We start from the raw sequence: 60,948 nt of genomic DNA, 5'->3' as shown, positions 1-60,948 counted from the left end.
TTCCATATCATAGTCTAGCCCAAATGAATGTTGTAGGGGTGTTCCTCAATATGCATGAATTATTATTTTTTTTAGGAATTCATTTATTTCATTTTTTGCTACAATACTGCGATAGCTAGGGGTGCTCATGGTTTAACCGAATCATGGGCCTGCGTTTAAAATCAAACTGATATTTTTATTTATTTTTTTAAATACTAAATTGACCGATTTGATTAATCAGATTTTTCAATTCGATTTGATTTTTGGTTTTTTCTCACCCCTAGCCATAACGCACGGCTACAACCAAAAATCCTGACCTTAGATGTATTACAGTGGTTACACCACAAGAAGTCATTTAATCTGATCAAAGTGGAGCCATAGCAATAATACATCAATGGTTTTGATTTTGATTGTTTAAGCAGTGAGCACAATGCTAACGCTATGACACTGTTGCAGCAAATGTATAAGGTTCAAAGTATTGATATGTATTGGCCCATATTGATTAATAGGTATTATATTGGGAGTTTCCCAATATACCTTTATAGAGGGTGTATCAGAGTTTTAATTGGTTCAGAGGATGAACAAACCTTAAACTAGCCCCTTTGAACCAAATTAAAAAAAAAAAAAACTGCCCGATACATTTATACTGAGATATCGGATATATCAATATTTAGAACCTTGCAAATAACCAAACAAAACCGAATAGATGGCCGGATAAATGGTTCAACCTTCAACGCTAAAGAATTTGGGCGAAGTCGTCAAGAGGGGAAGAGGGGTCTTTTTATTCGTACATGACAAGCAGAAGCTGTACCCCACCGATGTTCTGCTCTGTTGGACCACTGATTTATTTCCGATCACAATCATCAAGATCAATCCCCGCCCATCGAAACCAAAAAAAAATCCTCAAATCCACGTGGTCCTTGTTCGAGATTCTCAACTTTCAACCAAATCGATTCCATCAATAAACGCCTGCAGTTCTCATCATAATTCATATCTCCTCCAAATAGTAATTTTGTCATTCCAATCATTTCAAAGGATTTTTTAGTAATTCTATTTCAGAATTTTAAAATGTCGGTTTGGCGTAAGTTGTGCCGAGCCGCAAGTTTGATAAATCTGCCATTTATCAAACTTTATCTGTTAACGGATAACTTAAGATCTTCTCTTTAACAAGCTTAAGCATACGTTGACGAAAAATACCCTTAGATTTTTTCTTTAGCAAGGCAAGCTTCGACTCCTAATCTAATCCACCTCCTCGCAATTAACATTTAACATTACTGGACCAATCAATAAGCGCCACGTCATATAATCCCCTCTAGCAACTGACAATTGCCGGTTCCATTATTCTGGATTGACGTGGTCTGTAGTGATTGGCCCAGTATTATGACTAGAACTTTTATTCAGATGATTTGGACCGTTGACACCGGTTCCAAGCAGCTAGAGTTGGCTGATGTTAGGAGTGGAACCGGTGAACAACACACACCTGTCGGTTTTGTGAAGGGAACAAATGCGAGGCGAATGAAAATTCAAATATTGTGGTAGTTGTAGAAGTACGACCGACGGTATCGTCTGGTTTTAAGAGGGAAAGAGTTGGAGGAGACTTTCTACACGTAGTGGCGAGCAAGCAAGAAAAGGGGAAAGAAAAAGATTGTTTGAGACAGTGAGTGAGTGAGACTGTGAGTCTGTAAGAGAGGGAGAGAGAGGACAACCACGTCATTTTGGATATCGAGCTTTTTTTGTGCGTGAAGAGAGAGAAAACACAGAACCAGAGGATCCACAACCTGAAAACCATTAATTAAAGCAAGGAAGTTAAGAACAGAGAGATCTGGAAACCTGTTTTTCTTTTTCTCTCTCCCTCTCTGTCTTCCTTGTTTTGAGCATTCGAGCTAGAAAAAGAAAGTAGAGAAATAGAGTTTCGAAGGAAATGGAGAGAGCTACCCCCGTGAGGAAGCCTCATACTTCCACTGCAGATCTGCTCACATGGTCGGAGAATCCTCCCGCCGACTCTTCTGCTACAAATTCCGCAGCTTCTGGTTCACGACCGACGATCCGCAATAATCAGGTAGGTGTTCTCCGTTAGAATCTAGGGTGTCTTTTTGATATTTTTCTGGTTTTCCGGTTATTTAGAGTGTTTTTTCGGAAAATTTCAGCCGTCCGACGGGATCAGTAAGGTTCTTTTCGGAGGACAGGTTACTGATGAAGAAGTTGATTCTTTGTTAAAAAGGTAAGATCTGGTCGATTCTTTTTTATCTGATTCAAACTTAGGTGGTTCTCTAATTCTCCCTCTTTCTTCCTGTTTGTAGTTTCGAAATTTCTTTGGTTGTGGAGTTTCTATTGGTCGTAATAACAAATCTCCTATGATAAGCTGGAGAAAAAACTTTTATTACTTGGTTTTTCCTGCATTATTGATGGTTATCACATTCTCCATTTTTTTTCTTTTTTTTTCCCTTCTTTTACAAATTTATGCTCCGGTTTCTTGTACACTGTTTTTCAGATCTGCCGATAAATTAAATGTTTTAACTTTTTCCCGTAATATGCTCTATGGATTAATGACATTCATAATCTCTCTCTCTCTCTCTCTCTCTCTCTCTCTCTCTCTCTCTCTCTTTCTTTCTCTCTCTCTCTGCGTGGATCTTCTCTCATGAATTATAGCCAGAGCAGTGCACCTGGATATGTTATACTCTCTCCTATGACTGATTATTTTTACTGAACTCGCCATGAAATTTCATTAAGAATGAAAATATATCGCAGACTTGGTAGCTTGTTGTGCTGTTGTTTTTTCCCCTTATGTGAAAAGGAGGAACTTTGTCCCATTTGCATCAATGGAGTGATTGCTGGAGACATGTCCACTTTATTTACCTATAGTTTAATTACCTCTTACATTTGGTTTTAGAAAGTTAAAAATCTAAGCTTTTTACTCCTAGGTGCCTTCCATCTCTTCTTCGTTTGTACTTTTTAGGAAGCGCAGATTGTGGATGACATTTCTATGTGCTGGTATTTCAAGTTAAAGGGTGTCTCCTCTTTTCCTATCCACAAAGTCTTTTCATTGTCTAGCTTTCTATCTGGTACATGTTTGGCATCATATAGAATTCAGATCTTTGATTTTTAGGCGTGCATACTTGTCATATCATATATGCCTAACAGTAATGCATTTCCAAACAATTATAGTGTTGAAGAAGTTAAAATAAAAATTACTGCATTCATTTGTTAAAAACCTTGACCTATCAATTTTGACTTTTGAGAGGGAAGTTCTACAACGAGTTAATACATTGTATAATTATGGTTAATTTATACAGCTCAATAATGGTTCTTGCTAGGAGGATTACAATAAATAAAGGGTTGGCCCTAATTCTTGTTGAATTATATTTTTCAAAGATTATATGAGAAAAATTGCTCTTTATAAATTATTCTTGACCCAATTTATCTTTCAGCTCTAAAGATCTGTTATATGTGAAGATAGTAATGGCCTATTCTTCTTTTTTAGTCTCTCTATATATTATATATCCCTTAAATATTATTAATTAATGGGCATAATAAAATATCAGTTATAGAACGAGGAACCAGGATACTTTCACAAAATGTCTTCATGCTTGGTGTAAATTCTAATTACAAAGTGGCTTATTATATTTCTAAATTAATGTGCTTGAAAGTTATGAAAATTGAGTAACCTGGACCTACTTATTTAGGTTGTCTATTAATTAAGTCTTACTTTTGTATTTATAAAGTCGTTATATGAGTCACCGAGCCACTGCACTTTAGTAATCAGTAACAGTGATGTAATATAAGATGCTGGTTTTTGTTAATACATGACATTATTTTGAAACAAGTAAGAAAAGCTGGAATTAGTTAAGGGGAGCACTGCATCCTGAACTATCAACAATGCCTGTGGTTATTTTTTACCATTTAGTTCTATTTTATAGTTCCAACTATGTATTGGTACTTAGTGTCCTATAAAACAGTCATTTCTGTCATATATGACAGGCCGTGTTTCAGCATTTCTGGGTTATCTTTTAGATGATTCCCACCATTCTTTTTGTAAATACTTTTTGTTGTCACTAATTCTCCTGCTTGGCTAAATATCTGTGTTGTCTCCAACAACAAGCCATTAACAAGTTTTTGTCCTCTAGACCTCTTGTGTTTATTTTGTTGTATCCACTGCCCATGCATTTTTGGGTGGAAATTTTCTTAGGTGTTCTTCTGGATTTTATGTCATGGCTGGGTCTTTAGGGGTTTCCAGTTCTTTGGCTTTTAGGGACATTTTGTATATGTGGGCTTGTGTCAAGCGTGAGGATCTCCATAGTTTCTTTTATTTCTCCTTTCTTTTGCTTTTGTTTAATTTATCTTCTAATCTTAATGAAATCGTGACCGATTAAGAAAGAGTAAAATACTACTACTTTTTGCATGATAATATATTTTGGTTGTGTAGGTACAATAAGTGATGCTGGGGAATGTAAATTCCTTTCTAACCTTCTTTCACTTTATTGATATTATTACGATCAAAGAGTAGGGTGCAAGTATCCTATTTGTTTATTTTTACAACATAACGTTCAAAATAATAAAAAATTGAAAACATTTAAGCACAGAGTTTTTTTTTTTTTTTTTTTTTTTTATGGTTATACTTACTTTTCTGATGATAGTATTCTCGAAATAGAGTGCTTTATAACCCTTGTAAAATATAAAAGAATGGTACACAATTAATATAAAACCTAAAATGCCATCAGTTGGTTGTGTATTTTGTAGTAGCCTATTGTATTTCTTGGCCTGTTGATACTTTCTGTAGCTCCCTCAGAGATATACTTCCAGGAATCTCTGACATGCATATGTTATGTTTCATGAGTAGTTGATCTGGGTAAAACTAGACTTTGAGAGTCCAGGCTATTAGGTTTTTGTAGATTCTACAAACATCAGGTACATTATACATATCATACGTGCACTAATTGTTGGTGCATGCATTACATCTTATGCATGTCTCTTAGTCTGTTGGGCAGTTTAATGACGTGTAATCCGGATGCAAAAATGCTAGGTCAAGATTGTATACAAATCATGCTCAAATTGTTGGTGCAAATCTTTTTTCTTAGAGCTCTTCTTTTTTCATTCAACTTCTAATTGGATATTTGAAAAATTTTAAGTCTCCTGTGTAATCCGGATGAAGAACACTTTGTTGTATGATTTATAGTCCATTGTTTTACTGGAATGTATAAACTGAAATGACAGGCTAAAATGATTTATTATTAAGTATTTAATTGGACGGAAAATTGCAAGCACCCTTTTGTCAAATATCAGAGAAGGCTAAAAAGATTGCATGGCTCAACTATGATAATTACATCAATTTATAGACTGAAGAGAGATAAAACCAATCTTATTTCATTACATAATTTGCTAACACTTTTGACTATGGACAAATCAGAATGCCTCTTTAGTAAGTTAAAACTTGATGAGATGCTTGATTATGTCTTTGTAAGGCCTTCTGAAACTATCTCTGCAAATTTCAGGAAACCATGCTCAGGTTCTAAATTGAAGGAGATGACTGGTAGTGGTATCTTTGCAGCTGATGGTGAAAATGGTGCAGCAGAATCCGGTAGTCCTAATCCTATTTCTAACAATAAAACAGGGTTACGAATTTACCAGGTATTTATTTATGTATTGAAGTTTTAAGGTACTTTAGGGTGTGAATTCCTTAAACAAGTCCATTACATTGGCCGCATTGCTTATAACTTGCCCCTTTTCATTCACATATGCATGCTCATATGTCTGTTTGAAATATATCTTATGTTTGGGTGTCTCAGCAAGCACTTAGTGGAATTAGCCAGATATCATTTGGTGCTGAAGAGAGTGTTTCTCCTAAGAAGCCAACCTCACTTCCTGAGGTGGCAAAGCAGCGGGAACTAAGTGGGACACTTGAAACTGAGGCAGAGGCAAAGATGAAGAAGCAGTTTTCAGATGCGAAGTGCAAGGAGCTTAGTGGACATGATATATTCGGCCCTCCTCCCGAGGTTCCACCTCGGCCATTGGCTGCTCGCTCCTTGGAAAAAGAAAGCAAAGACATGGGGGAACCTGCACCACGAAATGTACGCACATCCGTCAAAGTGTCTAACGTGAGTGAGTTAATTGTGTGTGGGGGTCGGAAATGCCTTTTGATATTTCTTTAAATTTCTTTCATTATTTTCCTCCTTTTTCTTCTTTTGTTTTCCAATCTTCCTACATCTACCTTCAAGGATGCAAAATAGTAGAATTGAGTCAGATATACCTTGATCCAAATTTGATTTGTCAGCATTCCAATTTGAATTGGATCTTATCCATCATATTTAGATTGGAATCAAATCAAATTTGGATATTGAATGCCATTAATAAATTAGACAAAAATGATCAGAATATAATACATTATTAATAAAATAAACAAAAAATGTATTTGATATTGTATATAAATAAATGAACTTGAAAATTACTTTATGAGACTTGAACCTATGACTCTGTTGTAAACATATTTTTAGATGTTTAAATATTATTGTATTGGATCAGATCAAATTAGAGTAGATCCATATTTGACCTATTTATAAATGGATCGAATTTAGATCACCTTAATTGTATTGGATTCAAGTTTGAATTCAGACAAGTGGGTTCCATTTTATGTCCTAGTTACCTTTTATTTTACTTTTTAATTCACTTATTATTTTCATTTCTCTTCTTCTAGGGCTGTTAATAGTTTGCTTTTGTCTGAGTTTGAAGCTGAAATCCAATCTGAATTTGTTCTGTTCATGATTGGATTGAATATGAATCACATTGCAATTCAATCTTATAAGATTTGAATCTTTTTATAGTTTACCTACCCTAAGTGGCCCCATTCTTCCATGTTGAAGGATGGTGTGAGCTGCCTACCAGGTAGGGGACCCTCTGGATTGGGCACCTACTTGTGCAATCCTCCACTACATGGCAAGGGTCCTTGGGCTCAAACTTGGCCCATCAATAGAAGATAGAGAGAGAACTATGTGGGGCCATTTTTAGCCCCATAACCAATTTTCCACATGAAAGATTCTTTTGTAATTCAATCTTCACTTGATTTGACCATTTGATAATCTCTCTCTCTCTCCCCCCCCCCCCCCCCCCCCCCCCCCCCTCTCCTGTGTGTGTGTGTGTGTTTGAGCCTGAGAGCAGCCACTTCTGGAAGAAATTGCTGAAGGTTAGGTCAGCATCCAGACCCCTTCTAAGATCCCAGATGGCAGGGACCAACATTTGGTAATAGCCCTGAAGTTCAAGTCCCAAAAAATTATTTTCAAGTCATTTTATTCATGATATATGGTTATCACTGTCATTTGTAGTTCATTTTGTTAACGATATATGATATTTCCATAACTTTTAGTTCAGATTTGAATCCAATATGTTTACAGCCTGTTGTGCTGTAATACTTTGGTACAATGGGGGGAGTTTACCTTCACACATTGGATGAAGGGTGCAAACTTCCCTCTGAGCATTCCACTAATGGATGTGTAGTTAGGTTGTCAGCCTTAAATAAAAAAAATTAAAGCCTTGGTACGATACCGATTATTTGTCCGTCACTGGGGTGCTTATCCATTCAAGGAGCAAAAAACTTTCCAATGGTGGAGGGCATGAACAAGTTTTTGATGCCTACTGTGCTCTCCTGGCACATGCTTGAGGACCGGGGGGGGGGTTGAACAACTTGGTGACCTGCTGAACCAAAGATTTAGTTTGGTGGTGTTACCTAATATGCATGGTTTGTTGCTTATGTGGCATTTGTTTTTGTTTTAAGAAAATAAAAGCATGTATATTATGAAATGAAACTCCCCCTTAGTTGTTTGGAGTTTTGCATTCTTCTAAGCGGTATAAGGAATTTGTGTTGATACTTGATAGTATAGTCATCATCCACAGACAACTGGCCATGCCATGTGGACATTACCAACGGGGAGGACAGGTTGTACCCATCCTAGCTTGGATCTTCCCCACTCCACTTGGTCTTCCTTTTGTTATTTGTTTTTAATTAATCAGATTTGGGTGTATTCCTACCTCTGCACATCACATTTTTTGTTAGCTTTAGACATCTAACTTGGTTCTGATTTTGGTTTACATTTTAAAGCCTGCTGGAGGTCACAGCAATTTCATTTTCAGTGAGGAACCTGTGATTAAGACTGCGAAGAAGATACATAACCAGAAATTTGCGGAACTGACTGGCAATGACATCTTCAAAGGGGATGTACCTCCAAGTTCAGCTGAGAAGTCACTTAGCACGGCAAAGCTGCGGGAGATGAGTGGCAGTGATATCTTTGCTGATGGGAAGGCAGCCTCCAGAGACTACTTGGGTGGCGTCCGCAAGCCTCCAGGTGGGGAGAGCAGCATCGCCTTGGTTTAATTTTAGTGTTTAACTTATATCGTTCTTACCTATTACCGTCCGTCATGTTCTGGTCTTCTTATTTTCGTGGGTTAGTTTGTATGTTTGAATGCTGAAGGGCCTCTTCCTATATGCTCGATTGATAGAGTAGCAGTGTGGGTTTTGGCCAAGTATGTGATATATATATATATATATATATTTCAGGGTTTAACATCCAAACCGGAGGGATGAACTGATGGCTAATTGGTTTCCCAACTTTCTGTGTCAATCAGGAGTTATAGTTTCAATAACCTCGCGTTCTTGTTTCATTTTGGGTTCACTAATCACTACCATGGCACTGCTTTTTGCCCCTCTCCATAACTGCAGTAAAAGGTTCAGTCTGGAAAGAGTGCGAATACAATATGTTTAGCGCCTCCCAAACTAAGCCAAGTATTAAGTAACAGGTTATTTGTGTTCTGTTAAGGTAAGCCCGTATCATTGTTCTGTAAGTTTGATGGTTATTTTGTTAGTTAAAAGCTTGGCCCGCCTTCACTCGGGTAATGGGCAACAACAGGGGTAGCTCTCCTCCAAACCCCTAGAGTCCTAGACCTCCCCAATCCAAGAGCTGGAGATTCTAGCAACAGGCTAACTGATAGGCCTATGTGGAATTTAATGCGGGAGGCTTGGTCCCCGATCCAGTTTTATTAGTGGGAACCGAGCACATTTCCTTCATTATGTGGTGACTTCATAGGTGTCTTTCCTTTCTCAGATAATTTGTTTCAAAAGATGTCCATTGCCGAGCTCTTTCTCTTTGCAGTGCTAAATTTGCAGCAGTACTTTCTAGCTACTGCCTGTAGCTAAAGAGGCGCTAACAAACAAACACCAAGGCCCCAGATGTGGACGGTGATGGTGGCTGCCAAATGTCCGTGAATCTATGTGCCATATTCCTTCTATCTTCCAATCAGAAGGTTAACATGTTTTGATTGGTTTCATATAGATTTGTGAATTGGTAAGTCAGTGGCTGTGGGCTGTTGAGGGACGGTCATTTGGTGCATTATTATTAAGTCGGAATCGGAATCGTCTGATTCTGATCAGTCTCAACCCTCGAACCACATCTTAAAAGGTTCCACCAAAGTGCTGCCTTTTTTCACCTTGAAACGTCTCCCAGTAGGGGGCCTACCGGCTACAGCTTTCCTCTTTGTTTACAAGACTAGAAACTGCATTGCAGTCAAGACTGGAAACGTCTCCCAGTTCCTTTCTCCAACCAATTTAACAAATCGGTCCATGGACCCTATTTTTATCCGACTTTCCCATTTCTGTCGCTGCTTTTCTTCCACTGCATATGAGATGGTCAGATAGGTTCGATGCACCAAGGCAACATCGAAGGCTCACTGAGACTGAGTGGGTGGCATCTAGGGAGATTTGCTGGTTCAAAAGCCAAGATTGGTTGATTTTTGACCGTCTGATTCCCTTTTTTTTACTGTAATGAAAATAGTACGTCAACCTATGACCCACTCATACACCTAGATCTTTTAGGTGGGACCGACACTGCTCCGTCTAGCTATTTAGAGCGGTCCCACCCGTTGATCCACCACGTCTCGCGTTCCCATAGGAGCAGACTAAGCACGAGCTGCACGACGATTCAATCCTCCCCCTAATTGCACGGATTTCAATTTCTCGCGAATGAGATATTTAGTGCGGGGAATTAGCTGGGTTTGGTAATTGAATATGCTACGCGTCGTGTCCTCATAGGCACTAAAAGATATGATAACAGGACTGGTTTTGCGAGCGAAATCAACTGTGGGGTCCTAAAAAAAGTTACTCCCTTTTCGATTAGGGAAAACCGGGGAATCAGATTTGAGCTCGCAATTTATTTCTCCCCTTCTTTATATTAAGCTTGGGGCGCATCCACTCAACCTACGCACCTATTTTCAAAAATTTAAAATCAATCTTTTTCTTAGATGGCAAGCAAAAGAAACGAAGGGAACAAAAAATGAAAAAAATTAAGAGGCGAAAAAAGAAAAGAAAAAAGAGTGACATTTGTGCCTTTGCGGGGCGCGTAACGGCGTAAATTAGCCACTTCTCCCTGTATCATACCCAAATCTTTGACTGATATCATACCGTACATTTCGTGGAAATCAGACGGCTAAAATCTTATTACGTGGTTTTTCACATAACGACTTAAGGAATATCAAAAGGGTGTTCTGGTATATTTGTTCAGCTCAATTTACGCAATATTTTTAGTGACGTGGAAGAAAATGGTCCGTTAGATGTGAAGGAATCAGAAAATAAAGATATCTTAGCTGAGAGGTTTGTTGGAGAAGAAGACTGGGTGGTCTGTCTGTTGGAGTTGGAGATATCAATAACGGAAAATATCAAAAATAACTTTTTTTTTCAAATTAAATAACAACAATTATAAAATAATAATAATAATAATAATAATAATAATAATAATAATAATAATAATAATAATGATACATAGTGAATATATATACTGAGTAACAGTAGTGTCCTCTCTTCTGCTTTCTCTCGATGTTCTTTCCACAGGCATCATCTCTGTTCTCCCTCGTTTTAATGGCGTGAGTGCGTATAATACGTATGTGGCAGAGTAACCGTATTTGGAAATCTATTTTTTCTGCTCTTCTGCATCTTTGCATGTCTCACCGACTCCTCTGATAACACAAGCCCAAATGCGACAAAATGAAAATAAAATGGGATTAAATTTTGAAGCACCATTTCAAGGATGGTCACCGGCGCGAACGCCCGGAAGAGCTGGTAATCTCTTTTGGGTATCTGCTATTCAGTCTTGCTGAATCGGTTTCTGATGTGAGTTTTTGGCTTTTGAGATTGATATATCTTGTTCTTGTCTATTTGTTGTTTTTATCTCAATCCGTCTTTGTTTTTGTTATCTGAAGCTTGAAGAAATTGAGATAGAAGAAAAATATTGCTGAAAAGGTATGAAGGGCGAAGAGGAGCTTGAAATGCTGTTGAATGAGATCCCTCATGCCACATCTCTCAATCTTCTTAACCTTCTTCACCAACAGAATCATCACGTACCTGTTCATGGTGGCCATTGTCACGGCTCTACTACAAAGACAATTCATGGCGTTTATGGCATGTATGAGGATGACCCATCATGTTATCATAAGTATACGTGTGCCTCCCCTGTTAGTGGAGTCTCGCTGCAGTCCCAACGCTCTTTGTCTTCGAGTTCATTCTCTGGTGGGTTGTCCTCACCTGACGACGGATCACCAACTCCTCCTCCACTGGAGGAGATTAAATCCCAGGTAGCACCCAGGAATACCCATTATCCAAATGTATTGTGGCCGGACTCCAAATTCTTAGATTCCCCTGTGGCGAAGAAAGCCGATGAGAACTTGATGGACGAACTGAGTCTGTCTGGGGACTTAAGTAAAATGCATATTAGAGATGATCAAGAGGTTTTATCGATGAACAGAGCATTTCAGAGAGAGCCTTACAGTGGGTTTTGGTATAATGATCATTCACCAGTCAGGCGAAATCATGGAAATGTGGAAAAGAATAATGGTTCTTTTGAAGGTTGTACCAGAGAAATTTCTGATTATGGAGACCTTAACTACTCTGGTTCCACGGCTCAAAATAATTTAGACGAGGAGATGCTGTCGGCATTGTGGAGAATGCAACAGGGATCTCATATTGGTAATTTATCATGGCCCTGTTTCTCTCCCCGTCGACCTGATGTGCAATTTTCTCAGCCAAGTTGCTTCGTAGACCAAATCAATTCTCCATGGGAGCATTCAAACAATGTAACCTTAAATAATTTGCAACTCCAAGCAGATTCTGCTTTTGGTAGGAGCTCGTACCATAGGGGAATTCGGGTACCAAATGTAATCCCTTCTTTAATTAGGCCTTCTGCTAACGATTCTTTCCTATTCTCACAGCAAAATGGGATAAATTCTAGTGGAGACAGGGTTGCATTGAATTCACCAAGTTCTCATTTGACACATTTAAAGCTGCCTTCGGGTGTAGACAATCAACTGGGTTACACCATTCCAATGTTAAACAGAAAGGCAGGAGAAATTCCCAACAGTTGGGCTGCTCAATCTGTACCATCAATGAGAAATATGCATGATCTTGATGCATTTAATTGTGAGGATAGCATCATCATACAGGGAAGAGGATTGAACTATGTGATCAACAAGGGAAACGATCATTCAAGAGAACATAAAAAAGGTTGTGGCAATGCAATTGTCACAGGACACCTATGGGATAAGAGTTCTGAGTTGGATGGTCAATTCCGCTCTGGAGGAATCCCTACTATGAGTTCTGAAAATGGTTGCAGTCCACGGATTTATTGCCCTTTTCTGCCACCAAAATATAATTCCTTGCTGGAAGCCCAAGGCTATATCTACCTCATAGCAAAGGATCAGCATGGTTGTCGGTTTTTGCAAAGGATATTTGACGAAGGGACACCACGGGATGTGCAAATAATATTTAATGAAATTATCAATCATGTGGTAGAACTTATGATGAATCCATTTGGGAACTACCTTATGCAGAAACTTCTTGATGTCTGCAATGAAGAGCAGAGAATGGAGATTCTGCTCATGGTAACAGAAGAACCAGGAGAACTTGTCAAGATCTCTTTAAATACACATGGGTAAGTTCTAAATATGTTGCTTAATCTTTTCCCTGACTTATTTGTCAAAAAACCTTTTCCCTGAGTTCATATATACTCCTTAGCTTCCCTAACGTGATATTCTTTTGTATTAGCACCCGTGCGGTGCAGAAGTTGATTGAAACTCTCAGAACCAGAAAGGAGATATCAATGGTTATCTCAGCCCTTGAAGCAGGCTTCCTTCATCTAATTAAGGATCTTAATGGGAATCATGTTGTGTCTCGCTGCTTGCAATGCCTTAGCACTGAAGATAATAAGGTGTGGTTCTGCTTTCATATTTTAAGGTTGAAAATATGGGGTTCAAAATTTTGCTTGTTTGTTGTCATGGTTAAAAAATTTGCTTGTCTTAGTTCATAATGCTTTTAGGTGTTGAGCACTTGGTTTTTGGATGTTAAGTGACAAATGACAATATTATTGTTCCATGATGATGATCTTTTTCCAAACTGTGCATAAGATTTAACTGAACAGTTTTTGCTTTCCAATTAAATTTTCATTGTTATTTAAACTACTTGTTGTTTGAAGCAATCATATCCTGTTCAACTACTTGTTGTTTGAAGCAATCATATCCTGTTCAATTTCTCATAAGAGATTTTTGATATCTCCATACTAGCCATTTGACTCTTATGCAATTTGTTATAACAATGCAAATACCAAGCCTTGTGATTGGCTAATGCATCCCTGTTGTTTTACATTTGTTGAATAATGGTTTTGCCAGATTCCTGCCCTCTTGTTAATTGTCATGGAAAGTCTCTTGTACAAGTCACAATTCCCATTTTGTTTGTATGGTTTAACATCAGCTCCATTAGATTGATGATTGCCCATATGTTTCTATAATGCCACATTCTATTAGCAGGGAATAATTTATTTCCCAAATTCATGCCCTTCTGTCATTAATTGTCATGGAAAGACTCATGTACAAGCCACAATTCCCATTTTGTTTATCTGGTGTAACATCAACTCTATTAGATTGATGATTGTCCATAAATTTCTATCACATCACATTCTTTTATCTGGCCATAATTGTTGTGGCCAGGAAACTTGTCAAGGCACTATGCTTGGATCATCATTTTCGTTGCACCAGTTAAAGTTAGCACTTGATGGGTGGTTTGTATTCTTCATTAGGAGATTTTCATGAGCATAGCTGTCAAGGTGTGAAGTCAAGACTGGGTGACAGCGGAGCCACCTTGTTGCTAGGGCAGTAGTTATCTACCCAGGCATCACTTAACCTATGAAAGAACTAAGAAATTGATCCCTATCTTGTTATTGCAGGAGACAGATAAAGAAAAAAGTGTGTGCGCATTGTGTTTATGCCTGTGGCTGTGTTAAATAAAAAAAATATAAGAAAACAAACATATGAAAAGGCGGAGTCCTTGTTATTTTAAATGTGGCAAAGATATAGAGGTGAGAATGTATGGGTGTGTGTTGCAGTAAAAAGTAAGAGAATTAAGGAGCAGAGCCCTTATTCTGGTCATAGAAAGGCAATGAAGAGTGATAACAGAGGATTTACAGAAAAAAAGGTTAAGTGGATGATTTCTTTTTTACAATATCTTTCCACGCCTTTTTACCTTTCCTGAATAATATGATATCGCTATATGGTATAGCTGCACTAAACCTAAAATTATTACACCTCTGAAAACATCAAGATGAGGCACAAGGTGTCCATCTAGGTGTCACCTTGACAACTATGGCGGTGTTTGGCAAGTCTTTCTGCTTGGTCTTCTGGGCTTCAGCAAGTTTGAAAGACCAAAAATCGGTCTTTTCCCGTTTGGTAACCAAAAGCCGGAAAGATGAAAATATGCATGTGTGGAAAGACCCAAAAACACTGAATTTCGGGAAGCTTCAAATGAAGCTTTCTGGTCTTTATGTGTGATATATAGCCTCTAAATGCGGTTCTAAAAGCCCAGTAAACCGAGCCGCTTACCAAACGGTCTTTGTCTTTAAAGACAAGACCCCAAAAGCTCACTATGTCTTTTGGACATTTGGGCTGCTGGAAGATCTTTCTAAGTAGACTTGCCAAATGGCACCTATGTTGATAATTATCTTGAAGATGTAGATTTTCTATTCTTTTTTATATTACTTTTTATTATTTTATTACATTTATTTTGGACATAAAAGTTGTCATTCTTTAACTGATTCTATTTGTACTCATTGCAGTTTGTAAACATGTTTGCAATTAACAAATATAAGGCATTGTAAACACAAATTTCTATTTCTAGCAGGTTTTATATGAATACTAAAAAAAGCATAGGAATCTGTCTATATTCTGTAAAGTTAAAGCAATCATTTGAACAATGAAATTTTAAATTAGTTCTGCAATTGAATCTAACCTGTTACTAAAAATATATTTGCCCTCTACTCAATCTATAACATTATGATCTTACCTAGTATACTTGAGACTTTTGAAGGTTTGATCCCTGTGTACATTCTCAAAAAAAAATGAAAAAGCTTGCTTCAAGAGCAATCACAAAGGATAAGTCAGGAGTTAGAATGGGTAATTCTCAAAGAGATGGAATTCAAATCAGTTCAAAAGGGACAATTGAAACTTTTGAAGGTTTGATCCCTGTGTACATTCTCAAAAAAAAAATGAAAAAGCCTGCTTCAAGAGCAATCACAAAGGAGAAGTCAGGAGTTAGAATGGGTAATTCTCAAAGAGATGGAATTCAAATCAGTTCAAAAGGGACAAATCATGTGGATGATTTGGGAAGAAAAGAATTTAAGGCTTTTCAATGACAAGAAATACTCTATTAAATGCCAGAACTTTTCAAGAAAAGGAAAGGAGTCTCTCTGAAGTAAAGGGATGTATCTTGACAAGGGCAATCCTTTGGCTGAAAACTCCAGCACTTTTTGAGAATTATTCCCATGATGATTTCAGGTGAAATTGGGAAGCAGTGGCCTCCACTTCTTCTAAAAAGAGTAGAATACAAGTTAGTTGGCTGCCCGTTGTGAAATTGAACTTCGATGGGAGTAGCCAAGGTAATTCAGGACACTTGGGCATAGGAGGGATTTTGAGAGATAATGACAACAATATTCTTTCCTTATTCTCAGGGCTAGTGGGAATTGGAGACTCTACAAGGCTTTAGATACTAGCAGCTGTACAAGGAATATAGCTTGCTAACCAACTTGGAGTGGAGAATTTGTTAACTGAGGGAGACTCTAAGGTGGTTGTGGGTTGGTTGTCGAATATGGATACTGTTAATTGGGTTTATAGGGATCTCCTAAGAAGAGTTAAATGGCTTACAAGAAACATGTGAGCCAGTTTTCAGTGGGTTAGCAGGTCAGCAAATATTTTGTCTGATTCTTCTTGCTATAAAAGGGGATTCAAGGGTTTCTTTGTAATGGGCTACTTTCTGATTTTTATCTAGTGTGGGTTCTTGCTTTCATCCTTAAAGAGGAGGTCGCATCTCATGCCTCTTCTTAGGTTGTTTGTACACTCGCTTAATCTTTATTAGTGATAATTTCATTCATCTAAAAAAATGACAATAGACACTCAAAAGAAAGCAATTATGGAGTGTATAACAGCAAGAATAGCGCATTGGATAAAGACATTGAACTTATTTTACTGATTTTTCTATGGAAGTCATCTTTGAAAGATGGAGAGAGGTGGCCACTTGCATCTTCTAGAGTTGTAACTCAAAAGCAATGGTAGTATCCTAGTAGAAACATCATAATGCTCAACTTCAATGGTAGCAGTATTGGCAACCGGGACCATCTGGATTTGTTGGAGTGTTTAGACTTTAGAGATGATAGAGAATATCGTTTTGACTGCATATTAAGATTTAGTTAGCATGGTAACTCCATAAGAGCAGAGTTATTGGCAATCTTACAAGGGTTGGGATTGGCAACAGAATTGAACTTTAATATAGTGTTGGAGGGTGATTCAAATTGATGATCATATGGTTTATTATAGACAGGTGATGTGGTGGTATAGACAAGTGATTGAGGAAGTTAAATGGATGACAAAGAATTTGGAGGTCTTTGGACAAACAAGGAATTTGGAGTTAACTAGTCAGTTGGTTCAAAGGTCAGAAAATGGAAACAAAAGTAAATATTAAAAAGAATAAAGAAAAAAAGGATAAGTAGATTGTTCTAGCCTATCCTTTAAATCAAATACTTAAGTTACAGATTAAAAAAATCAATTCCCTCTATTTTAAGGTTCACAAGTATCCATGATGTCTTGAAGATCTTTGCTCACCATAGCAATGGATACTCCCATGCAGTTGCCAAGATGGAACTTTGTTGAGCATTGTAGAACATGATTTCTTTGTTATTTCACTTTGGACAATTTAGCTTGGCTGTGCCTCTTGAGGTACATATCTTTGGTATTACTTTGCTAATTGAATAAAATACTTGAAGCAACTATTCCAACTAATAGTTTTTTATTATTAATTACCTTTCATTATCAACAAAAGAAGTCCCTCACTGTCCCAAAACAGCAGGGACTGGACAAGCAAATATAGCTGATCAGCTGTCAAACACAGACTACCATAATCTCAAATATATAATGCAGAACCCAGCCCTGGTAAACCCTATACAAAAACCTGTATGGTTGCTTCTGCCTTTGCTAAACTGACAGATAACGATAGATAATAAATGATAATTTCAAATGGTCATGTTTAAAACTTTAACTGGAAATAACCTGCCATTAGCAAGGCCTACCATGCCACCTGTTCTATGTTCTCCCTGTCTTTTTTATTGAATGTTGTTTTATTACCAAAAAAACAAGGCTTACCATGGTTATTTGAACCCAGGATTTTCTACACAGAGTTAACGTGACTCCTTGGTAGCCAGATGTAGCTGCTTGTCTAGATTATTCTATCTTGATCAGTTTATCCTTCATATTGGTCCTGAGTCTATAGTTCTTATTTCCTTCTCTCAGTATGATCATAGAGTTATTGGTTTACGGGGATGCTCTTATACTTTCATCCCCCTTCAGCATTAAGTATATTTAGGCACAACTATTCATTGTCTTCAATCTCTCAGTCTCCCTCCTCCTTTCTCTATGTTAAACTTCGGATGTATTTCCTATGTATTCATGACTCTTATTCTGAAATTAATTTCACATTCTGCTATAATAAACTGCCAAGGGTAGTCATATAATCCACATTTATCCAGTCACACATTTTGATGTATGATGGCATCAACCATTATTCTTTAGGATTAAGACTCTTTGGATTGAGGTAAATATCAGTAGGAGTATCCATGTAGTTGATTTTAGATCTGGCTTTGTGTATAAGGTGGTTGTACTGGATAGGTGTATGTTTTGTTTTTGGAAAAGAGGTTCTTTTAAATTGGATTTTGTGCATTCTACCCATAACATCTGGCACCAAGAAGATAGCCTTTCCAATGGGACTAGGCCCTCAAGTTCAGGAGTTTGTTCAGTTGTATATGCTAAAATTCTTTTCTTTCTCTATGTGGTGTTGTCTAGGGACGCCAATGGATTGGATTTGGTACGCGGGTTTGCCTTCACCCTAACTTGACCCTCTCCAATGATCCCACCTGAAACTGACTTTTAACATGCAGTCCTCAAACCTGCCTCAACCCTATAGGGTTCAACCTGATACCGACCTGACCAGACAGATTTTCAATTGTATTTTTTATCACACATTTTAATTACCCAAGGCTCATTAATTTAAATTTGAAGTTGATATATGGGTTCCTTGGTGTCACTTCCTCCATAGTGAAAGAAGAAAACCAAAATAAACATGAAAAGAAATCCTAAACTTTAAGATTATGGGGTTAGAAGTCATACCAAATTACAAGAATACCATCTATATTATTCAGGGCTATCATGATCCTGTGGGCCAAGATAGAAAACTCGAACCTGACTCAGGTTGAAGAATCAAAACCCTTACCTGACCCTACACCTGAGTAAATCTGACCCTATAGGGTTGGGTCAGGCCAATTTTGCTGTTTAACCCGACCCATTAATAACCCTAGTGTTGTCTAATTCAGTTGCTTTGGTGCTCCAGATGCTTTATTGCCCAACATTTTGAGAAAATTACCCCTTAGGTAGTTATAAAAAAAATTCAAGTTTAATGTTATTTCAAAATATTATTTTTAACCAGTGACAAACAACAATATGAGAGAGATGTACAGTCATCAAGCTCTAGAAGATAAGGCCATGACAACAAATTTCCAATGATGCTGTTTTAGAAGCTAAAAATAATTTGTAAACATAAAAGAAATATTTAAGGTACCCCAGTAGGCATGGACCACAACACAATTTATTTCTCCCACCATTGCCAAACTATCAAGCCGGCCAAAGCATTAGCCAATTTTGAAATCCATCTAACTAAGATGTTCATCTTGGATGCTGAAGCCCTAGACTCAAAAACCCCCTCTGACATTTACCTAATGATGAAATAAGAATCTCCCTCCACATCTACTTAATTATCACCAAAGGAAGCTAATAATCTAGCCAATGTGGAAGTACTTCAGTAATCTTGTTTGTCTATCTCAACTTTCTGCCATGGATGGAACTTCATTATAGCAAGCTTAGAAAATAGCCAGTATGAACATGAATAATCCAGTAAAAGATGGCTTCAAATTCCAAACTAGCCCATCAATGTGTGGAGCTGTAGTTCTTTCAACAAAAGGATTGAATACAGTGGTTGCCAGGTCTTCCAACATGCAGCTCTTGTTATAGGAGAAAAACGCATTGATAGCACTCTTTCAAAACCATCCAATAAACTGTGAAAGAGAGTAAGACACAAAGGATGTGAAACTGACCCCTTTTATCCAATATAGGCCATGATAGAATGACATTAGTAAACACCATGTTATGACCCAACTAACCCCAAAAATTCCCCCCAAAAATAACGACATTAGTAAACATTAGTAAACATCTTCATTGAAATAGACAAAGGTCGTACCTATTAAAAAGATGCAATAGGCAATGGCGAAGTTAAAGGGGGGGGGGTTCCAATTTCTTCCTAAATATTTTTTTTGATAATTGAGAGAAATTTATAAATCAGCAATGATAAATATAAATAGTACAATGTCCCCAAGGAGAGGCACGAGATGCAACCTCTCCAAGCTAGTTAACTACAACTTTCCAATATACTATAACTAGTTACAATGTAGCACAAAAAAGATCCTCCTCGGAAACCCCTCGTTTGGCTAAAGAATCAGCCATAGTATTAGCTGACCTGCTTACCCATTTTACCTCAATTCTCATATTACTAGTTAATCACTTTACTTTTTTGATGAGGTCTTTGTAGCCCCAAATGGTAGCATCTAGTTTTAGAAGCCACCTTGTTACCACTTGAGAGTCCCCTTCAACTAGGAGATGTTCCACCCCAAGCTGGTTAGCGATCTGAATTCCTTGTACTGTAGTTAGTATTTCTGCCCTTGTAGAGTTCCCCACTCCCACCGGTCTTGAGAATAAGGAGATGATGTTGTTGTCCTTATTCCTCAGGACACCCCCTATACCTGAAGGCCCAGGGTTACCTTGGCTGCTACCATCAAAATTTAATTTGATGACACCTTCTGGAGGTGGATCCCATTCTAACAAACTTATATTCTTCTTTGTAGAAGTATTAGCTATTATTAACCAATTCCTCCACAGGTCATCAAAAGCGAAATCAGCAAATATGTCCAAGGTTTTCAGCCAATGTACTGCTCTTGTTAGAATACAATCCTTCACTTTATCTAAGCTTCTTTGCTTCTCTAAGAAGACTCTTGCATTCCTTTCCTCTCCCATTGAGTTCATAAGGTGGCTACCCTAATACATTTCTACATGAACTTGCCTCTTCTAGTGTGCCATACAAAAAAAGATGGGTTAAATAACAAACAAATCAGATAGCGGAGACCACATACCTCCAAATAAACTAACGCTCCAATTCCATAAGGCTGTAGCAAAAGAACAGGAGATCAGCAAATGGAAACAGTCCTCATTCTGGGCCTTACACAAGGAACACCAGTTCGGGGAGGGACAAAAGAAAGGGTCTCTTTTTCTGCATGTTTTCCAAAGTATTGATTTTCCCATATTAGACTTCCTAGCAGAATACAACAATTTTTTGAGTAATAGGTCTCACCCAAACTTCTTTGAAGGGGAACCCTTGGGAATTGGGGTTGGAACCGAGGGATTTTAGAAAAGAAGAACAAGTAAAGGTACCTTTTGGAAGAGGAGTCCAAACTCTTTGATTAGAAGATGTGGGGTCCAAACAAACTGACTCAAGTAAGTGAAATAGCTCAGTGACACAAATCGACTCACCATCCCTTAATCCCCTACGAAATCCAAAATCCCAGTTTAAAGACATGGGAATAAATGGGTTCGGGAGAAAATTTGCAATTGGCTCATTTTTGTGAAGGGAGAGAGAGTAATGCATGGGGAATCGATCTTTAAGGGGTTGAATACCCACCCAAACATCCTCCTAGAACCGAATAGAATCACTAGAACAAGCATCATACCTGATAAACTTGAGGAAGCGAGGGAGAATACCATGTATAGCCTTCCAAGTTGTTGTAAGGGTAGCTCGACGAGATATCCCGACATCCTAACCATTCACTGAGCAGCCATGGATGCTTGACGCTACCTCATGCCATAACCTCTCTCTCTCTCAAGGCCATCTCCATAACCACTTCCCTAGGAGGGCTTCATTCTTCAACACTATGTTCCCTATCCCTATGCCCCCTTCTTCCTTAGGTTTATTATCTATCTCCTATCTAACCAGATGGTCCTTATTCACCTCTCCTGGTTCCCACAGAAAGTCCTTCGTTACCTTCTCCAGTTTCTTAGCCTCCCTTGGGGGAATTTTGAAAATTGAAAGGAAATAGGTTGGAAGGTTGGCAAGTGTGGCCCTAATCAAAGTCACCCTACCCCCTATTGAGATGTAATTCTTTTTCCAGGCCGCCAAGCATTTATCAAATTTCTCCACAATAGGGGCCTAGAAACTACTTTCTTTAGGGTTAGCTCCTAAGTGGAGACCTAAATAGGTCAAAGGCCAAGAAGAGGTGTTGCAACCTAAACACTTTGCAATGGATTCTATCTTCCAATCCTCCATATTTACTCCATCCAAACAACTTTTATCAAAGTTTATCTTCAAGTTGGAGGCAAACTCAAAGGCTCTTATTAAATTCTTAAGGTTGTTCAGCTTGCTTAAATCATTCCCTTCGTAGAAAGTAACAATATCATAAGCAAACTGAAGGTGAGTTACTAGAATGCCTCTCCTCCCTATTCTCCAACCCTCTATTTGGCCCTCCTCATCTGCTTTGGAGATCAATCTACTAAGAACATCAACAACAAGTGTAAAGAGGAAAGGAGAAAGTGGGATACCTTGTCTTAAGCCTCTATTGGTTGGAAAGAAGTCCTTAACCGCTCCATTCACCAAGACTAAATAATGGCATGAATTTAAACATCCAATTATCCAATTACACCATTTGTCTCCAAACCCACACCTTCTTAACACCTTCAACAAGAAACTCTAGTCCACTAGGTCATAAGCCTTTTCCAAGTCCAATTTGCAGACAAAGTCTTTTCTGCCAGATCTCCTCATCTCTTCCACACTCTCATTTGCAATGAGGATCTGATCAATAATTTGTCTATCCTGTACAAAGGCTCCTTGTAATTGGTTAATGAAAGAAGGGAGAACTGCTTTGATCCTCCTAGAGAGCACTTTTGCCAAAATCCTAATAATGTCTGTCTGGTTCAATATTGGCCAATCCTCCTCCCCCACTGTTAACCCATTCTCCAAGGATCTTTGGAAGATTGATTTGAAGTGATCCACAATCCTACTAACAATCTCCTCTTGAGAGGTTATCTCAACTCCATCAATCTCAAGCTTAAGTATAAAAAATTTCCTTCTCCCTTCTCCCATTAGCCATAGCATGAAAGAATTTAGTATGCCCATCCCTTTCCTTGATCCATTTATGTCTAGATTTGTGTCTCCTCGAGATCTCTTCCCTCAACAAAACCTCCTCTAACTCCTTTTTCAATTTTATCTCAGTTCTCTATCTTGCACATCCATCATCCTTTGGGATTCTTTTGCATCTAAATCCTCAATCCGAATCATTAATCTAGTTTTTGCTTCCTCCACTCTTCCAAATTGATCCCTATTCCATTCTTTTATTTTGCCTTTCAACCATTTTGATTTTTTTGTGGAATCTAACCCCATTCCATTTTACTCCCCTCTATCTCTTCACTCCATCACTCCTTAACCTTAGACAAGAAATCTGGATGTGTTAACCACATATTCTCAAACTTGAATGGTCTAGGTCCATTTCCAAGAGGTTTTTGTCCTAATTCTATGGGGCAATGATTAGGGGTAATCCTAGGTATGGCCTTAGCCACCAATCCACTCCAATGGCTCTCCCAACCCTCATTAAAAATAAATCTATCAAGCTTGAAACAAGTTGGGTTTTCTTGGAAGTTGGACCAAGTGAAGATAACTTGTAGTAAAGGAAGCTCTCATAACTCACATGAGTTAATGAAGTCATTGAACTTCCTCATACTAGTCGTGATGGCCTGTTTGGGATTATTTGACCCCACCCCCTCCCCCACCCACCCACCCACCCACCCACCCACCACCACCAAGGGCCTTCCCATAAACCTTGAATGCCATGAAGCTCCTCCCATAATTCATTTCTCTTTGTAATTATTTGGCCCATACACATTTGTTAGTACCCATATAAAGCCATTTTCCACCATCCTGAATTTTAGGGATATGGTGAAGTTTCCTATCAGCTCCTCTATTGGTTCTACGAAATCCTCCCTCTACAAAGTTACTATTCCCCCCGAATTTCCCCTGAGGGAGCTGAACACCATCTCACCCCTCTTACTTTCCAAATCTCTCCGACCCACCTCCTATCAAGTTCAGCTATTTTGGTCTCTTGTAGCTTCACAATATCAGGTCTTTCTCTCCTAAGTAACTCCTTAATTAATCTCCTTTTTCTAGCACTGCCCGAACCCCTCACATTCCAACTGATTATCTTCATTAACCTTCATGATTTAAGCCCTCCAAGACACTATCTTCCCCTCATTTAGAAGTTTTTTTCCTTTCCCCTCTTCCACTGAATTTGATATCCCCTTCAATGTCCAAAATTAGTCTCTCTACTTCAGACTTCTTTTTCCTACCCTTATTACCCACTAACTTTCTAGACGACCCTTTATTTCCTGTTTCCTGCCCCAATCTGTTGGGGCTTGCATCTGATTCAGGTTTTTTTGGGGTCTCCTCTATCATTTCCTCTTTCTGTTTATATTTCTCCAACAGTGTACAAATCTGCTCCCAAATCCGTTACAGTTCCTCCTGTTTCCTTTCTATTAAACAATCCCTCTTCTCAGTTCGACTTCCAGCACTATCATTCATCACTCCCCTGCTGCCACTTGGTTGGTCTGGTTGAGATTCCAGGATATCTGTTACAGGCATAGAATCAAGATTAGTATCTAAAAACAAATGGACAGGCTTACCTTAAGGTAGCAGAGGTGATTGCAATGGGACCACATGTTAGGTATCAACTCTTGAAGTCAAGACCAGACCCATTCCTTGTTCCTGACTTAGCTGTGGAGGTGAACTAGGTTCAACCAAGACTTTTTCACCCCCTACAGTCAAAGATGCCTCACTAGTCCTTCCCTCTACGTGAATCCTTAGGTAAGGCGCAAGATCTGATTCCTGTCTCTCTGGCCCGATGTCCTGAATAGGCTGTGCAAATGGAGTAGACTCGTTTATTGGCGGAGATGTAATCTGCCAGACCTCTTCAAGTGTTTCCAACACCATTTGTTTTTTGTACGGAAATTCTGGACTGGAAGATATCTGTTCGCTGCTGTTTGTCATTGCCAAAATCTTGCGGATCCATTTCCTCTTCTGGAAATAAAAGTTATGTTAGAGTCATTTAGAGAAGGGTATTTTAGTCTTTTCCCTTTATGTATTGTGTTGGTTGTATGTCTCCTCACATGCAGGGGCATTTAAGTCTTTTGTATCTTATTTTTTTCAATTGCTAAGTATATGGTCGACTGGGTTAGACGAAGAGACTAACCAGTTCGACACTTTCTCCCCTTCCTTCTTCTTCTTCTTTCTTCTTTCTCTCTCTTCTCTTCTCTATTCGGCTGAACACTTTCATAGTATCAGAGCGCTAGTATTAGAAGCAGACTGCAACCTTCTGTCTTCTCCTTCTTCTTTATTTTCTTGTTTTTTTTTTTCCTGAGTGTGAGAAATCTGGATTAGAGAAGAAGAAACCCAGGTCTCTGCGACAACATCTAGAGGTTCGTGACAGTAGGGTTTATGTTTCTGCAATAATACCTAAGGTTTCACGACAGTAAGGGTTCTGCGGCAACTCTTTTTTATGGTGTGAGAAATCTGGGTTAGAGGACTGTGAAGTAACCCAGATTTCTGGTTCTGGTGACAGTAGGCAATTACAGCAGTTTGAGTGAACAAGAAATCCAAGGTTTTGTTTGTGTGTGGACTGCTATCACTATATGTGACAGCTATGGTGGTCGAGTAGGTGTAGTGGTTGCGGTCTGACCCTCTAATGAGCAGTTTCAAGAGGGATTCTGGGTATTTTTAAATCTGCCTGTGCGCTAATCAGTGGTGTTCAAAGTGGCTGAATGCATGCTAGGGCAAGCTAGTGGTGACTTTAAGTGTGTAGGTGTGGAAGTAGGACAGTAATGCAGTAGCTGATTTTTTTTTTTGGTGACCAGCTTCGCGGAGTGATATGGCGTCTGTGGGTGATTCAAGTGGTGACCAGAAATCAAGTGTGATGATATCCCCTAATTTTTTAAGTGTACAAATGACATCCATCAAACTCAATGGTGAAAACTATGTTCCGTGGGCCAAGTCGGTGGAAGCGTTTCTGAAGGCCAAGAAGAAAGTGAAACATGTACAGGAGGAGAAACTAAGTACTAAATCCCCGGGTTTTAGTGATTGGGAGCAAGAGGATGCTCAGATCATGACATGGTTGTGGAATAGTATGGAGCCAAAAATCAATGTTAACTTCATGTTTTTAGATACAGCGAGGGATATATGGGAACATGCCAAGAAACTCTATTCGGGACAAGACAACACTACAAGGGTTTATCATCTTTATCAAAAATACTTCAGTTTGCAATTGGGAAATCAGACTCTTGAAGAATATTATGCCAGCATGAAAAATCTTTGGAATGAACTTATGGTCCATCATCCTTTAACCTCGAACATTAAAATTCAGCAACAACAAAGGGAACAACTTGATGTTACGCGGTTCTTGGTGGGACTGAAAGTAGAGTATGAATTGGTCAGGGCACAGATATTGGGAGGATCTGCTCTCCCGACTCTCGAAGAAGTGTTTGCTCGTCTCCGCAGGATATCTCTTAGCCCTTCAGAGAGTAACATAACTTCCGAAAGATCAGCACTAGTTAGTACTTGAGGTGGTTCTTATGGGCAGAGAGGAGGTGGCCCTGTATAGTTAAGGGGGCCGTGATAATCCTATGGGTGGTTGTACTAGTGGAGGAGGTCGTGTTAGAGGAAGGGGGAGCATAACAAGGAAGTGCACACACTGTGGAAGAGGATGCACAGTTAATTTTTGTTATGATTTACATGGCCCACCATCCACGGGCTAATCATGCAGCTGTTGGTGGTGGTGAAGTCAGTGATACTCAACCAGTTGATCCAGTATGTTCTATAGTCACAACTACTTCTGGGAGGGAGATGATGAGCATTCCCCATGAGGAGTAAGAGAGATTTTTTTAGGCCACTGCACACCAGAGCACTGCCATCCTTTCTCATTCAGGTATAGCTTGCCTAGCATCCAAACCTTCACCCTGGATAATTGACTCTGGAGCTTCTAATCACATGACCGGGACTCCAGGTGTTTTCCTCCCTTTCTCCAACCTTTACATCAAATAATGTTACCCTTGCTAATGGATCTACTTCCCCCATCTACGGTGTTGGTAATGTTACCATTGCATCTCTACCTTTGTCTTCTGTCTTATATGTTCCCAAGTTTCCTTTTAATCTTATGTCTGTTAGCAAACTAAGCAAATCTCTTATTTGTCTATCACATTTTACCCTTCCTCTTGTGTTTTTCAGGATCTAACGACGGGGAAGAAGATTGGTAGACGGCATGAAGCTGGCAGATTGTATTATCTTGATGGTGGAGGCTCTACAGTTGCGCTTCAAACCTCCTTGATTCCTCTTCAATGGCATTGTAGACTCGACCATCCATCTCTTAAAGCTCTCAAGCTGCTTGTTCCATCATTGAGTAGTCTGTCATCTTTGCAGTGTGGGTCATGTCAGTATGGGAAACACCATCGGGTTTCCTTTAGTCCTAGAGTTGATAGTTGTATGTTGAGTCCTTTTGAGTTAGTTCATTTGGATGTTTGGGGTCCAATTAGAATTGAATCCTACAATGGTTACAGATATTTTGTAATTTTTGTTGATGACTATTCTAGAATGACATGGTTTTATTTAATGAAAGAAAGAAGTGAACTATTTTTCAGTTTCCAAAAATATGATGCTGAAGTGCGTACACAATTTGGTGTTTCACTTAAAATTCTTTGTTCTGACAATGGTAGAGAGTATTTTCTTTCTTCGTTTCAGCAATACCTGGAACAACATGGTATAATTCATTAGACCTCTTGTGCGCACACTCCTCAGCAAAATGGGGTAGCTAAGAGAAAGAATAGACATCTACTTGAAACAACTCAGTCTTTTCTTCATCATATGAATGCTCCTAAACGATTTTGGAGTGATGCAGTCCTTACTGCTTGTTTTCTCATTAATCGCATGCCCACGTTCGTTCTTGATTGTCGTTCTTCATTTTCTATCTTGTTTCCTACTTTGTCTCCATTTCCCTTGAGACCCAGAATCTTTGGGTGTGTGTGCTTTGTTCAGAATCTTGGTCATGGTTTAGACAAGTTGGATGCTCGCTCTATTAAATGTATCTTCCTTGGCTACTCTAGGACCTAGGAAGGGCATAAATGTTACAATCCTATTACCAGGAAATCCTTTGTCTGTCTTGATGTTACATTTTTTGAATCAGTGCCTTACTTCTCAGGTTCTGATACATATCCTTTTCCTACAGAGGTTCTCTTCCTCTTCCGGTTGACGATTCCATTCCGGTGGTTCCTCTTGTGCTTGGGTCTCACTCGGTTCTGTTACAGGAGCATCCTGAAAGACCACCAATTCGTCAAGTGTATACTCATCGTCAAAGGCCAACACCTCCACCACCTTCTACTCTGGCGGCAGATCAGCCTCCTCCACTTTTAACTTGGCTTTTGATCTTGATCTTCCTATTGCATTGCGGAAAGGTAAATGTAGCTGCACACTTCACCCCATATCCAATTATGTTTTTGTATCTCACCTTTCTGCTTCTCATCGCCAGTTTATTACTTTGTTGTCCTTTGTATCCATTCCTAAGGATGTTCAGGAGGCTCTTACATCGCTAGGGTGGCGGAAGGCCATGGAAGAGGAACTCTCTGCTCTTCATCACAATCAGACATGGGAACTCACCACTCGCCCCCTAGGTAAGCATGTTGTTGGTTGTGAATGGGTGTATACTGTTAAGTATCTACCAGATGGAATAGTGGAACGCCTAAAAGCCTGTTTGGTTGCAAAAGGGTATTCTCAACTTTATGGTGTAGACTATGTTGAAACCTTCTCTCCAATTGCAAAGATTGGCTCCATCTGTGTGTTAATTTCCTTAGCTGTCATGCATGATTGGCCTTTATTTTAGCTTGATATTAAAAATGCCTTTCTTCATGGCGATCTTCTAGAGGAGGTGTACATGGAGCAACCGCTGGGGTTTGTTGCTCAGGGAGAGGATGGTAAGGTGTGCAAGTTCAAGAAGGCAATTTATTGGCTTAAATAGTCTCCCTGTGCTTGGTTTGGAAAATTTAGTGAGGTGGTGAAGGAGTTTGGAATGAGACAATGTCAAGTTGATCATTCAGTATTTAGCTATGACTCTGTGGCTGGGAAGATCTTGTTGGTAGTTTATGTGGATGAAATAGTCATAATTGGCAGTGATAAAGTTGGGATTGACAGATTGAAGACCTTCCTACAAGATCACTTTCAAACAAAAGATCTTGGGGAGTTGAAGTAATTCTTGAGTATAGAAGTTGCTAGATCAAAGCAGGGCATAAACCTCTGTCAGTGGAAATATGTACTTGATCTGTTGGAAGAAACAAGGTTACTAGGTGCTAAACCAACTGAAACCCCCATGGAGCTGAATGTGAAGTTGGGAAGTGACAGGTGAATTGTTTGATAATCTTGGAAAGTATAGAAGGCTAGTGGGGAAACTGAATTATCTAACTATCACTAGGCCTGATATCTCATTTGCTGTCAGTTTATGTAGAGTCCTCGGGTACCTCACTGTGATGCAGTTCTTAGGATTGTACGGTATTTGAAAGGGGCTCCAGGTCGTGGTTTACTATATAATCCAGGGGTAATCTTGAAATAGTTGGATACATTGACGCAGACTGGACTGGATCTGTATCAGACAGAAGATCCACCATAGGTTATTGCACCTTTCTCGGAGGAAATCTTGTGACTTGGAAGAGCAAGAAGCAGATAGTGGTAGCAAGAAGCAGTGCAGAAGCAAAATACAGGGCCATGGCACACACTGCATGTGAACTAGTGTGGTTGAAGAATCTATTGCAGGAAATCAGGTTCTCAGTAAGCAAACCCATGAAGTTATATTATGACAATCAGGCTGCAATTCACATCTCATCCAACTCAGTTTTCCATGAGAGAACTAAACACATAGAGGTAGATTGTCACTTTGTAAGGGAAAAGGTCATCAATGGTGTGATAAAGGCAAAGCATGTAAGAACAGGTGATCAATGGGAAGATTTATTCACAAAAGGGTTGAGTTCAGGGAGAGTGAGCTACATATGTAACAAGCTGGGATTATATGACATATATTCTCTAGCTTGAGGGGGAGTGTTAGAGTCAGTTAGAGAAGGGTATTTTAGTATTTTTCCTTTATGTATTGTGTTGGTTGTATGTCTCCTTGCATGCAGGGGCATTTCAGTCTTTTGTATCTTATTTTTTTTAAATGCTAAGTATATGGTCGACTGGGTTAGACGAAGAGACTAACCAGTTCGACACTTTCTCCCCTTCCTTCTTCTTTCTTCTTTCTCTCTCTTCTCTTCTCTGTTCGGCTGAACACTTTCAAGTTCAATGTTTACGCTTCCCTCCTCCAAGATATATTTTGGTTTTTGGAGGTCAATACTTCCCAGATAGATGATCCTGTGTAGATTGATCTAGCTTCTTTGATGGGATCCACTGTAAGGAGCTGGACACCTTTGCAGAACTGTTTGAGCGAAAGGAGGAGCTCGAGGAAGACGATGGTAGACCTTGTTTGCTGTCTACCTGAGGTGTTCCCCTTGTCACGTGCTCCTTTAAGTCCTCATGCGCCAACTTAATTCTTGGGTCAATTGATTTTGGCCCACTTAACTTAGATTTGGGCCTATTGGGCCCAGGATTAGAAGGTGAATTTGAATTTGGGCCTGCTGGGTCAGCCACCATAAAGTTTCCTGATTCTAACAAGACCCCAGCCTGACCCAATGGTTTACCTCCCCAATCTGTGGTTCAATCTGTGCTGCCACCGGGCCCTTCCCCTCACTTAAGCCATTCAAAATATTTTGCTTGGCGCCACAAGTAAACTACCTGAGCAAAGGTCCTGTTGGTTGTCATACCCTTACCTTGTATCACACATCTCCTATTAATCTCCTGACCCAAATCTTTTGGGCTGCATAAAAGGTTGTGTTTCCATTTTGGTGAAATTTCCCTGTTTCTTCTTTTCAACCAACTCCAATCTGCCATGTAACTCCATTTCCTCCACCTTTTCATCTTCCTTCTGCCTGGCCTCCCTCCAAAGGGTAGCCTCAATGGAGGACACTAACCAAACTGGTAAAAACAATCCGTCCACAACTACGGTCACCTTCCTTGGTATATCTTCTGGTTTTACTCCACCCAGTAGAATGGATGTACTAAACAGGTCTCCCCAAAATGCACCATCAAGGCGATCTCCACACAGAAAAGCAATTGTTTGCTGTCTCTTGAATCCATAGATGGAATGGCAACCCAATCACTCGGACAGTAACATTATCTTCCACTGAGAATACTTTTGAATTTGAAGATGAAGACCATTTAAAGACTGAGAAGGTCCCCAGGGCCTCTTGGATTCATAAGGCTTTAACATTTACCTGGTTTTCAAGAGGGTCTAGAACTGCTTTAGCAAGATTGAACGGAGTTAAAATAAAGGTGAACCGTTCTTCCATTGAGGGAAACAAACCATTTGCTTCCTTCCTTTAGAGAAATATTCAGTAAGAGATATGAATGCACCTTTTGCATTCCTCTTGTTCTCCATCACATACCTCCTACCTGTCTCTGAGAAGTTTTCTTTCCATTTTATCTGCTTCCCTTTAGCTGCTGCATCAGGGACAAACTTTTTCACCCAGTCAATCATCTCTGAGCCTTCCACAAGAATCGCAGCCATCTTCTGTTCTCTTATTTTCAGACTCAGTCTTCCTTTGATCCATATTTCTTCAAAGAGGAGATCTTTAGCCTCTACCCTCAGGGCTGACCTCCATTTTGCTTTCTCTTCAAAGCCTCTCTCCATTACACACTCATTTGGTATTAGGAGGTTCCAAGAAATGGCATAAGTGATTATTGAGTGTTTTATTTAAAAATTTGATCAACCATAAAGGATGCTTGTTTTTCAGATCTTTGACTTTCTTTGTGAACCACTTATATCACCAGAAGCTTCTAGTGAGTGCTTTATCTGCTTCCAATCAAACAGCTTGATATGAGTCAATGGATGCTTCTACATGCACCTGGATACCCCACTAACCATTTATGATAACCAGATAACTGTACATTCCTAGTCTTCCATTGTTGGATACGATACTGGATACTGCATGATACTTCTAGGTGCACTTTATAACATAATCACTTTTAAATTATGTAAAATGATATGTTTTAACAAATTATGGTATAAAAAGATCTACACATGTTAGAAATTTAATTAAATTTGGCAAGGCACAAGTCTTGAAAAGTGACATTTAGCTTCAAAAACTAGATATAAAGATATGGTATAAGCATATTTCGTAGGATATCCAAACCTATATCCGTATATCCAAGATTCTAGGAAATGGAAGGTCATAAACCTGTTTCCCATATCTGTGTCCATGTATCTATGCATAATAGCTGACTATATTGTCAGCCTTCAATATCCAGTTAAGGCCTTAAATTAGATCTAAACACCATCTCACCAGTGCTATTATTTTTCTCTGTTGCACAAGTTCAAATTATCTGATTTTTCACTGTTTATTGCCTTGTGGAGTTGTCTTATCACAATGCTGACAATAAAATAGAACCACAGAGTAAAGCTAACGTGCTGTGGACCAAAATTTGATCTTTGTTTTCATGCATTTGTTTTGGTTGGGCCCAATTTTCCTGTTGAAGTTCAAATAATTGATTTCAACAGATTGAATAGTAATAATAAGCATAGATGCACTAGCTGTCAGCATCATAATGGAGCTATCTCTAGGTCACCTTAATCTTGCTTTTGGAGTGATTCTGTTAGATATTACAAAGCAAGAAAGGAATACACCTTAGTTTATTTTCAAAAAATAAAAACGAAATATTGTGTGAAGTTTTAGTGAATAATGATGTAAAAATGTAAATGGATATTAGATGACTATGAATAAAAATTTACTAACATATTTAAAATATAAATAAAGGTCATCACCTCTGCTGGCCCTCACTATCAGTGGTGTTGGGAGGGGTGGACCAGATATGTACCCAACCTCCAGCAATTTTTTTTATTAAGTAAATCAGAATTCATAAGTAAATCAAACAAGGTTTACAATAGACTCCACACTCAAGAGTTGGTCCCACTTTATGGCAAATAGAAAAAAAAATTTAAAGCCAATTACAACTCAGCCCACATAACCCCTTGTTTTTCTAGTATATTAGCCATGCCATTTTCTGATCTTGGCAGCCAATGAACTTTTACTTGAATGTCCCTCATAAGCTATTTGAATCTGGTCAATTAATTCTTGAAAGACCACAAGATTCCTAAATTTTTCACCCAGCATAATACCATCTTAGAATCCCCTTCAACTATTAGTTTTTTAAAGTGAAAGTTTCTTGCCAGCTCCATTCTTTGTATTGCCAACAATTCAGCTCTAATAGGGTTTCCAGCTCCTATTGGGCTGGAGAATAAGACCCTGTTTGGCGCGTCTTTCCACATGGTCTGTCGGCTATTTACAAGCCTGGAAGACCGCAGTTCGGTCTTTTCCTGTTTGGTTCGCAGTAGATCTAACTGCCAAAATCTGGCACGCCAAAAAGGCACGAGAAGCTCAAAATGGGCGATTTTCGGGAAGCTCCAAATGGAGCTTTTGCGTTTTTTTTTTTTTTTCTATTCGTCTTCACGTGGAAAGACACGCCTTAATCAAATGGGCTTCAGTCTGCTCGGATTTTAATACAAAAACTCAATGTGTCTTTTGACTGTCAGAGCTACTAGAAGATCTTCCCAAAAAAACTTGCCAAACAGCCCCTATGGCTCTTACTACAACTCTTTCATTCCTAAAAATACCCCCCACTCCAGAGGCCCCCGGATTGGCCATACTACCACCATCAAACTTAAGTCCTCCTTGCTTCTCTACTGTTCCTTGAAGATTCTAGCATTCCATTCCTCCCAAATTTCCCAAATAACTGCTGCCATTGTGCATCCCCATTCTTTCCCTCTTCTTTGGCCAAAAATAGGTTGAGGGTGCAAACAAGCTAGTACATCAGAGGGTTGGTTACATCCACAACCAAACAAGGAGAAAAAACTAACCAATGGGACAGGAGATTAACAAATGGTAACAAGTTTCACCATTAGCTTTGCAGAGAGTACACTAATGGGATAAACACCAATTAGGTCTACTTGTCTAAAGGATATCCAGTGTTGATTTCCACAATCTCTGGCAACTTTTGCACAAAGTTGCTGCTCAGATTCAAACCCACATTTAAAATACAAGGGATCAAATTTATTTGTTTATTATTTATCTATTTCATGTGTGTATTGCTGTAGGGCTATCAACAGATTGGGTTTGGTCAAAGTCAAGATTGACCTCGTCCCAAACTGATAAAAGTATACCTAGACTCGGTTCTGATCCAGGCCCTACAAGGTCTAAGTAATAGACTCAGAACCAGCACTATTATTTAATTGGTTTGTTTGCTAATTCTCTTTCTCTCTTTTCTAAAAAAGATCTTATATATCCCTGATAAAAGGACAATATTGAAAGATCATATGAAAATCATTACAGGTAAGCCATGGGAAACATATATAAAACCAGTCTGGGTCTAATATGTTTGGAACTTAGCATATATATATAATGTAGGTATGTATATGTGTATACATACATACGTACATACATAATTGGTCTGGGTAAAACCAGTCCCGACTATTATAATTGGGGACTCGAAATGCAGGCAGGAATTCTGTGCAATAGGGTCAGTCAGGTCAACTCAACCCACTGACATCCCTATGCGTGTATATGTGTGTTTCGGGGGGGGGGGTTGGATGAAGCCTGGTCACAGTGGTCAAAATATGCAATTTTGCTTTCAATCATCTAGTTATATGGTGTTTTAGCAGTCTAGTGAAGTTCTTTTTTCCCTTTTTTTTCTCAAAGGGGTATCTTCGGTTGTGTTCTTTTAGCCCATCAAATTTCTCTGGAATGTTAAAGTGAACAAGTCATTTACAAAGTTCTAACTTGCCAAAGAGCCTTCAAAGTGCAGTATTTTTAATGTAGGCACATATTTGTAAAGAACGTAAAAATATGCAAGTGCCAAAGTATCTCATTTTGTATGATGGATATTCTGTACCAAGCTTCCTGGTTCTTGTCAATGTTTATGTACGTTAGTCTGCTTTATTGTATTTTAGAACAGCTATCTAAGATTTCCTTTTTCAATCACTAATTACTTTGCCAGTTCATTTTCAATGCTGCTGCAAAGTTTTGTGTTGATATTGCAACTCATCGACATGGTTGTTGTGTTCTTTTGGCCCATCAAATTTCCCTGGAATGTTGAAGTGAATAAGCCAATTACAAAGTTCTAACTAATGCAGTACTTTTAATGAAGAAATATGCAAGTGCCAAAGTATTATTTTGGATGGTAGATTCTGTACCAAGCTTCTTGGTTCTTGTCAATGTTTATGTACTGTAGTCTGCTTTATTGTATTTAGAACAGCTATCTAAGATTTCTTTTTTCAATCACTAATTACTTTGGCAGTTCATTTTTGATGCTGCTGCAAATTTTTGTGTTGATATTGCAACTCATCGACATGGTTGTTGTGTTCTACAACGATGCATTGCTCATTCAACTGGAGAACACCGAGAGAAGTTGGTTGCAGGAATTTCTGCCAATGGACTACTTCTTGCACAGGATGCTTTTGGGTAATAATTTGAAAAAAAAATCAATGTGAAATGTCGTTCTTTTTTTTGAATGCTGATCCATATTGGCTTTTTCCTTTTACATGAGTATGGTCTGTTTAAATGATCAAAGTATTACTATTCAAAGTGTTATCAGTTAGCTTCTTTTCTGTGATGTCTATCAAAATTAATTATAAGCTCGTGTAGTGAATTCTGAAGTTGGAGAATCACTGACTCAAAAATTAAAAACAAAGACCACACAAACAGGATTATGGTCTGTTTGAATGGATCAAAGGCTTATCAAAGTTTTATCAGTCAACTTTTCTGTGATGTGTTTCAAAATAGATTACAAGTTTGGGTAATGAAATCTGAAGTTGGGTAATCACTGATTTAAAAATTAAAAACAAAAACCACTCAAACAGGATTTTCTTTTTTCAAACGTTTTTTTTTTCACATACACATTAGAAGTGATTGTCTGCTGGGCTGGGCCCAGGCCAGTCTTTGCACCTGTGATAAGGGCTGTAGCCTGGGACTGTACAGGCCCAAGTCGCACCAGGCCTGATTCCAGGCCTATAACTTTTATCTATAAAGACATTAAATATATAATATTTTATATTATATGCATATAGTATGTGTAGAATTATATGATTTAAAATATGAACTATATATGTCATATTATAATATTTAATATATAAAACATACAATATAACATAAAACATATAGATAAATATGTATGAATATTATATATATATATATATATATATATATTAATAAATGTGGGCTGGGCCAGGCTAGGCCAGGGGCTAGGCTGTAAATGATCACCCCTAATCTGAAATTCTATATCCTACAGATGGACAATATATAGTTCAGAAATATTACCAAATAATTTTTCTTCACTCAGTGTCACGTCACTTCTGTTTAAATTTGTAGGCATTATCTTAAATCATATTTTAATATTCTTTTGTTTTGTTTCCATGAATGTTGCAATGTTTCCTATTGAATAAATATGAGTAAAGAGTTTTTACAGTTCAGTTCTATTTCGGCAACAAACAAAAATAAATAATGAAAAGAGAGAATTATGGCTCCATTTAAGAGTTCATGTACAGACAAGAGCTATTTGTACTTGTGCTGCAAATAACAAGATTATCAGATAGATCTTTGATATCTTAAACCTTAGTCAACCCCCATTTTCCATTTCCTCAGAGTTGAAAATGGCACCAGAAGAATCGTCTCTGAATGCAATCTACTTTAGATTCATTCTTGAAATTGAAGCCTATAAATAATTCATTTATCTTGGCTATGTTAACAGCACTCAGCAGTCAACAATAGCTATTACAGATCATAGTGTTCTTTCTACCCTTTTCATCATTACTTCTTCCTTATCTCTTACTAACCCCAACATTCTCCTATCAAAGTTAATCTTTTCTGTCATCCAGCCCTTCTCAAATGGTGCTAAGGCTCTATTGACTACAATATGTAATATGTTCAAGCTTTCAATCTCCGAAACTGGAATTTTTTATCCCTTCCCCAGATATATAAAAAAATAAAACAATGCATTTGCCTTTCTGGAATGATGGTGTTCTTCCTTTTTTGTCACCTTGTTATTCACTGTTGCTGAAAAGATAAAACTGGGCATTTGCAATCATTTTGCATCCCCATGTATCTACTTTCCTGTTGTCTAGAAACAGTTTGATCTTACTTATCAACTTTGAACTTTTTGTGTTTCAGAAATTATGTTGTTCAGTATGTCTTAGAGCTAAAGATCCCATCTGCTACCACCAATTTGATTTCTCAGTTTGAAGGGAATTATGTTCACCTCTCTACACAAAAGTTCAGCAGTAATGTGGTAGAAAAATGTCTTAAGGTATTTGGAGAGGAGAATAGGTCCCGTATTATTCATGAATTGCTGTCATCACCTCAATTTGAGCACTTGCTACAAGATCCATTTGCAAACTATGTCATTCAATCTGCACTACTTGTTAGCAAGGTATGTGCACCACCTGCAATTGACAGAATTTTTACTAATTATTGTTTGGATTGAGATGCATATTTCTTCTATTTATATATTTTCACTGATTCTTCTTTTTAAAACTAGGGTCCTCTCCATGCTTCATTAGTTGATGCAATTCGGCCACATTCATCCATCCTACGCACCAGCCCATATTGCAAGAGGATTTTCTCACGGGCCTTATTGAAGAAATGATGTACATTCTCATGGTGGTACAAAAACTGTTGTTGTTCTTCATTATTACCAACATAATTTTGGTATGCTAGAATCTTCTATCTATGGCTACCGAATTTAGAATTTTCAACTGTAACAATCAGTTTCTGATAACCTGAATATTACTGGACGATTCAGGTTCCATGGGCATGTCTCCCACGTGTTTTGTAGAGTGTAAAAAGAAATAAGCAATTTTGCCTTGAGTTTCTTACTTGTGGATACACGGATGTATCATTCTGTTTATTTTGGTTTTGAATATCATCTTTCAAGAATGGAATAGGCATCAAATGAGATTGCGAAGTGTAGCTAGTCACTTTTGGTTTCAAACTGTGAAATGAATGGTATGAGAAATCATGGATGTTTCGCCAAACACTCTCTTTTTGGATAATAAAAGAGGCCAATGCTTGATGAGATGGTGAAATCTCATATTGAGATGGTGATATTCCATTCCTCTCATACTCATTTTTCCTTCATATCTATTTTCTTTTTATATTAAGATACGAGTCTTTTCAAAAGTCAAAACCAATAAAACCAACACTTTTTGATGTTTTCTAGTTCTTATCACCCTTCTAAACTTCTAACCATCCCATTTATCATCTTACTGAGCTTGTTTCCATTTTTCTAATTTTTGAAGCATTCCTAATTTCTATCCTTACTCTATTTCTAAGCCAAATATCAAAAAAAAAAAAAAAAAAGAAGCTATAAGCCACATGGTATGTTTTTGATATAAACCCTTTCAGCTACTACTATTGGTTATTGCGTGATATTAAGATAAATGTTAATTTCTTTGCATCCTACACCATTTTTCCTAATTGAAAAGAAATTATCTTCAGGTTTTGGGTGAGATTTTTACTTCAATCAATGGTTGATAATACACATGGTGGGAGTTTGAAATCCTTCAAAATTTTATTTTCAATTTTATTAGTATAAATAGACAATGTTCACGGTTATTTCCCTAGCGTAAAACCAAATCAGTTTTCTGATAAACTTGAAGTATATATATACAACCGTGTTGGCCATGCTGTGGGCTGGACCAGGCTGTGCTGTGCCGGCCCATGGACCTGAACCCCAGGCCTGGCACAACCCATACAATCATGTATGCCTGGCACGACCTGTGTTCCATCATGCTAGGCCACGGGAGGCATGACCCAATTTGCACCTCTAATAAGGGATGAGGGATTCTAGGCCTGAGAAGCACACCTCGCGCGTGTGGCATTTGTGTGAGAACGTGATCTAAAACTGCTCTTAATGCATAACTGCTTGACAATTCAGAAATGATGAGCTGGTATGATCGAATATCCAATCCGGAGGCCCTAAAGTCCAACTGTTATATAAACCTCAGGGGATTCATTTTGAAACATTAAGACAATCACCACCTTAGTCCTTCAGGACCTTCGGATTACTATACAACCTAGCTACTAGCTACTATCTACCTCTCTTACAAACCGTACTTGTATAATGTAAATTAAATTCATGAGATGTTTCTAATGTAGAATTGGATGTCATCCTTTCAATGTATTTATATACTTCCTCTCTTTAAGGAAATATCAAAATGCAATATCAGTGCAATAGAAATATGCAAATGTATTCAGATAATGAGTAGCAGGATTGGATGTTGAATTGAGTTTTTGGACTTCAGGCGTATTTGTGGATGTATGTATTTTTTATTTGGTGCCCATTTGGCAGGATGAAGCGCAGCAACTTCTGGCATTCCATGGTGGCCCTGCAACTGCTAGGGCAGCCTATAAGCTATATTTGGTGAAAAAACCCAGTGAGTTCAAATTCACGGAAAACCAGTCATTTGAACTTTGAAGGGCTATCAGGCTTCAGAGTTCAGCCTCTTTAAATAGTTCATCTGGAGTGCTTCAAAGTAGCCGAACCATCTTAGTTGAATCTTCAGCTCAACCCTCCCAAATGAGCCCTTAGTCGAACAGAAGTGACCACCGGCTTGTTACACTGTTTTATTATCAGGTTCTATTTTTTAAACATGAATTAAAAGGCTGTAGAAAAACAAAGTGTTGAGTATAAGGCTTTGTTTGGAAGAGTATAAATACAAATATGTACAGTGCAAAACCTTGTCTATTATATTTCTAAACCTTCTATTTACATTATTCATATTTATATCTGTACTCTTCCCAAACTGATTCTAAGGAAGAGTGCAAATATAAATATGTATAGGTATTTGCACTCTTCCCAAATGCAAATAATAGCTAAAATGTTTCAGTTTGCAAATTTTATCCATTCGTTTCTTCATCTAGGAAGAAAAGTTTTACACTTAGAATCTAAAACAGCTTAAATAAATTGTTTGTCAATTACCATACGAAGGGACCACAGACAACATTATTGTCAGCTGAAAAGGACTCTGACAATCCAACATGTTATTATCCTCACACTTCGCAAGTATGGAGCAAGTTTAGGTAGAAAACGCTCAAGTTAATTAATTGACGTCCTTTGAGACATTTATAAAAAGATTGAAGATGTGCGAATCAAAAGCTTACAGAGGATTGGGCTTTTGGGAAAAGTTTTCAACTTGGTGTTGTTGGGGAAATCTGTTTGGAGGCTCTTACAGTTACATCTGGCAATGGGACAGGTTTGGGGAGGGTTTTATAAATTCTAGATCTTATTCATCTCCTTAAACCTCCCAATTTGTATCCGCCTCAAAGTGCGTATTGGATTGGATTTTGAGAACCCCTCCCTGCATTCAAGGGTAGGGCAGGTTGGGTTAAGAACCTACATCTAATTTCCTATTATTTCTTGTTCTATATAAACAATAAATAAATAAAATAGTATGAACAAACAAGTTTCCAATTGTTTGATTAAGTTATAAAAAAACACATAAATTATCAATTGTCCTTCACATGAATTTAAAATATTATTAAATTTAACACATAATGCATAAAGTTTATATGCTTTCCAACAATATACAAGTCGGGGAGGGTCATGCTTAACCTAATACCATAACCCTACTTGTACCTGTATGGGTTGTATAATCCCAAAACCCATGCAATCTGTCCTTCAAACGAAAAAAAAAAAAAAAAAACGTTGTTTGTGGGGTTGGTAGAGCATTTACTATGGTTTCTCTTTGTATGAAGAAGGGTTTGGTGTGGAGGATAGGAAATGGTGGGAGAAGAAGAATTGGGGAGATCCCATGGATTCCCAGTAAGTCCCACTTGGCTTTCAGATTACATCCCCTAGGCCAAATGGTTGTAATATGGAATTGGTGTAGGAATTTACTTCATCCTAGAAGATGGAAGAGGAGCTTATCAGTGTTAGATAGTGCATGCCCTTAGCTCCAATCAGAATGATATACATTATGACATTTAATGTAAATGAATAAAATACATATTTGATTTATGTTATCATGGTGTGTTTCTGTGTAATACTCTTAAATTGGACACATATGAGATTCGTGTTAGTTTAGAATCTTCACAGTCGTTGGATAGATTTAGAAAAATTTATCCTGCCAATGATGACACTGATGTGCCGCCAAGTTGGTTGGAGTGGCTTGTCTTAGTTGCCAGGGTGAGACCTGAGGTACATGTAGTGTGTGTTTTATTGAAACCCTGAACCAGACCAAAATTCCAGTATTGCCCTGGACCTTAGAGATAGATGGGCAAAATTGGAATGTTACACCTGACCCCTAGACTCGATTATGATAATTCACTAGGTGTTGGATTGGTCTGTCTTTGATATGCCAATTAGTGAGATCCTTAGAGGGGCTCAAAACTTGGGTATGTTGGGATAATCTGAGAATTCATCTGAGTGGGTGATCATAGTGACATGATCAACCCCTTTGTTGGACAAAGTGAATGATCGGGGATGCACTCTCTCTAATGGAAACCAAAACTGCCAGCAAACGACTTCAATTGTTGAAATTTGTTTTGCAAAATATATTTATATAGATATATATATATATTATGGTTTCAAAATGTCTGCAAAATATTTTAATTCCCGGGATCCATGTGAGTAGAGAGTGCAACACTATACTTTGCAACCAAGAGAGAGGTCCTCTCTTGTCGGGTAGTGTTTGATCATTATGGGCTGAGAGGTTAAGTGTAAGACCATTGAGGGTAATACCTGATGGGCTAATCTTGCATCTACCCACAGCCCTTGGGTTTTTATAAGGTGACTTGACCCAATGACCATTTAGTGTAAATGTTGGGCCCATTAAGAGTCCATGGTGATGGACTCAGGGGTTCATTGTCTCCTATAGTGAATTCTGCCAGGCCTTGTAATAAAGGTTGTGCTGAACCCATGTGACTGATGTGTAGATCAATGTTTGGGTACATGCAATACAAGGATATCCAACTGGGCAGCAGTTTGGAGGGTAAGTGAGCACATAGACTTAATGGGCCTAAAGCCCAATTCGAACTATTTTAATAATATTAATTAAAGAGGGGCAGTTCTGGGATTTAGATCAGCAGATAGGATAAGGGATTGTCCCTATCCACTCAGAGAGTCCAGATCCAAATAGAGATTTGGATCAGAAAACTCCTAATTAGATTATGAGGGCTGATCTTTATCTGTAGATAAGATAAGGGATTATCCTTATCTATCCTTATCTCTTAAAGAGAGTCCAGATCCAAATACAAGATTTGGATTAGGAAACTCCTAATGTGATTAGGAGAACCTTTCTTTAAGGCTATAAATAGAGAAGCAGGGTGAACCTCCAGTTCATCCATCAGTCTACTAATCTAAAAGAGAGGACAATATACAGTTTGACTGCTTCTTTCTTATTATCTTGCTCTCTCCTGTTCCTACTGCCATACTAGTTCAATTTTCACCCGTGGGAGCGATCAAGAAGTATTCTTGATATTACCTTTTAGCAGAAAAGGTAACCAGAAGTCGTGCTTACTAGTCCTCCATCAGATTCTTGCCGAAGAATCAAGTTCTTGCTGAAGAGCCATCCTACTGATTCTACTTCATCATGCACCGTATTATTTTCGGTGGAAGCAGTCTTTGGATCTTTCCTTGGGTGTGAACACCTTCATTGGAGGTTATTGTTACTTCGTATCAGGTATAATCTTCCACTCCCTTTTGGTTTCAGATCTGGTATGGTTTAGGTCCAAGATTGATACTTGAAAATGCAGCTTTCTAAAATAGGGAACGTGATTCCCATGTGAGAGAGAGAAATTTTTGAAATTCCGCCCAACCTTCCTACAGGGTTTGGCCATTTATATGATAGATCTCTCATCATTTCAATCGGGTCATATTTTATTTTTTAGATGAGAAAGGTATATAAGTAGAAGCAATCGCTCTCAGCTTCTTGGACCAGGAGGACAAGCTAATCTGGGCCTACACTAAATCTAGCAAGTGCACCGTGAAATCTTTATACCATTTGACAAAAAGTTTGCTAGAGCAAAGTTAGACTAATGATAGGTGGGGGGAGAAGTGTCAACCCTCCCGCTCGAAGAAGAATGTGCAAGTGCATCTAGCATCCCAAACGAAAATCGGGACATGTTCCAATGACATTATTGTTGTGAACCAAAGTTAGATATTGTGATATTTCTTGCCCTTAGGTGTGAGAGGAAAGTTGAAGACATAGTTCGTATATTGCTTTATTGTGATTTTGTGTGTGTTGTTTGGTTCATCGGTCCTATCGGTTTGAGGTCCTCACTCCTCAATCAACAACTACTCTCAAATTGCTGACTTGGTTTCCCCTAGATGAAGACAAAAAAGTGGTAAGCTTTAATGGTTGTTATTCGTTGGGAGTTATGGGTTATGGCCTGCCTACAATAATGATTTAGTGTTTAATGGTGCTTGATTCTCCAGCATGAGTTTTTCCCCTTCATCAAAATAGATATAGGGGTGTAAACAGATTGAATTCCAATCGAATAAGTCAATATCCGAATTTGAATCTAATCAGAAAATTCGATATTTGATGGATATTGAAAATTATTCGAATTTAAATTCGATTTGACTTCCACTAATTAATTATTTGAAGTAATCAATAAATATAAAAAATAAATATTTTATTTATATCAAGTATACAAATATATAAATTATTTATATAATTTAATTATTTTATATATAAATTATACAAAACATTTAAATAATTTATATATTATATATAAGAATTAAATAATCCGTCAAATTCAGATATTTATCAAATCGAATAAGAATATATCCAAAATTAACTGATTAGATACTCAAATTATCCAAATTTGATTCGATTATGTCAAATCTTGAATTAGAAATTGGATTTTCAAATATAGTTGATACCCCTAGATGCAAACAAATCAGATTGGGTCCAAATCATGGTATATCCAAATTTGACTATGAAGAGCCGATCTGATCCAATCCGTTTGCACCCCTAGCAAAAGTTACATCTGCGTCAGAAGCCCAAACAACCAAGGGTGAGGAAGCTTCCAAGCAAAACAAAAAACAGAACCTTCTCCACCTTTTGCAGCAAAAGCATGAGTGTTGGTGATATTTTTCTCCAGCTAACATGAGAGAACTTGATATCAAGCCCTTATAAGCTGTAAACATCATGCAATAATGGCCAAACCATTGAAGAGTAATAAGGTTGAGTTTGGAAACGATGCAAATAAGTGTGAATGCAAATACGTAGAGTGTAAAACAGTCCATAATTGCAAAGTTGGGTTAGTTTTGCACTGACAAATTTACCCTTTTACCAAATAGACTTTTAGCTATAATGGATGCAAATATGAATTCCAATAAAGCATGTCTTTTTTTTTTTATAAAAAATCCACTTGAATTCAAATTTACTTCTTTTTTATTGATGTACTTTTACATCTTATTATCAATGTAAATATGCATTGAAAAATATGTTTTCTGTCATTTGTCAATGCATAAATGTAGTGTTGCCAAACACAGGCAAAAGTGAACCAGAGTGCAAATTTACCCTGAACCGGGATTTACACTCCATTTGTATTGTTTCCAAACACAGCCTAAAAGGAAGATTTAGATAAGGCCTTAACAATAGTCAAAGAATCACTTTCAACCCAAATACTTCTAAAGCCTGCTTTATAGTCAGACAACCCTCCCTAATAGTAAAAACTTAAACATTCTTTGCTAACTTGGCCTTACAAGGCCCCACATTCAACTAGCAAAAAAGAATTACAAACATACATTAACACAAAACCAAACCCATCAGAACAAAAAGCTAAGAAGCTTCCATATGAACTAGTTTTACAAAAAGGAAAGAGGGTAGGCTAGCACAAAAAGACTATCAACTGCCTTTATATTTAGTAAACATCCTGTTGATTCTCAACGGGTAACTATCTTCATTTCCTCCATCAACCTATCCATAACCAAGATAGATAAGAAAGGATTAATCTAAACTCCACTGAAAGAAATGTTGTTTCTGACCTTCCAAATAAACCAGAGCACTACAGAAAAAGTATTCAAGAACAAAAGAATCATTTCAATTAGAAGGTGTATTACTAGATAACCACCATGACCACCAAATAACAAAGAACCCAGAGGATTCCCCTTGGCTGAAGGTAAGGTTTAATCTGCACCCAAACCATGAGGCCCTAGCATGATCACAAAATAACAAAGCATAAAGAATACTTTCTTCTCATCTTTCACACAATGAACAAACCACATCAATTTCCAACCCTCTTTTTGATAAAACTTGTTTAACAGTTGTACTATTTAAACAACATTTCCAAATGAAATGCTTTAATTTTAGGGGATTTTCAAGTTCCAAGATATATATTTTTTTCCATTGGGGAGATGAGAGAGAGCATGCCTTTTTCGTTTTCTTTGTATTTTAGTACATTATATGCCACATGATAAGTAGACTTGACTGACTGAGAATCTGCCTTTGGAATCTAGCATCCATATTAACTTGGCTTCTCCTCCTAATCTTTGTAAGTCAAACTTAGAAATTTGCATAATTGTTCTTAAATAAAAAAGGCCATTGATTTGAAAAAAGGAAACCCAACCAACCAAGGGTCATCCCAAATATCAATGTTCTCCCCCTTTGAGATACACCAACACGCTCCTTTCAAATGCCCCTTCCTCCTAATAAGCGTTTGAAACCCCAGGAACTATTTGAGGGAGGGTTTGCAGACCAAAAGTTCCTACTTTGCAAGTACTGCCCTTCAATAAGTTGACCCCACAAACTCTGGTTATTAGTATAAAATTTCGAAGCCAACTTTGCTTAAAAGCTTGAGGATCCCTAAAACCTAGATCTCTATTGAGTTTGCTTTGATAAGCCCTTTGTCGATTCACCCAAAATTTGGTCTTTTGTCTCTCTCCACATGAACTTCCTCTGTATTTTTGCCATCTAGTTACATATGCCCTTTGGGATTAGAAAATATGACATGGCGTAGGCCAGAACAACAGTTATGCATGGTTGATTAATTTCATCATGACTTCTTTCCCTACAAACAACAAGGATGTTTTCCAGCTACTAGTTTTAAGGTCCAAACATTCACAAAGATAGTTGAAAATATTTATTTTGTCTACCCATGGAAATAGGAAGCCCAAGATAAGTAAAGGGTTTTCTTATGGTTTTAATACTTAAATCTCTTGAAATTATCTTCTGTAATTTGGGTTAAACAAGACTTCACTATTAGAGGTCTAGATTCACCTTCTGGTCCGAGACCTCTCCATACTGCTTTAGGACTTCTAATATCAATCCTCCTTCTGCAATGCTTGCCTTCAACAAGATGTACGTGTCATGTGCCAAGAAAAAGTGAGTGATCGCAGGATAAAAACGATTTAGCTTAGCTCCAGAAATATCACCAGAGGATCTCCCTATCTTAGACCTCTAGAGGGAAAAAAAGTCAAAAACTACTACTTAGACTTCCATTTACTAGAATTTGATAGAAAACTGTTAAACTACATTGCACGATCTAGTTAATAAATTAATCACCAAATCCCAACCTTTCTAAAAACAAATTTAATAAATACCCACTCTACTTTGTCATATGTTTTATTTGTGTCCAATTTGATCACTATGAAGTTCTGTTTCTGTTTTGTAGTTTTCATTAAATGAAATATTTCATGAGAAATCAACATATTATCAAAATCATTCTACCAGGCACAAAAGCATTTTGGTTCAAACTTATGACTTTAGGAAGAATAGCTTTCAATCTATTTATAGGGATCTTAATTAGCAATTATCTTGTACAAAGTGTTACGCAAACTTATGGGTCTGAATTGGGTTGCACTCTTTGGGATTAGTGTTATGAAAGTTTGTTCAAGTCTTTACTTAAAATCCCATAAAGAAAAAAAAAATCTTTCACTACATTGGCTATGCTACTTCCCACAATGCCTTAGTTTTGGATATTTTTTTATTTATGATTTGGTGGATTAAATCTAGCAAACCATCTCCTTCCCTTGGATTTGAGGTCCGAAACATATTTTCAAAATGATTGACTAAGTTTTGGATATTTTTTCTTGCCTCACAACCCATTCCTTACTTTTATCTTTAATGGACACTATACGATTTCTAACCCACCTCGTTAGAGTAACTGGATGAAAAAATTTGGTGTTTTTATTGCCAAATTTAGCTGGCTTTGACTCGACTTTTGAGTCCACATAATTTCTTTCCTCTTTAATTCCTCATCCAATTGATTCTCAAACTCTTGAATCCTAGATTTGTTGTAGGAGCTTCCAACTTGGTTTCTTTTTATTCTTAGCTTTGACTAGATAGCTTTAATTTTGTCTTGCACTTCTCCAAAAACCTTTTTATTCCATTTTAACAGTTCAAACTTTACTTTTTACATTTTTTAATCACTCCAAGTTTATCATTCCTTTCTACAGTTGGATTCCAAGTGTTTATTATCGCTTGAGTATAGTCTTCATGGGCGGTTCACATATTTTTGAACCTAAAAGGTCTTTTACAGTTTCCTAAATTGAGAGAAGAGTCAAGTTATAGAATGGGTGAGTCTATGATTTGAACCTCTTGTGCTTAGGTGAATGACTCTTGTTTCTTGAAAAAGATCCAACCACTCACAATTTGCCAGAGCCATGTTAATCTTTTCTTTAACACTATTAAATCCCTCTCTTTTATTTATCCAAGTATATTTGCGCCCATGGCTAACTATCTCATTTTCAGACCCACGTTTCTCAGAAAACTCCTATTCTTGTCTAGTCTTAATGTAATGATTTGCTTCCCTCCACACTTATCCTCTCTTCTAAAAATCATGTTCATATCCCCGATATCGACCCAAGGACCAACTATCAGATTAGTTGTTCTTTGTCAAATCCTTAGAAAACCCTCCCTCTTTTTCGTATCTAGCTCACCATAAGTAAATGAAATATTTCATGGGTCTTTCTTTTCTTCCAAAATAGTAGTGATCAATCCTTTGATTGACTAACTTCACCTTTAGGTCCAAAGATGAATCTTAAAAGACAGTTAAACCTGTTCATGGGCTGGGTAGCCTGACAGGCTTGAACAAGGTTTTTAGCGTGCTTGATCTTGGGCCTATAAGCCCAGCTTGATTTATTTTCAGGCTGGGCTTAGGATTTGTCAAAAAAGCCTGACCCGACTTTTATATCCCCTTTAAACCCTAATAATACTAAACCAATTAGCCCTTCTCAGTTCTCACTCATCTCATTCTCACCCTCAAGTTGCAGCCTCTCAGGTCTCAACTCTCAGGAATTGACGAACCCTCTCAGAGGCGAACTCAGCACCGGCGCCACTAGTGAACTCTGGTGGTGAGTTCTCTCTCTCTCTCTCTCTCTCTCTATTCCATCTTCTCACTTCTCGATGTTCTCATTCTCACCAGTGAACTCAAGCGAACTCATTCTCACCAGTGAACTCTGGTGGTGAGTTCTCTCTCTCTCAGTTCCATCTTTTCACTTCTCAATGTTCTCATTCTCACCAGTGAACACCGGCGCCACCAGTAAACTCAGGTGAACTCATTCTCACTAGTGAACACTGCCGCCACCAGTGAAGTCCGGCGAACTCATTCTCACCGGTGAACTCATGATGCAATCTTTAATAAAAGTGAAAAAAATCAATCTTTTTGTTAGGTCAAGCTTTGAGATTTTTATGAGGGCTAGTATCGGGCTCAAGTTGTAGGCCCATTGGTCGGGCCAGGCTCAGGCTCGAACCTAAAAATATCCTATTAATGAGGAATAAAAGCACGGTCTATGAACAGGTCTAAAGACAACCATGCCTCCCGAAAGCCCAATTGCATCAACACCCCAACAGTCCCACTCCCTTACTTAGTTTAATTTCTTTTTACAACACAACAATGAACAATTTGTTTCCATTAAGATCATTGTAGAGTTTGACTCAAAAGAAGATATTGACTTCATTGTCAAAAGAAAATCCCTTCCTTTTTCTTCACTTTCTAGTCTACTTAGGATATTATTTCCTAACCCAAAGAAGAGAGTAGGTTCATTTTAGGTGTTATTCCTAGACCGGCAAATTCCTTGGCTCACAGGGTAATCAGCTTTTGCTCAACCCAACTTGATGTTTACCCTAGCCTTTTCAAATTTTGAGCTTCACTACAAAAAACAGTGGTTTTCGACGACGCTATATTCATGACGTTTAGCATAAACGTCACGTAAAGTTACATATTTCTGACGTTGAACGGCAATGTCACGAATAATCACTTTTCGCAACAGTTATTCACAACTATTGCCAAACGTTAACTTTTTCTGACAATTACTTCCATTTATAGTGACTTTTTTGTGGAACGTCAAAAAATGGCACTTCCCGCCACCACCGGCTTTTGCCGCCAAATCGTGCAAATCACTTTCAATGACGTTTATTTGTAAACGTCACGAAAATGTAACTTCCCGCCAACGCGCGAAGTGCTTTCAATGACGTTTATCTGTAAACGTCACAAAAAATGGACCTTCCCTCCATCACGCCAAGCACTTTTAGTGACATTTATTTGTAAACGTCATGAAAAAAGTTTTTCACCTTTGGTGACGTTTCCTAACGTCACTAAATGTCACCAAACGAAACTACAAAAGTTTTTAGTTTTGAAAAATATTAGCAATTTATCCATTTTGTCAAATTAAGTTTTACAGTCCTACAAATTAGTTTTAAAATTGTTCAACTATTTTATTTTCTATTATTAATTATCAATTAATTAATTAGGTAGGGATGCCACCAAATTTTTTTTTGAAAATTTTAGCAAATTTATTATTGTTACTAATTAACTTTTACATTTCTGTCAATTAGTTTTAAAATTTGTTTATAATTTTATATTTTATTAATAATTATAAATTAATTAATTAGGCAGGGATGTCAATGGATTTACCTCAACCCTAACCCTAATTAACCAGAAGTATCCTACACCTAAGGGTGTAAATGGATCGTACTAACCCAAGATCCAATCCTATTCTATCAAATTCAGATCCTCCAATTTGGATCTTCAGATAGGATCTAATCAAATTAGATTGGATTTAGATCACCCCTATTCGATCCAAGATCTAATCCAATATATGTTATTTACTTATTTATATAAATATAACACACACAAACACATACACACACACAACACACACACACACACACACACACACACACACACACATATATATATATATATATATATATATATCTGCATGTTATTTATTTATTTATATTGCACTTTGTAAATATGTTATATTATTTCTTTTTTTATAAAAACATGTATATATATGATCAAAATAGTTGAAAAGATACTTGTATTTTTTTGCGTTTCTTTATTTAAATTGTTATAATTTACTTGTCTTTTAATAATTTATTTGTTTTTTTAAAGAAATCGAATTGGATCATATTAGATCCGATCCGAATATTCAACGGTCTCATCGGATTCGAATTCAAATCTATGTTTATGAGATCCGATCGGATTGGGTCACCCCCTAATAGTGTCAAATCGGATTTAGATATACCTTGATTTGAGTCTGATCCGATCTGTTTGCATCCCACCTACACCTAATCCATTGACATTCGTATTTGTTGCTCTACAAATATCAAGTTTCTTATTTGGTGAACTATAGGGGTGGAGCTAGGGGGCCCCCTATATACCCTAGAAATCCATACTTTTGAAAGTCTATTTTCCCCTTCCCCCACTCCCTATCTAAGGTTATGTTTGGTTTGAAGGAAAAGGTAGGGAAACATATACAAGGTTTGTAAATGTTTTCCTACCTTTCCCTTCCTTTCCCTACTTTTTCCTTCAAACCAAACACTTGGCCCCCCTGAATACCTAATTCATATTTATTCTCCGCCCCCCAATCCACTTTAGGTTTTGGCCCACTGCATAAAAAAATTGCTAGCTACGCCCCTATCAACTAATGTTTTTAACATTCTTCCTATGTAAAAACATGAGTCTTACTAGAAAAAAGTTATATAAACCTAATAACTCATTAGGCTTTGGTGCATCTAAAAGCTCTTTGTACCTTCTTGAATGCCTCAACAGTTGATACAGAAGCTTGTACCTATAATAATAATTATTAATATGATATATTGTATTATATAGTTAACATATTACAAAATGCAATATTAATTGTATAAATATATTCAAAATAATATAATTATATTTTGTATATAATTATAAGTGTTTATTTTAATACTTTCAATTCTTGAACTAAAAACTAAGGTGGTGTTCGGTAAATCTGAAGTCTAAAAAGCAAGAAAACCTCTAAAAAGCAAGGTTTTTAAAACTGACCCGGACAACGAATCGGTTAGGGGTCCGACTCCTGGGTCGAACGGTTTTACCATTCGAACCGAATGGATGGCCTGTTCTGACAAAAAAAAATTCAAAAATAAAAGACTATCCAAACCATTTAAGGTTCGAATGATTTAATCACTTGGGTCAGCAGTTTGCTGACCAAATCAACGATTTTGGGGTAAATAACGGTTTTGGAGTAAAATGAAACCAGTCACCTGATCATTTCCGGGTTTTTCTAGTCTAACCATCTGGTCCAATCCGGTTTTGAAAACCATGCTAAAAAGCCTCTAAAAGAATTCAGTGGAAAATTTTCTTTTTCGCTTTTGCACACATCTGAATATAGTGAAGTTGTTCGGTAATCTAAATGTTGTAACATTTGAAAAATTGTGTATCTTACAAATTTATCCTTTAGGTTGTTTTTTAAACAAAAATAAATGAAAATTGACTAATACAATAAAATATTAAACAAATAATAAAAAGACTAATAAATACTATTTAAAAAAGTAATAAAAATATTAATATTATAAAAATAATAAAAAATAAAAAAGGATCATACAATATTATCAAAAATAATATAAAAATAAGTAAAATATAATAATATTAATAATATAATAATACTAACAAAAATAATATAATAGTGATGAAGGGATTTTGGCAACACCCTGTTGTTCTAACTACTTCCTAGTGTCTGATGACTCAGAGGTCGAGCTGGAATATTTTTGCTGGATAAAGGCTTGGATGCCAAACTGACTGGATTGAATTAGGAGGCTGCTCAGGTGCCGAGTTGGGTAGCTCTTCGAAGAGACCTGCAAAGAAACAGTGTCAGAGGACCCGGGGTTGCTAACCCGGTGAGGTCACTCCGATGCTTTAGTTAGTACTCTTGTAGTAAATTGCAAGATAAAAATCAGAAAGTATGAGAGCTAGAATATACTTAATCGCGTGTCCCCTCGTGTCATTGGGGTTGGTGCCTTTATATAGGCATTGTTTGGTGTGGGCCTCACGCACTGCATCCGAGATTTTCGGGAGGTTGTGCCTAACCGTTCTGAGATCTCTAGAGGTAACTGCCACCCACGTTGACCATCCTCCAGAACACTTGGTAAGTGGGCCAACTTTCGAGGAACTTGGGAGTGTCGGGATATGCATACCGAATTTGTCGACGAGCACAACTCGTAGGTCGCCTCTTGGACCTCAGCCAGGTCGGCAAGCCTTCGAGGGAGGTCGCTCCTCGCGTCAAGGTCACATCGGCCATTCATAAGGTGCTAAAGGTCGGCCCTAGACGAGGTACTCCCAATCGACCTAGGTTGTGGTTGAAGTTGCTAGGTCGAAGTGAAGGCAAACCAAGACTTGAGACTCCAAATCATCGCTTAGGTGGTGTCCATGTGTCATCCAACTGTTCTAAGATGCCATGTGTCATGATATGACTAGAGGGCCAAATCCACCCTCATTAATTGTCCCCCACTCCTAAGCTGAGAGTAGATTGGCGAAGGGAGTAGATCATTTCTTTTGGCCCGTAATGATTGTTTGATGAGCTCATAGTCGTAAGCATTGGTCCAATTTGCCTCTCAAGTCGGAAGAGTTCGAGTGTTTGCAACCTTATGCAAGACTTCACTGTCTTGATTTTTGGGGCATGAGAGTGAATTCATCTATTCGAGGAGAGGTGGAGCAGGTACCCCAAGGACATCTACCTTATTAGGGATGTGACCATCAAGGGGTTTTGCAATCCGACTAAGTACCTCAAGAGCAAAGCTCATCATGTCGTCCTCAAGAAGGGGTTCTAACTGTGTTATTGCTTTAATAGGTTGCTCCACCTAGGTACACTTCGACACAGTGTCACTCGAACTGGTTATCAAAAGAGTAGTCAGTGAGTTCAACGCAGATCCTGAAACAGAAGTGAAGAGATCGGCCAAGTTTGCATCCGTCATGGTGCTGAGAGCAAACTAATCTTTCCTTTGTTCTCTTTCTCGTGCTGAATGCAAATTGCTTTTTATTTCACCCATGCAAAAGAGGTGACTGGGTCTTATGTGATGCCGAGGTCTTTTTCAGCTCGACACCCTAGTCCTTAGTTTCTAGGAGCGACTTGCGGTCCACTTTCCTTATCCTTGATTTTTCCCATGCCGAAAAGGTGACTGGGTCTCATGTAGTGCCGATGCCTTTTATCAGCTCAATACCTTAGCCCTTAGGCTCTGGGAGCAACTTGTGGTCCACTCTCCTTATCCTTGATTTTTCCCATGCCAAAGAGGCGATTGGGTCTCATATGGTGCCGATGTCTTTTATCAGCTCGACACCTTAGCCCTTAGGCTTTGGGAGCGACTTGCGGTCTACTCTCCTTATCCTTGATTTTGTCCATGCCAAAGAGGCGATTGGGTCTTATTCATGTTTAGAGCCAAGGTCACTATTTGTTCGGTGTCATGGCCCTTGGGCTGTGGGAGCGATTCATAGTCCACTCCTCATAATATTTTTTAGCCGACGTACGACCTGACCTCTCCGCCTAAGCGGGTGGTCATTCTGTAGTAACTTCTCATATGGCTGCTTCTATGTCATCTTGTAGGATTATCTTCCTGGGTGAGTGCTTGCGAGACCACAACATACATGTTATGCCCCCCTCCCCTTGTGAGGGTTGTTGACGCATAAAGTTGTTATCAGCGTGAGTCAGCAGTTCGAGGCCACGGCTACATTGCATCAGCCTCGTAGTGATGCCGGTCATCCACTCCCACAAGAAGCCACTGGGAGCTCGACTTGCAGGGGCAACACTACTGATTTTAGGTCGCTAGCTCGCACGGGAGCCTTGGAAGGCTCGACCTGCAAGGGCGTCCATGTAGTCCGTTGGCCACCGACCCATGGGAGCCACGAAGAGCTCGACTTATAGAGGCGACCTCGCGAAACGGGGCTGATGTGGCCTCGTCCTGGCTGACTGCTATTGAGGATGAGTTGAGGTCGTTCTGCTGCTGTCTACATCGGGCTTCTCCCATGCTCAGGTCTGGAAACTCATGCTTCATCTCATAGAACTGCCATGCTTCAATTCCGAAGGGAATCGCTGATGGCTCTACCGTGGGGAGAGGGGTGTTCATGCATGGTAGCGGTGTATTTATCTAGGGCACTGGGAATGTTGGGTTTGGCTTGAATTTTTCTAATTGTTACAGGGGAGTCTTCAAGGTTCACCACAGATGTTGGTGTTGGTGTTGCTCAAAATTGCTTTTTAGTTCATAGAAAATAGAAATTGGAGAGTGAGAACTTAAATTTTTAAAATGCGAGATCTTAGCTTTCTAGAATATGAGGACTTAGCTTTTTAGAAGGTGAGAACTTAGCTTCTTGAAGCGTTTCCCATAGATGACACCAATTGATGAAGGGTTTTTTAGCAACACCCTGTTGTTTTGACTACTTCCTAGTGTCTGATGACTCAGAGGTCGAGCTGGAATATTTCTGTTGGATAAAGGCTTGGATGCTGAACTGACTGGATTGTAGGAGGCTGCCCGGGTGCCGAGCTGGGTAGCTCTTCGAAGAGACCTGTAAGGAAACAGTGTCAGAGCACCTAGGGTGGCTAACCCAGTGAGGTCACTCCGATGCTTAAGTTAGTACTCTTGTAGTAGATTGCAAGCTAAAAATAAAAAAAGTATGAAAGCTAGAATGTACTTAATTGCGTGTCCCCCCCATGTCATTGAGGTTGATGCCTTTATATAAGCATTGTTTGGTGTGGGCCTCACGCACCGCATCCAAGATTTTCGGGAGGTCGTGCCTAACTAGTCCAAGATCCCCGGAGGTAACCGCCATGCACGTTGACCATCCTCCGGAACACTCGGTATGTGAGCCAACTTCCGAGTAACTTGGGAGTGTCGGGATATGCATATCGAATTTATTAGCGAGCACAACTCACAGGTTGCCTCCTAGACCTCAGCCAGGTCGGCAAGCCTTCGAGGGAGGTCGCTCCTTACGTCAAGGTCACATCGGCCAGTGACGAGGTGCTAAAGATTGGCCTTAGATAAGGAACTCCTAGCTAACCTAAGTTGTGGTTGAAGTTGCTAGGTTAGAGTGAAGATGAACCACGATCTAGGACTCCAAATCATCACTTAGATGGTTCCATGTGTCATCTAGCTATTCTAAGATGCCATGTGTCACGACGTGACTAGAGGGCCAAATCCACCCTCATCAAATAGTATTAATAAAATTTAATATTGTCAAATATAATATAAAATAAAAATTTTCCTTTATTATTTAAAAAGCATATAATACCAAAAAGAATCTTAACCAATAAATAAAAAAATATTAAATATACTATTAAGCATGAAATGATAAAAAATTATAAATAATAAAATAAATTAATACATAAATCATCTTGATTTATTTATAAAAATATTAGAATTCTGGAGAAAGAGAAAAAAGGAAAAAAATAAATACAAAAACTTGCAGTCCAAAAATCCCAAACTTTTCAAATGGGGTCAAATCACTGATCATCGGTGTGAAGATGAAAAAAGAGCAAAATGGGTAAGAGCGAGATGAAAAAAGAGCTCCTTTTATTAAATTTTAAAAGAAAAACACTTAAGAAAAAAATTTTCTTTCAAAAATGTTTTGCTTCATTTTCACAAGACACACCTTCTAAAAAGCAAAGTCCTCATCTTCCAGAAAGCTAAGATCTCGCCTGTAGTACCGAGAACATAACTTTGTTTGGTGTGACTAAATACACGACATCCATTAACATATGGTTAGCTGGGATTGTGTTATTGCTGAGCTCTTTCTGGATTAGGTAGGCAATTGTCTACACACCTTAGATGATAAATCCCACATTTTCAGATAGTGTTCAAATGGATGTTTTAGAAGTTGATGATGTCTTACATCATCTTCTCGTTGTATGCATTATTTATTTTATGCTCATACGTTCTAAGAAGATGATGCATCTAACTATCTTCTTTTGCATACATTAGTAGTTGTTAATATGTATAATCTACTTAGCATATTGACCTAGGGTTTAGCATCATAGGACCTTGACCTATCTTGGACTACGTAAGCTGGATTTTGAGATAGAAATGTTTAGCTTCTAATGAATAATATTCTTGCCTCGTTGGATTGTAACTACAGATGCTCTGAAACCTTTTACCTGTAATTCTCCCAAACTGGTAATTAATTACATAGTTATTTCAGTCCCCAAAACCATTAAAATTTATAGCCTTATATTATTCGATGGGATTCCTTCTATTTAATGGTAAAATTGCAAGAACACTAGTTCTTGCCATGGAAAAAAATAAGGGAACTATGACATTTCTCTAGACGTAGCATATGGCTACTTTTCTGCATTCATATAATTTTCATTTATCATTTATGAAGATTTTATACTTATTTTATTGTCATTTTAGTATGAAGTATGATTGGCCTTGTTAGGTTCAATCTTGTCTGAACTATACTCCTTTTTGAAATTGGATGGAACTATACATCAAAGATTGATGCAATACTATTTGTGTAATTTTTTTATGATCTCATATTTTGATAACTTTTTTTTTTATAACTGCTAATTGTTATTTAATTTGTTTATGGGATACTTGCATGATGGTTTCATATATTTGCAACTCAGATAATTAAGTCATATGTTTTTCAAAGTAACACCACTCTCTCATTTACATTAGAATACATGCTTATTATTTTTGGTAGCAATTTAATTTTTTATTTTCCATTAAAAGTTTCATAGGGTTGATTATATTGGATTTGTCGTATTGATAAGGTTGCAGTTCTTCTTCTCTTTTTTTATTTTATCCTTCCTTATTTATTTTTTAATTAATTTTTTTCTAGGAGGTGTTTTTGTGGTGCTTGGGGTTGGGGGTTTGTTTGTAGAGTTTGTTCTGACTTCTTTGAAATTGTTAGCAAGTGCAATTTCAGTGTTGAGTTGTATGCTCTATAATAAATGTATCTTTCCTTTTTACTGTTTCTTTTAAGTTCTATTTTTTTAATTTTCTATGTTATCCCAAATCAATGTTGCTAGTTGCATGGAAAGTGGGGTTTTACTTTGTATTGAACTCTAACTATTGTTCCCTATCTTTGATAGAAGTTTTTTTTGTAAATCTAACTCTCTTATTATAAATACATACTAGTCTCAGTCATTAATGACTATCCAAAGACTGCTTTCTTCATCAGAGATTTATCTTGTCTATTATCTTTATTTTTTTTTATCATTTTTTCTATTATCTTTATTATTATCTTTTCTAGAGATTTATCTTGAACAAAGCTAATAGTTTCTTTTTTCTTTTTTTTTTTTTTAATTTGGACTGATTATTGCGATGAATGTTAATGCTTTCCCTGTATGAATGTTTCTAGGTGTTTTTAGGCTCCTCTTTTGTTCTAATAATGATTTCAGGTTAAAATGAGCTGCCGATCCTTTTATTTTGAATAAATTGTTATTGCAAGAATTCAAAACCTGTTGCACAAGTCATTGGTCTGCACTTGAAAACCAAGAGTTGGAACTTAAGTCAAAGGAGCAAAAGAAAAAAAAAAGAAAAAAAATTCAAAAGAATAATTGCAAACCCAAGATGGTTTCACTTTTAGACTTTTCAATCTTGTCTCTATTTGAGTGGTGGTGATTAAGGGAGTAGAGTCTACCTAGACTTGGATTTACTACACTCAATGGCCTGACCTTAAGTTTGTGCGTTTTATTACGGCTTTCCATTACAAGTTAAGAGTTGCTCCAATCCATACTAAGTTCTTGGCACGTGGTAATTCAGTAAACATGACTTCTTTGTTGGTTGTTTCAGGTAGTTACTTTGATCCTCTTAAGCATCCCTTGGTCAACTCTTATGCTATAGCAACAACAAATACCCTCTTGTCATGAGAATAGAAGACATTGGCCAGACTTAGGTGGGTATGACAAGTAATCAGTCCTTGCTTTAGGACTCCTGAGCAGCAACTTCAGGTTGGGTTGTTTTCATAAAATCTCATTGAAAAGTTGTTGATTTAAGAGTTAATCTCTGCTAAGGTTAATTCTTCTATAAGGGTAAGTTGTGAAAAAGGTAGAAAACCCAAATAAGAACAAAGGAAAAGAATAAAAATAATAAGAGAAAAGAACTAGTTCTGAATAATCATGGTATATTCCCCCTTGCTCTTGATTTTTTTAGGGTACTTAGGTTAGAGTGATTTCAGGATTTTGGGATTTTGAAAACTCATTTGAATTATGGAGGGCGATCCGGCTGTTCTTAGCTGTTCGCTACTTTGCTTTCGAACGAGGTAGTCGGGATCCTGAAACGGGAGAGACGGGAAAGCTCCGGGGGGAACCCGGTGTATAGGCTCCAAAGCTCAAGTTAGAATCTTTCAAAAGCAAGGTAATACCAGATAGCGCAAGGTTTTTGCATACCTCTCTTACCGGGGGGGCAGGGGGCTCTTATAGTCGCTTCGCGTACTCGCCCCGAGGCCCTTGTCAGATCGGGTATGATTACTCTGGCGTTTGTCAACTCGGCTGTCGTCCCTTCTGCTGAGACAGAACCGTCACTGCCTGACCGTCCAACTGGAGATGGCGGCGTCAGTGGCAGTGGCAGGTGGCCGTTTAGAGTGCTGTTGCCAAACGTCAGATCCCAAGTCAGTCAGGCATGGCGCCCTCGGGCACGGAATTCCCTGGTGCCAGGCATGGTACGACTTGTTTGGCTTTGGCGCCTAGAAGATGATGTGAAGTGCTGAGCGAGGCGGTCTTGAGCTCGGAGGTATCCCGAACTGTAACAAGGTGGGTCAGTTCGGCGAAGTCTGTCCCGAGCTGTTACAAGGTGGCAATTCGGCGAAGTCTACCCCGAGCTGTTACAAGGTGGTAGTTCGACGAAGTCTATCCCGAGCTGTTACAAGGCGGTCAGTTCGGCGAAGTCTACCCCGAGCTGTTACAAGGTGGCAGTTCGACAAAGTCTACCCCGAGCTGTTACAAGGCAGTCAGTTCGACGAAGTCTACCCCGAGCTGTTACAAGGTGGCAGTTCGGCGAAGTCTACCCCGAGCTGTTACAAGATGGTAGTTCGGCGAAGTCTACCCCGAGCTGTTACAAGATGGTAGTTCGGCGAAGTCTATCCCGAGCTGTTACAAGGCGTTGGGCGAAGTCTACCCCGAGCTGTTACAAGGTGGGTTAATTCGGCGGAGTGTGCCCTTGCCGCCTAGGCTTGACCCCTTTTGTCGAGCTGTCGTTTCTGTCACGTGTCTCATAATAAAGAGGTCGGGCCAAATTTTCCTTCATCAATTGCCCCCCACTCCTTGCGCCGAGGGCCTTGCCATGGTGCGGGGAGTTTTCACGAGGTGGTTGTAGATTTGTCCCGTCCTTCAAACCTTCACTATACGAGACGCTTTTGCTTGGGTTTTTTTGGTTTTCGAGAAGGCTGGAAACATGCCTTACTCAAAAACGCTGGTGGTTGTGACCGTGCGTTTTAAATTTCAAACCAACTCGCGCCGCTGGGACGTGACAGCGGGTCATTTCAAAAAGGCACGCCATTGCTGCACGTACGCCGTTGACTGTTAGGGAGACGTGCGGCGCGTCAGATTCGAAAAGACGCGTGTCAAAGCGACATTGGTTTCAAAAAGACGTGCTGACGTTTCCGCTTTTTTCGGAAAGACATGCGCCAATCACGTCTCGACTTTAAGGGTTGCAAGGTTGGTAAGAACGTGGGCCGTCGGATCGTTCTACACGGTCGATTCTTGGTTACTGTAGCTATAAATAGTGGTGGACCCCGGTTGGTTTGTCACTTCTGCGGTTGTCTATCGAGTTCGCGTCCAACCTTCCAACTCGCGTCTCTTCCAGCTCGCGTCTCTTCCAGCTCGCATCAAGGCTGGTTATACAGTCTTCACGGTTCTTTAGCTTGTTCTTCAAACTTTCCGGTGAGTACTTTCTTGAATCTATCTTTTCCCCAATGTCTAGCTTTGATAGCTCAGACGATTCTTCGAGTAGGGCCGACGCAGGTTCCACCAACCGAGCCGTGTCCCCAGACTGCCTCAGTGACCCCGAGGTGGAGCTTGAAGACTATGAACTAGTGGGCCGAGTTGCTTCGGGCAGTTTGGCGTCTACCTCCCGCCGAGGTCGGATGCTAGACAGGTTTGGTCCTTCGACCATGATGCCTGAGGGGCTTCAATCCATACTTCTGTCCTACAATCTTCTTGGGGGGGTACACCTATTTCATTCCTTCGGGTAGCTTTCCTTGGGAACACGGTCCCGGCGAGATCGTGATTTTTCGAGAGCAGCTCGCTGCAGGGTTGCGACTTCCTTTCCATCCCCTCCTCGTCGAAGTCATAAACCACTTCGGTGTCACCATTGGCCAGTTTCATCCAAACTCTATTCGGAACCTGGTGGGGACGATATCCCTTTTTTGCGAGCAGAATTTCCCCTTGGACTTAGAGATATTCTCCTCTATCTTGATGCTCAAGAGACAGGCGAGTCCTCTTCCTGGGGGGAGACGGGCGTATTACCTTACTCCTCGCCAGGGTTTTAAGCTTCTGCACGATCTCCCTAACAAGGTCCCGGCATGGAAGCGGGACTATTTCGTCGTGCAAAGTGCACAAGGATGGCCCTTTCAGACCGGGTGGGGTGAGGCCGCTCCCGACTCGGGCGTAACTCTTGATAAAGAGACGGTGAAGGGTCTCCAGCAGTGGGCACGGCAAGGCTTAAAGTGCCACCACTACTTAACGGAGGCTAAGCTTTTTGCAGCCGGCCTGAGTTCGGGTAGGTTTCTGGCTATGCGGTTTCTTGCTTGCTCTGTTCCTTCATTTTTTCTGATGTCGAACTCGTTCTGCAGGTGTGAAGGATGCGGAGAGAACTCGCGGCGGGCGTTTGTTCCAAGGTATGAAGAGGAGGAAGCGGGTCGCCAAGCGAACTCGTACCGAGCTGCCCCTGGATGAGGAGCCCCAAGCCC

General features: G+C 38.5%; 2 protein-coding genes across 4 annotated transcripts; both read left to right on the top strand.

Annotated features, from left to right (window-relative positions):
- The first annotated feature begins 1,392 nt into the window (after nucleotides 1-1,392).
- LOC148876781 (uncharacterized) lies at nucleotides 1,393-8,536 on the top strand. Of its 2 annotated transcripts, none has more exons than XM_088969947.1 (5): nucleotides 1,393-2,038; nucleotides 2,127-2,200; nucleotides 5,469-5,604; nucleotides 5,763-6,044; nucleotides 8,066-8,536. In XM_088969947.1, the coding sequence occupies exons 1-5, from the start codon at nucleotides 1,901-1,903 to the stop codon at nucleotides 8,336-8,338; spliced, it is 903 nt and encodes a 300-aa protein (XP_088826073.1). In that variant the 5' UTR covers nucleotides 1,393-1,900; the 3' UTR covers nucleotides 8,339-8,536. The 2 variants fall into 2 exon arrangements, with proteins under 2 accessions (XP_088826073.1, XP_088826069.1); XM_088969943.1 differs by having other exon boundaries at nucleotides 1,505-2,038; nucleotides 5,763-6,071.
- Nucleotides 8,537-10,783: 2,247 nt separating this feature from the next.
- LOC148876780 (uncharacterized) lies at nucleotides 10,784-37,807 on the top strand. Of its 2 annotated transcripts, none has more exons than XM_088969912.1 (6): nucleotides 10,784-11,122; nucleotides 11,212-12,935; nucleotides 13,049-13,211; nucleotides 35,147-35,310; nucleotides 37,015-37,273; nucleotides 37,382-37,807. In XM_088969912.1, exons 2-6 carry the CDS (start codon nucleotides 11,254-11,256, stop codon nucleotides 37,487-37,489), a joined length of 2,376 nt encoding a protein of 791 aa, XP_088826038.1. In that variant the 5' UTR covers nucleotides 10,784-11,122; nucleotides 11,212-11,253; the 3' UTR covers nucleotides 37,490-37,807. The 2 variants fall into 2 exon arrangements, with proteins under 2 accessions (XP_088826038.1, XP_088826046.1); XM_088969920.1 differs by having other exon boundaries at nucleotides 10,813-11,071.
- Nucleotides 37,808-60,948: the final 23,141 nt, after the last annotated feature.

Source organism: Nelumbo lutea, chromosome 1, assembly GCF_056320005.1.
Source record: "Nelumbo lutea isolate HS-2025 chromosome 1, American lotus-T2T, whole genome shotgun sequence".
In the NCBI taxonomy this organism is placed as follows: domain Eukaryota; kingdom Viridiplantae; phylum Streptophyta; class Magnoliopsida; order Proteales; family Nelumbonaceae; genus Nelumbo; species Nelumbo lutea.
This window is presented reverse-complemented; position numbering and strand designations above follow the sequence as displayed.

What these genes read in the sequence shown, in the direction of transcription:
- LOC148876780 (XM_088969912.1), top strand. Translation starts at nt 11,254, where the DNA reads ATGAAGGGCGAAGAGGAGCTTGAAATGCTGTTGAATGAGATCCCTCAT. An exon ending in TTAGCACTGAAGATAATAAG is followed by an intron (nt 13,212 to 35,146) that starts GTGTGGTTCTGC and finishes TTACTTTGGCAG; the next exon opens with TTCATTTTTGATGCTGCTGC. An exon ending in CTGCACTACTTGTTAGCAAG is followed by an intron (nt 37,274 to 37,381) that starts GTATGTGCACCA and finishes TTTTAAAACTAG; the next exon opens with GGTCCTCTCCATGCTTCATT.
- LOC148876781 (XM_088969943.1), top strand. Translation starts at nt 1,901, where the DNA reads ATGGAGAGAGCTACCCCCGTGAGGAAGCCTCATACTTCCACTGCAGAT. An exon ending in CGACGATCCGCAATAATCAG is followed by an intron (nt 2,039 to 2,126) that starts GTAGGTGTTCTC and finishes GGAAAATTTCAG; the next exon opens with CCGTCCGACGGGATCAGTAA. An exon ending in GTTGATTCTTTGTTAAAAAG is followed by an intron (nt 2,201 to 5,468) that starts GTAAGATCTGGT and finishes TGCAAATTTCAG; the next exon opens with GAAACCATGCTCAGGTTCTA.